This window comes from Temnothorax nylanderi, unplaced genomic scaffold (assembly GCF_030848795.1).
Source record: "Temnothorax nylanderi isolate EJ_2023f unplaced genomic scaffold, tnyl_v1.0 TNYL_tig0663_pilon, whole genome shotgun sequence".
NCBI classification, from domain to species: Eukaryota; Metazoa; Arthropoda; class Insecta; order Hymenoptera; family Formicidae; genus Temnothorax; species Temnothorax nylanderi.
Genome location: NW_027249725.1, coordinates 1 through 71,757, shown reverse-complemented (window position 1 = coordinate 71,757; position 71,757 = coordinate 1). Strand labels below are relative to the sequence as shown.

At 38.4% G+C, this 71,757-nt stretch overlaps 5 protein-coding genes, 2 long non-coding RNA genes and 2 pseudogenes across 12 annotated transcripts in view; 3 read left to right on the top strand and 6 right to left on the bottom strand.

Annotated features, from left to right (window-relative positions):
- LOC139784697 (uncharacterized) overlaps positions 1–379 on the bottom strand; it is a 1,133-nt gene extending 754 nt beyond the window's left edge. The window contains exon 1 of the mRNA XM_071723890.1: positions 71–379. Coding sequence (XP_071579991.1) covers positions 71–356 — 286 coding nt within the window. The 5' untranslated portion in view covers positions 357–379. The remainder of the gene's footprint in view (positions 1–70) is intronic.
- Positions 380–12,923: 12,544 nt separating this feature from the next.
- LOC139784689 (putative nuclease HARBI1) lies at positions 12,924–16,218 on the top strand. 4 transcript variants are annotated; one of them, XM_071723883.1, is made up of 6 exons: positions 12,924–13,123; positions 13,297–13,368; positions 13,513–13,621; positions 13,719–13,873; positions 14,116–14,272; positions 15,353–16,218. In XM_071723883.1, coding segments are annotated over exons 3-6 (1,080 nt in total). In that variant the 5' UTR covers positions 12,924–13,123; positions 13,297–13,368; positions 13,513–13,619; the 3' UTR covers positions 16,119–16,218. The 4 variants fall into 4 exon arrangements, with proteins under 4 accessions (XP_071579984.1, XP_071579985.1, XP_071579986.1 ...); XM_071723884.1 differs by having other exon boundaries at positions 13,294–13,368; positions 13,513–13,608; XM_071723885.1 differs by having other exon boundaries at positions 13,294–13,368; positions 13,719–13,831.
- Positions 16,219–17,306: 1,088 nt separating this feature from the next.
- Positions 17,307–17,973, bottom strand: LOC139784693 (uncharacterized). The gene is made up of 3 exons (XR_011721639.1): positions 17,902–17,973; positions 17,657–17,731; positions 17,307–17,511 (listed from the first exon to the last, which is right to left on the bottom strand). It is a non-coding gene; the product is annotated as an uncharacterized lncRNA (long non-coding RNA).
- A 9,947-nt stretch (positions 17,974–27,920) lies between these two features.
- On the top strand, positions 27,921–28,552 carry LOC139784691 (uncharacterized protein F21D5.5-like). The gene is made up of 3 exons (XM_071723886.1): positions 27,921–28,210; positions 28,304–28,365; positions 28,452–28,552. Exons 1-3 carry the CDS (start codon positions 27,938–27,940, stop codon positions 28,453–28,455), a joined length of 339 nt encoding a protein of 112 aa, XP_071579987.1. The 5' UTR covers positions 27,921–27,937; the 3' UTR covers positions 28,456–28,552.
- Positions 28,553–34,625: 6,073 nt separating this feature from the next.
- LOC139784692 (uncharacterized) lies at positions 34,626–42,564 on the bottom strand. Of its 2 annotated transcripts, XR_011721638.1 has the most exons (4): positions 42,307–42,564; positions 39,446–39,648; positions 37,891–38,027; positions 34,626–37,463 (listed from the first exon to the last, which is right to left on the bottom strand). It is a non-coding gene; the product is annotated as an uncharacterized lncRNA (long non-coding RNA). The 2 variants fall into 2 exon arrangements; XR_011721637.1 differs by lacking the exon at positions 39,446–39,648 and having other exon boundaries at positions 42,307–42,557.
- A 7,768-nt stretch (positions 42,565–50,332) lies between these two features.
- LOC139784695 (uncharacterized) lies at positions 50,333–56,535 on the bottom strand. The gene is made up of 6 exons (XM_071723888.1): positions 56,399–56,535; positions 56,214–56,296; positions 55,347–55,453; positions 54,829–55,264; positions 50,427–52,351; positions 50,333–50,356 (listed from the first exon to the last, which is right to left on the bottom strand). Exons 4-6 carry the CDS (start codon positions 54,833–54,835, stop codon positions 50,333–50,335), a joined length of 1,956 nt encoding a protein of 651 aa, XP_071579989.1. The 5' UTR covers positions 54,836–55,264; positions 55,347–55,453; positions 56,214–56,296; positions 56,399–56,535.
- Positions 56,536–56,684: 149 nt separating this feature from the next.
- Positions 56,685–60,261, top strand: LOC139784696 (uncharacterized). Of its 2 annotated transcripts, none has more exons than XM_071723889.1 (8): positions 56,685–57,094; positions 57,426–57,532; positions 57,754–57,859; positions 58,370–58,600; positions 58,719–58,932; positions 59,078–59,212; positions 59,300–59,416; positions 59,575–60,261. In XM_071723889.1, the coding sequence occupies exons 5-8, from the start codon at positions 58,803–58,805 to the stop codon at positions 59,757–59,759; spliced, it is 567 nt and encodes a 188-aa protein (XP_071579990.1). In that variant the 5' UTR covers positions 56,685–57,094; positions 57,426–57,532; positions 57,754–57,859; positions 58,370–58,600; positions 58,719–58,802; the 3' UTR covers positions 59,760–60,261. Both variants share the same exon structure in this region; 1 of them encodes a protein (XP_071579990.1).
- Positions 60,262–61,462: 1,201 nt separating this feature from the next.
- LOC139784694 (putative nuclease HARBI1) lies at positions 61,463–67,744 on the bottom strand (annotated as a pseudogene).
- A 500-nt stretch (positions 67,745–68,244) lies between these two features.
- On the bottom strand, positions 68,245–70,785 carry LOC139784701 (uncharacterized; annotated as a pseudogene).
- Positions 70,786–71,757: the final 972 nt, after the last annotated feature.

The window sequence follows — 71,757 nt, the reverse complement described above, 5'->3', positions numbered from 1 at the left end:
TATATATGATAAAAATAAATGCTTGCTCGTAATCAAAAGCGCCTAAATAATTGAATGTTAATTAAATTACCTGTGAGATATGTTTCTCTTTTATTTTTTGCATACAACTTCTTGGCGTCCTTCTTAGCATTGATCCAGAAGTTTTTTATGTTTCCTAAGTCGCGAGGGCGACAATTGCTTTGCTGATTATACTCGTCTAATATCTTGAGCCAAGCCTCTTCTTTGTCTCTAACACTCACAGCATCAGTCCGCTTATTTTCTATTATCAATTTATATTTTTTTATTAATGATACAAGTATCAGTTTTTCATCTTGAGAAAAATTTGGTGCTCGTATTCGGTTTGTTTTGATATCCATTTTCGTTATACGATGAGATATCGTAATGAGAAAAAGCTGGAAATTAATTATTTCAGTGTTCAATATATATGTGTATATATTGTCAATATTTCACTTAAATGTATTTTGCGAAAATGCAACTTGTCAAAATCGGTCAAAATCTAACCTTATAAACAGCTCACCGATTTTTGTTTCAGTGGTTGGCATCACTACTTAACTACTAGTTAAGCTAACTGGCCACTGTTGAACTGGGCCTAAGCGTGCGAGAGGAGCCAGCGACGGCTCTACACTTTTTTACTACACTTTTAGCACTTTAGGTGCAGATTTCATCAAGTTAATGGAATTTTCATTTATTTACAAACATTTATGATTTTCGATATAAAAAACAGTCAATTGGAGCAACTCCAGGATAAAAATATTAATTTTATGATTTATAATACACTTTACAATTATGTCAAAGATTAACTTACACTTTCTTACACTTTATTGTACTGGTTACACTTTATGACGGCCTTAAGCCGATTTGATTATTTGAAAATGATTTTAACACTTATATACTATTCCCTATCGAATTAAGATTAAATTACGATATATTATGCGTGCGATAGATTTAAGTTCATTATACTTACCTTTGATACTTACCATTACATTCGCCGGTTACGGTGTTGAGATGGGACGATTCCACGATGACCTGGGTACCTGAAAAAGAAGAGTAGATTAATAATGGGTAAAATTACCTGTGAATACTTACCTAGAGTCGTGAGTCGTTATTGTGACTTTTCGAGAGTCACTCGGTGCAAATCGAGTGACTCCTTTAGCGCGTTACGCGAGTTACGTCCGTGCAGCGACGTGATTGGTTCACGCACGGCAGAGCGAGCGAAAGCCAATTCACGTTGTTGCACTTACGAGTGACACTTTACGGAAAAGGTGCTGAGCCATGACATCGGCTCAGCGCGTCAATAGGAACAGAGTGCAGATGGAATCGTACCGTCGACACCCTGCGGTACGATTGGTCAATGAGCAGGCCGTGCTAGCCAGCAGCTTCGCGCCTAAATCAGAGACACCGCACGTGCGCGGATATAAAGCGGGAGAGTAAAAACCGTTCCTCCTGGACAGTTCTTCGTGAGATTTCGAAGCGTTAACACGTATCGGTTGCGCGTAATAATTCGAACTGCGAGTTCTTATCCCGTTGTCCGCTAGCGTCAGTAGCGTGATTATTGTTAATTTATCGACATTTAGTGCGCAATAACGGGAATTTGGCTTTCCACGCGCCTACTAATTAGCACATACAGCGGTAGCGACGATTCGAGAACACTCGACGGAATTCACGCGATCGAGCGAACGCGTCCGCATTCCGAAGTGTTACATCTTGAAATATATTATTGTTATTTGTTTATAATAACGAAAGACTCATTATTCGCGGCCCCAGTGAATATCCTATCCACATTACCGTAGAGTACGCTTCGCATAACAAGGGCGTGGCCAACGGCCTTGAACACGTCCGCGACGTAGAAGACGGCAGCCATCTTGCTGAAAGGAAGGACGGGGCAACGCAGTTACGCAGGCTTTCTGTATTTATGCTCAAAATACAGCGGCGACCGTATTTTCAGCCCGAGTAAGTGGCTTGATAAATATTTTCTTAGAATATCATTCGTTGTTCCGGTCACAACCTTGCAGCCGTACACTTCGGGTAAGCAGCCGAGAGCGGGTGAAAGCCCGCAGGGAACGAGCCAGCGGACCCAGGGACCGGCGGAGCGAGCGGAGATAACGGCCGGACTCCCGGGCAGCGGACGGAGCGAAAATACTCGCGAATTATTTTATGTTCGAGTTAAGAAAAGACGGCGCCTGCGCGACGGCAAACGCATAAGGTGCAAAATAAGAATAAATCTCCCGGCGAGTACGAAAGAGGGACTCGTCGTGAGGAGTAGGCGTCGAATCCAGGCGATCATTCGGGCTATCCATTTTCCTTTAAGAATAAGACCGCGTCATGCCCATATGGCTATTTCTTTCTTTAAATATAAAATAGCGTTATGCCCATATGGCTATTTCTCTCGTTAGATTAAAACAGCGTTAAGCCCATATGGCTATTTCTTTCTTTAGGTATAAGATTCGCGGAAGGCCCGAATGGCCATGTTATTCTAAGACATTATTCTCATTGTTTTGACACACCGCCGATCAATAAAAGATATTTATTTTGACGGTTCACCAAAGACTTATATTTAGTTTCGTGCACAAAGGTCGGTGCGATAGGTTAAGTGCGTAAGCGGTAAACCGCGACAATCTCTAGAATCAGGGGCCCGGAGGAGCATCCCCCGGACCTGGTATACACGTCCACTGGGTCGGCATCATCGTCAGACCAAGTTCCCGGGAAAAACGGTTTCTCCAGGAACAAAGGTCTTTATCCATCTTCCGAGAACCTGGGACACCCTCCCAGGGGGTCGGCGTCATCGTCAGACCAAGTTCCCGGGAAAAACATTTCCTCCAGGAACAAAGGTCCTTATCCATCTTTCGAGGACCTGGGACACCCTCCCGGGGGGTCGGCGTCATTGCCAGACCAAGTTCCCGGGAAAAACATCTTCCCCAAGAACGAAGGCCAGGAGAGGCATTATAAGCACCCCAGCAGGGCACCCGAGGGGTCGGCGTCAACGGCCGACAATCGAAAGATCACCTGGACATCATCTACGGGAAATTAACCCGGAATCGTCATCAAGGGCATCTCCAAGGAGCTGCGCACGGGTCGGCGTCAACGACATTAAAGATTTCCAAAAGGTGAAAACCTGATGCATCGGGGTCAACGGCGGAAGGTTCGCGCACTGCGTTGCGCGTGGAAATTTCCACGGGAACCTTCTGGAACAATCGCGAAGGCGAAATGCGCAATAGGGCATGCGGCGAGGGCGTGATAGTCATGTTGTTTTCGCGTGATCGCGCCGAGCGTACGTGTCGAATACAATAGGCGAAAAGCGAAAGTTCGGGAGTGAGAACGACTCGGCATAGTGGGGAGGCGAAGCGAGAGCCATTGCTCGAGGCAGTCTCTCGGGTATAGCCGTAGCAAAAAGACGTATCACGCTCTATACTCACAGCATACGTGTTATACTTAACAACCGGGAACTCCCGCGTACTATCGCGTAAAATAACTCGTTTAACAATAGCAAGGGGCACCGAGTTGCCAATTACAATCGAGTGTTAGCCGAATACGTCGAGTTGAAATTCGGATACATTGTTAACTAACGGAAGTGCATATCGAGTATATAACAACCGCGAACATTGGGTTACGCGGATACAAAGTATTGTGCGGACGGTGTTAATTATTGTATAAAACAACCGAATACTCCAGCGTTAATTGTGCGCACGGACATTGTATGATAGAGTGATAATCACGTATGTGTCACGTGATCTTGGAGTGATTGCCAAGGGGCATCGAGCACTCTGGCGAAATTAATTATCTTGATAAAAGGCATTGTATCGACGAAACTAATAAGCCGAGATACGCGAATTAATCAATTGTGCAACTTTTATCGAAAAAGCGCAATCCACACCGAGGCGCAATACCATCGTTGTGAAGCACACTTATGATAATTGTGAAACGGCCTGTAGAGTTGAAATGATGATCTACAATTAAAGAATAATTATTTCTGAAACAAAGTCTCAAGATTAATTATAAAATTAACTATACTTACCTTCTACTTACCTTGTCCTTTGGCGATGATCCATCGTTGTCCAGCGGCAATCCGGTATGCGATATAAAGCGAGGATCCGGGGAAGTTCAGCAGCAGTGACGATCCATCCTGGGCAGGAACCTGCAACAGAAGAAAAGTATTAGTACATAATTTAAATAATTATCGGGACTTACCTTCATCCGGTATGCGGTAATGCGAGGATCCGGAGACGGGTAGCAGCAACGGCGATCCATCCTGGATGCCAATCTGAAATAGAGGAAGGGAGTTAGCGGCTAAGTTATTAGCGATACTTACCATTATCCAGTATGCGAATAGGCGAGGATCTGGAGACGGGTAGCAGCAACGGTGATCCATCAGGGACATCGATCTGAAAGAAAGAAATAATATTAGCGTCTTGCGAAGAATCGGGGCGTTGATACTAACATACCTTCTCGGTAGTCGAAGGTGAAACCGAGTGGCGACCGTTTGATAGGAATATTATCCGCCGGAATCGGGCCTAACTCGTGCCGTCCGGTCACAACCTAACCTTGCAACCGACGTCTAAAGTCCAGACGGTCGCATCGCCCTTATTGGACCTGTTACTGAGAGGAAAAGCATCTGCACAGATGTCAACCAGAAAGGAGATGGCTCCAGCCAGAGATACGGTGAAAACCAAGGCCGAAAGGAAGTCAACAGACCCTAGAATTACCACATCCACTCCTGTCCCTGAAATTAAAGATCCTGACATTAAAAATAAAGATCTTGATAAGCTAAATACCAGTGCTGATGCCGATACAACGATACCGTTGGATGACAGCGATGGCGAGGTAGCAGTAGACCAGCTGATCCAGAGCAGTCAGCTGATGCAGCCTGATAACGTCACAACAGCAGAGTCACAGATGTAAAGGTTGGTCGAAGAGCTGAAACATAAAAGGACAAGATTAGAAACATTTAAATAAAAGCGTGATAAAAGTAAAGTTTCTAAGTAAAATTACCCGATTGTGATAACGAAAGTATTTGAAATACTTACCTGTATGTGACACGACTCGTGTCACACGAGTCACTATATCGATACTTACCTTGTTATGACAGATGTCATATTTTGATACTTTTTATATTTTAAAGATTTATATATTTCATATAATAATATTACTCGTAAAAGCTCTTCTAAACGAGCATTTAATTATAAGTTGCGTGATAAGATAATAATCTATAATGATTAGTTATAAAATATATTGATAGATAGGTATAGATATAACATTTGACATGCCAAAGAGCATAATTATTATTAGAATAGTATTATTTTAAAGTATGTGAGTCGAGACGAGTCCTGAGATACCCTAGTTGTGATAACTTAGCCATTAAATGAGATTCATGCCTGATCAGCTGACTTTGTGATTAAATGATAATTTTAAAACAACCTTGCTTCGAAACGCGGATCTAGCTCGCGGCTGGGCTGGTTTCGAAGGAGGTGCGGAGGAACGGACGCAAGGCGAGGTTTGGAAAAATGAAGTGTATCGTGGTTAGCAATAACGTAACAGAGTTTATTCTATAATGAACGGTCGCGATATTTACAACGGGTTGAGAATACAGTTTAACAGTCGCGGTATGCACAACGGTGCGATGAGCGCAGGACACAGAGTCAGGGCGCACGCGGTGCGCGCGAGAAGAACAGCGTGACAATGCTCGCGGGGTGGCACTAGCGGCCGGATGCACGTGTGTTGCGATCGTGACGGGCGATCGGCTTGTCGCGGGCGGCGCGAAGTAAAGCGCGGTGCGCACGGGCGCGGATACGGCGACGAGATCGCTGTAATTCGGCGCGTTAGGCGGCAAGATAATTCTGGCGCGAGTCCGGCCACCGAGAAGCACTCGGTGGAGGCAGAGTACGGGGCTCTACCCCCGAGCAGGCTACAAGCGTCTAGAGACGGGGCGGTATCCGGTGAGAAGCGCTCGGTGGCGGCAGAGAAGCGCTCTGCCCCCGTTCGGATAACTCCGTGTGCAAGGAAGCCGGTCGTGTATCGAGAAGCGCTCGGTGAAGATAGAGTATGCCAGAGGCTCTCTACCTTCGTTCTGACTAGCGGGTGCGTGGTGTAAGAAAGCTGGTCGTCTATCGAGAATCGCTCGGCGAAGACAGAGAGTGCCGGAGGCGCTCTACCTTCGTTTTGACTAGCGGGCGCGCTGTGGGAGAAAGCTGGTCGTCTATCGAGAATCGCTCGGCGAAGACAGAGAATGCCGGAGGCGCTCTACCCTCGTTCTGACTTGCTAGAGAGATGCGGGAATTCAGGATCGGTGCGGTCGGTCGGAACGTTGATCAGGAAATCGCATTTAGCGTTAAAAACGCTCGCGTTATATAGGCGTCGCGGCGGCGTTACGGAGTGGCGGGGATAGCGGCGGCAATCGCGAGCGCCGTTGTGGTGCGGCAGAACGGTCGGAAGTTACGGCGTCCCGACGCCGCGATCGCGCTCGGCGGTCTTCGGCCGCTTTCGGCATCGCTCGGCGCGTCGAGGCGGTTGCCGCGGTACGCCCGTTCGCGGGCTTCCTACTATTACATGTTAAGCGTTTCAAATAAGGTGGGCACACCGTGCCCGTTCCTCGCCCGGCGGATGGTCGGCCGGGCGGCATCGGCAAGGTGTTAGGCCGGAACGATGCATTTTAGGGGTGCATCGTTATAATTTATTAATTCTGACAATGGATCTTAGTTATTTATGGTTTCCTAAACGGAGATATATGCTCATAATAGATTTTGGATCGATAGATAAGATTTTGACACTTGAAAATGAGTTTCTCTATTTTGGACAATTTTGATGAAAGAAGGGTATGGACACATTCGTATCGTCCCATAAAACAAGCCTATATGGTTTATTTGAAAGAAATCGCCATAGTTTAACTTTTGACACTTTTAGGCCTACTTTGCCAATAATCATATTTCACTTTATTTTGAGATTTCGCCCCTCGGGGGTGACTTCGCCATTTATGGTGCGATTTTGATTTTTAAGGGCTTAAATGATTTGTCTAGTCCTAGAGAGACTGCCCATATAGTTTAATTTCAATATTTTCAATTATTACGAGTTTCACCTGTTCAGGTGTACTTTGTCAATTAGCGACCGATTGAGTCGAAAATAGTCTTAAACGATTCCTAGTGATCCATAGAAGCGACCCATGTCGTTTAATTTTGAATTTTCTAATTATTTAAAGATTTTGCTAAAAGTGATGAAAGTTGAAGATAAGCCTAATTATGATGATTCGACGATATATACATGTTCGTAGGAACATATGGAAAGAAAATCTGAGGTGACTTATTCAATTTTCACATTATTTCTAAAAATAGCCATTTGGGGTTAAAACTCGTATTAAATAACTTTTTAATATTTTTATTTCATATTATTGTTCAGTGGGACTAACTAAAGTCACCCATATAGAAAAAACTTGAATTTTCATGAAATTACGGATTTTCACTGATTTTAATGAAAGTGTTAATTATCGAATATTTTCATAATATTACGATAGATTCATGTTTAGGGGAATGTAAGAAACCCTCCTATGCTATTTAAATTCAATTTGATTCATTATTTAAGGATTTCACCTGTCAAGGTCAAAATCCGTAATTTACATAAATTTGATATTGTAACGATAGATTTAAGTTCTTGGTAGTAAAACGAATCCAACGAACCATCAATTATTCAATTCGACCCATTATTAAAGATTTTCATAAATCTTGCGAATTAATTGATTATCGATAATTATACGTATATAATTGCATACAATACATTGTATTAAAGCAAGTAAAGCATATTTGAAGTCGAAATTGCAAATATACATGTATATGAAGATCTCATTCTGATAGGTCAGTTACATGATATTTTGAATTAAGCGTGTTAACTAAATTCTAATGATTGATTCATTTATATTAAACATATTAGAATGCGTTGGATGCATTTTGCGAGCGACTAAAGCGTTTTTATAAGATTTTACCTAAAATTCTTGAAAAAGGGAAATTAAGCTATTTTACGTTATTATGGTAATTAATATACTTACCCATACTTACCTGATGAATCTTGGAACGTCCTGGAATGTGTGCAGCGTACCTGAAAATAAAAAAGAAAGATTAATGAATGATTTTACGGGTTAGCTAAAAATGTAATGAGCAGGGAATACCGTGAATAATTATATATATTGTATGGAAAGAATGATTCTATGTGATATGTGGAAAAGAATGCATATTCGGGATTATATGAGAATACGGGATTCATCAATTTATTTATTCATATTATATTTTCTGGATAGAGAAAGGTAAAATAACGAATATATGTAGTCGCATGTCTTGAAAGCATAGTTTAATTAAAGTTAGAGTCAGCTATGTAATTTGATACCCTTGAAGATGTTTACTTCAAGCGGAATTTTCCGTTGAGCGTGTTCAGACCAGTCGACTGCATGTAAGAGAGAGATAGCGAATGCAAGCTGCGCAACCGATCTGTGATTGGTTGTGAAACCAGTGGTGGGAACGAACATCCGTCCCAAGGTATAAAAGCCAGCTCGAGCGACCGCTCGAGGTCTTTCCCAGAGATTCATCGTAGCATACGGATGTGCTACATGGTCTTTTCTTTGCTCGATAAACTTTCGCAATACATATTGAGGAAAGATTAGTTTCGCAATTACGCGTACTTGTAAGAATTATTTCTACAGCGTGCGATTGTTAAAGCGAGTATATTATTCGGGATCGTACCCGGTTTACGCCCGAAAGCCGTTTGAGTGTTAATTTACCTCACTCTTTGCGTACTTATGTACAAGTGCGAAATATATTTTCTTGTTATTGTTTATATTAAACAAAAGTGAAACAAGTCATTTGAAATTCCTATCCTAATATTCCAACCATAATTAACACGAGTGCGAGTACTTCTAAAGGCATTGTGCATAAAGACAGTACGAGCCAAGCAGCCTGAAGATATAACTGGAAGGAAGAAAGGAAGTCTCTCGTCAATGCGATTGAGAGCAGACGTTCTGTGTGATCGTTTAAAACACAGTGGCGACCATAATTATTCAATTTCAAGTAAGTCCTACCTATCCAAGATCAAATATTCGGTCACAATCTAACCTTGACAAGACATAGCGAAGTAGATGAATCAGATTGTCCGTTTCGAAAGGCTGTAGGCAGCCTCGTATTTCTTGTCATGGTCTCGAGACCAGACATTGCTTTTGCTGTAAGCTATGTGAGTCGTTGTTTGTCAGGATACCGCAATGAACATTGGCTTGCAGTCAAACGTATATTCAGATATCTAAAAAAGACTGCTTCTCTAGGAATTACGTATTACTGTAACGAAAATGATCTCTCTTTAATTGGGTATTCTGATGCAGACTATGCTGCAGATCTAGATACGCGAAGGTCAACTACAGGATATTTGTTTTGCTTGTCAAATGGTCCAATAACTTGGAGCTCACAAAGACAAAAAATGGTGTCGCTAAGCACGACTGAAGCGGAATATATTGCTGCATGTGCTGCAGCAAAAGAAATGACCTGGCTACAACGTCTTTTACTTGAACTTGGGTGCTCAAATGTAGTACCCACAAACCTTTATGTCGATAATCAGAGTACAATCAAACTTGTAAAAAACCCTGAGTTCCACAAGCGAACTAAACATATAGATATAAGATACCATTTTATACGCGAGAAGTATGTAAATGAAGAGTTAGACTTGAAATACGTTCCAAGTGAGGAGCAGCTAGCCGATATTTTTACAAAGCCTCTACCAAAGGATAGATTTATCGCGCTGTGCAATAAGATTGGTATTACAGAAGCACTTAAATAGTGAAGATGTTAGAAAATAAATTAATTGCGCGCTTCTGTTTGGTGGATCCGTGAGTCGACCGATGGTGCCATCTGCACGACCGATCCTTGTGGCGCTGCGCGACCGATCGCGCCTTCCGGCTCAGGCAGGGCTCACGCGCCTCGTGGTCGCGCTCTCGAGAGCACTCGCCTTCCGCCCTCTGCCAAGAGCACAGTACACTTATACCGAGTTATCGTTTTGTAGAAACACAGTAATAAACGTTTGCATTTACAATCGGCATTACTTAAGACACGATCCTACCCTATACAAACAGGTACATTCTCACCTTTATAGATGACTATTCTAAATTTACTGCTATTTACCTGATTAAAGAGAAATTGGAAGTTTTTGGTAGAGAATTCGTGGAGATGTGCAAGACGATGTTCAATCGTAAACCGAAGATGATCCGCACAGATAGAGGAGGAGAGTACATGAGTGTCGAATTCATCGAGTTCTTGGATCGAGAAGGCATTCGATACCAACGGACGGCGTCATATAGCCCAACAAAATGGCGTTGCCGAGCGTAAAAATCGGACGCTCATCGAGATGGCAAGGTGCATGATATCGGAAGCTAAGTTTGAGAACAAGTTTTGGGGCAAAGCGGTCGTAATGGCGAACTATATATAAAACCGTTTGCCAGCTAAAGATATTGTACGAACACCGTTTGAAAATTGGTATGGTACCAAACCTAATTTAGAATTTTTCAAACTGCTATGTACTTCCGGGTAGCCGGGTCACGTAGGATAAGGTGGTGAAGTAATAAGTAGCCGCGGGTAAATCTGAGTAAGATTTATTGGGTGTCTCACTGTACATGTGCGCTTGGATAGCCGGGCGTACCGAGAGTGATTAGCCGCCGCACGGTAGCGCCGTGCTCGGGGCGGCTTGAGTCGCGAAGCGCACGCCCCAGGCCTGCATGACGTCAGCGACCACGCTATTGTTGCTGTACACGCATACATCACACAAACGATTTGGATTGAAGTGTTACGTACACGTACCTGACGAAAAGCGGAAGAAACTTGATTCGAAGGCAACTGAGGCAATTTTTGTTGGCTACGATGCAATCTCAAAAGCGTATGGGTGCTATTGTGACCGGAACAACGAATGGAATTATAAAATATTAAATCTTAGCCACTTACTACTTGGGCTGAATTTACGGTCGCCACTGTATTTTCAGGCATCAATACAGAAAGCCTAGATAACTGCGTTGCCCCGTCCTTTCTTCTCAGCAAGATGGCTGTCGTTTGTACGTCGCGGACGCGTTCAAGGCCATCGGCCACGCCCTTGTTAAACGAAGCGTAATTTACGAAATATCGGATAGGATGTTCACTGGGGTCGCGAATCAATAATTGCTTGTTTATTATAAACAAATAACAATTTATTAATACTGGTCGTACAGCAATCTCTACTCGCGGACGTATTCGCTCGATCGCGTAGAACTACGTCGAGTGTTCTCAAAACGCCGCTATCTTCGTATGTACGGATCGTAATGATCAAAATAACCTCAATAGGAATCTCCCGTATCACGCACTCACTGTCTCTATAACAATATAAATCACGCTACTGACGCTAGCGGATAACGGGATAAGTGATTCGGATTCGATTATTAAGCGTAACCGTGTTAACGTGTTAACGCACCGAAAGCTCGCGAAAGACTGTCCGGGAGGAACGGGTCGAGTTCTTCCACCTTAGACTCACGCATGCGCTGAGTCTACATTTTAGGCGAGCAGCCATCGCCCTGGCTGTTCGTACCTCGGGGTATAGATGGTACGATTCCATCTGCACTTCGCACACCGAGTCGCTCTTGGGACTCGGCACCTTAGCGAGAGATGCTACACTAAAGTGCAACGGCGTGAATTGGCTTTCGCGCTCGCGTGAACCAACCACGTCGCTGCACGGCAAACTTCGCGCAAGCGAACGAAAAGTCACTCGATTTGCACCGAGTGACTCTCAACGTCACAACAGACGAATCCTATGAAACCAGGTAAGTATATTTTCCTCTTTCTTTCAGGTACCCGGGATCGCTATGGAATCGTCTCATCTAATCACCGGAGTCGGTGTAATAATGGTAAGTATCAAAGGTAAGTGTATCGCGGCTTAACAATACCGCACGCATAATTATATAATAATAAATTCTTAAATCGACAGGGAATAATATAAAAGTATTAAAATCATGAATATAATATCAAATCGGCTAAACGCCGTCTAAAAGTGTAGAAAGTTCACAAAAGTGTAAAAAGGTGTAACTGAATATCATTAAAATCAATGTTACGTGAAATATTAAATAAATCTTTGCCTGGAATAACTCCATTTGGCTGTTCTCAATGTTGCAAAATGTAATCGTTAATAATATGTTGAAAATTAAATGAATTTAAGGAATCTGCACCTAAAGTGCTCAAAGTGTATCGAAAGTGTAACTGCCGTCGCTGGCTCATCTCGCACGCTTATTCTAAGACGTCGAGTGTAGAAAGTGTAGAAAGTGTTGCACCTTTCGGTGACTTCGTCTCGTATGCTGAAATCTAACATGTAGGTGTAGAAAGTGTGAAGGGTGTAACTAAAAAGTGTAACTGTTCAGAATGCTTTTAAATGTTATAAATTAATGTGATTACCTCTTAAGGGGATGCTAAAGCCGTTCAAATTACCGACAAAAACAGTCAAAGCTCCTATTTTGAAACGGCTTTACAGATCGCAAAATCCTTTTACAGGAGTAAAGTAGAGGTACTAATGAAGGGTGGGATTGTCAAATAATTAGTAATAATTGAAAAAATTTTTTAAATGCTGTCACCTCATAACCTTATTTTCTAATATAAACAGTTGTATACGTAATATGTACGAAATTAAACTTTCCCACCCTTCAGAAGACGTGCACAAACAATAACGTACCTTTGAAATTGAGATTGAAAGCCTAGAATAAAAATGGGAGCTTTGAAACGATCGTGTATATTTTTCACAAAAATATTCACGCAGAGCAGCAATCATGTCACAGCAGTAGTTCACGGATCTTGCGAGAGACGGCGCGATGGCGCACGCAGCTGTGGGCAGTTTCGGGGTTGGCTACATTGTCTGATTCCTACACAGCAATCGAACCAGGACAGATATATGATACAGGGTGTTTCCGACAAGTAATCGGATTTCTAATCGGACCGAGCAGTGGTACTCAATCAGTTTATTTCGAAAAATCCCCTAGACTAATCGAATTGCATGTTTGCTGTCTCAGCAATCGGATTACTGCGTTGCATGCGTTGTGAGAAGCACGTGAGAAGCAAGTCGCAATTTTTCTCTGAAAATTGAGTTTATCAAAGCAGAGAAATAGGTACGTATTATTATTCTAACGATTAACATTTTATTTTCTTTAAAGTATATATTAAATAATAGAAATATACGTACATTTTACTGACAGAAATCCCGAAAAAACGAATTGCTCTTAACCTCACTACATTAATTGTTAATCTGTAATTTAATTAAAGAATATTTTTTCCTCAGCAGCTTAATTGAAGACTTACAAGTTCGTTGAAATGGATGCAAGTGAGGACAGATCCATTGAGCAGGACATTTTTGGTAGGTACATTATAAAACTGAAAAATTTTTTCGTGCTGGGAAGGTTAAATAAATATATATTTTTTGCTATTATGTTATTGTACACATGTTTAGAATGAGGAACATATATTATTATATTATTTCAATAAATATATTCTTTTACAGGAAACTGTAGATTTTAGCGGGCTGTTGACAGATATCAACAATTAGAATCTGTATCGAGACAAGTTAACGTATTCACTGTAAAATATCTCCTTCAAGGTAAATTCAAAATGTAATTCATATTGTTCCTCATCACTTGGATGTATCAAAAACCGCAATAATTTATTTACATTCTATTACATATCTATTGAAATTGTTGCTGAACATAGGGATCATACAAGGATGGACATATTTCTTTTATGGAATGTTTTCTTTAATAACGATGAGGACAATGAAGATAATTGGCAAATGCACCACATTAGACAACCGCATTTGAAAATTAGTAATTATTTTGAGAACATTGTTCTTTTCTATTCTGTCACAGGTGATGACAAGTTTGTATTATTTATTGTTTGAATTTCATACAGAATGCTATTTATGCCGAACATACGGAACAGTCATTACATACACACGCACACACACACACACACACACACACACACACTTTAAGAATAGATTCAATTTAAAAATCTTTAAAAAATTAAGATAAACATATGTTTTATTTGATCAATGTCTATATGTAGCTGTGATAAAGTTGGGCTATGTTATATTCTTTTCTCCTTTTAGAATTTAAATCACATTTTCGAATCAACAAAAATACTTTTGAGCAATTAACGCAAGATCTTGGGCCAAGTATAATTGAAAGAGACAATTCACCTAATTTGCCACCACATAAACAGATTGCTATAGCTCTTTGGATATTTGGCAATCAAGAAGTTTACAGGTTTAGTATATATATGTTTATTAACTTTAGCATAACAGCCTTAGGTTCTTCAATTCCTCCTCTTCTTTGATTCTCTTCTCCTTCCTCTTCTGTACAAATAACGCTTTCATATTTGTTCTTTCTTCCAAATACCTTCCTCTTTCTATCTTTCCTTTTCTCCATTTCATGTACATCCTCTTCACTTCTCTTTTCTTCCTAGTGCAGTTTCTGTCCCACCAGTCCTTAAAACCAATCTTCCTCTTTTTAATTGTTATGTCCTTCCTTATCATAGCCTCTTGAATTATCTTCTTAAGTTTGTTCCACTTCTCTTCAATTGACAACTCCTGATAAACATCCTCCCAGATAGCCTCTTCAGTTTTCTCTTTATAACTTTCAATAGCCTTCCTATCCCAGCATATTTTCCATCTTGATTCTTCATTCATATCTTTCTCTCTTTCTCCCTGTACATCTTGGTTCTTACCTAGCGCCCTATCTCTTTCGTCTAACATCGCGACTAAAGGCATGTGATCCGAGTCCACTCTCGCATCCACTTTAAATTCACTAATTCTATCATGTATTTCTTCGCACACAATCATATAATCTATTACGGAGCTACCCCTTGCACCTATAAATGTATATTCACCCTCCCAATCACCTTTTGTTGTACCATTCAGTAAATACCATCCCTTATTTTGAACCCATTCTACTAAATTCCTACCTCCATTACCTATTAATGTATCTTTACTTTTCCTTTCCCACCTTCCTTCCTCTTCCTCCCCGCCACCTAATTCTCCTGTTCTAATGTTAAAATCTCCTCCTATAATCACGGGTTCCCTATCTAATTATTCTATCCAGCTATCTAACGTCTCCTCCATCTTGTTCTAACCCTCCCTATTATACTGATATGATATTTGTTATTCCACCTTCCTCAATTATTTCGTTTACAGGTTTAGTAATAAAAACATTAATTTTTTTCGTGTAACACTTTATTAGATGTAGGTTAATAAATAATAAATATATAGTAAAAGTAATTGATGATTACAATAACTTTCAATAAATATCATTTCCAAGTTATGTTATATTAGAATTATTTTTTTTTAGATCCGTTGCAGATCGTTTTGGAGTATCAAAAGATACCATATGGAGGTGTGTCTTTAACGTGGCATACGTATTAGAGCAACACGTTTTAAATTATATAAAATGGCCAGAGGTTCATGAAATATTATATATACAACAGGAATTTGCTGCCATGAACGGTTTTCCAGGTGTAGTGGGTGTCATTGATGGATGCCATATTCCGATTAGTGCCCCTATTGAATATTCAGACAGTTATATAAATAGAAAAGGATTTCATTCTATAGTATTACAAGGAATTTGTGATCATAGAATGAAATTTATCGATATTTTTGCGGGAATTTGTGGCAGTGTCCATGATGCCCGAGTTTGGCGGTTAAGTGATGTAAAACATGCGATAGACTATGATGTAGAAAGATATTTTCTACAGCATGGTCATTTGTTAGCTGATTCTGCATATCCGCTCTCATATAACATGCTCACCCCATATCGTGACAATGGTCACTTAAATCACATACAACGCAATTATAATACTAAGTTATCAAAAACTCGTGTCATAATTGAAAGAGCGTTTGGAATGTTAAAAGGGCGATTCCGAAAATTAAAATATGTATATATGTACAACACAGAAATGATACCATTACTGATACTTGCGTGTTGTGCCTTGCATAATATTTGTATTGAGAATGAGGATGAACCATTTGACATTGTCGAGGATAATGAATACAATAATAATAATAATGTATTTATAGAAGCCGAGGAAAAAAGAGAAATTATTGCGCAATTACTTTAATTATATATTTAATACATTTTGTGATACACATTTTCTTTCGTAACATAAATCAAATAAGAAATACTTATTGTAAATAAATAAAAATTTCTTTTTAATCTTATATTTAAAATTGACACATCAGTCTCTCCCTCTCTATCAATCTATCTATAAGATATTAAAAATAGAAAAAAAAATTGTATTACATGTGTGAAATGTTTAACAAAAATAAATATTAAGCTTAATAATATCACATGTCTTAAGTTTTTTATATATCGGAATATTTTTCTTCATCTTTTTTTGAGTTTTACAATAAGAGTATTATATTCCATAAGTCTATATATATTTATAAACTCAATAACAAAAAAAACATGTCTTTACAACACAAAAAAACAATTGTGATGAAAATTATAAACATCCTTTTATAAAGTAAAGTTATATTATGCAAATTGCACATTTTGTGAAAATTTTAGTAACTCCGATAATTTTAATATAGCATTGTAATGATTTGTACACATATGAAATTTTTTTCTTTCAAAAATTTGGAAATAAAATAACAGAATAATGTAAAAATGTTCAAAGAGAGTTAATCATTACAATAAATAAAAAAAAATACTTTTTAATTTAACACCGGTTAACCATAGATTCTATTCTCTCTCTCTCTCTCTCTCTCTCTCTCTCTCTCTCTCTCTCTCTCTCTCTCTCTCTCTCTCTCTCTCTCTCTCTCTCTCTCTCTCTCTCTCTCTCTCTCTCTCTCTCTCTCTCTCTCTCTCTCTCTCTCTCTCTCTCTCTCTCTCTCTCTCTCTCTCTCTCTCTCTCTCTCTCTCTCTCTCTCTCTCTCCTCCCTTACTATTAATTATCTTTTTGCACATATTTTTCCAATAATGTCAAGAATCTCTCTTGCATTTCTAAGTTCTTCTTATGATGTTCTTCTCTTTGTTTATACAATTTTTCCGTCAATGTGGATCCAGTGTGTTTTTCTCGTCTCCTCACATTGCGTGTGACGCCGTAAGAAGTATTTGGTACTGCAGAATCATTTTCATCGTTGCATTGCATGTTGTCTGTATGAGGAATTCTCATTCTAAATCCATGTGAACTGGAAGCAATTGATAGAGGCGATACTTCAGGCCTAGTATTCAGAAATTCATCAATTATGTCGAAATATTCCCAAGTTTCTCGAGCTCGTCCAGTTTCATTATTCATGTCTCGTACATGCTTATATTTTTGTTTTAAATTCTTCCATTTTGTACAACATTGTTCGTCAGTGATGTTGTACCCTTTCTATGGAAACTGCTGGCTATGCACTTCCACACTTTCTTCTGCATATAATTCTTTTTATTTATTATCGATATATTGTCTCTAACTTCTTGTATTAATAATTTAGTGGTTTCTGCAGTCCACTGAAATCTAGAGTTTTCTGTGAAAAATATGGTTATTGAAATAATATAATGTTTCTCATTCCAAACATGTCGACAATAACTAAAAGCCACACACACACACACACACACATTTAATTAACCTTCCCAGCACGAAAAAATTTTTTAGTTTTATAATATACCTACCAAAAATGTCCTGCTCAATGGATCTGTCCTCACTTGCATCCATTTCAACGAACTTGTAACTCTTCAATTAAGCTGCTGAGGAAAAAATATTCTTTAATTAAATTACAGATTAACAATTAATGTAGTGAGGTTAAAAGCAATTCGTTTTTTTGGGATTTCTGTCAGTAAAATGTACGTATACTTCTATTATTTAATATATACTTTAAAGAAAATAAAATGTTAATCGTTAGAATAATAATACGTACCTGTTTCTCTGCTTTGATAAACTCAATTTTCAGAGAAAAATTGCGACTTGCTTCTCACGTGCTTCTCACAACGCATGCAACGCAGTAATCCGATTGCTGAGACAGCAAACATGCAATTCGATTAATCTAGGGGATTTTTCGAAATAAACTGATTGAGTACCACTGCTCGGTCCGATTAGAAATCCGATTACTTGTCGGAAACACCCTAAATTACAGAATTACGACTTTGACACGAAGCACCGCGAAGGAAAGAAAATGCTTCATGTAGACGCACTTAGCCGTGTCGTCGCTTCTATCGATTCTTTCTCGTTGGCTAAAGAACTTCAATTTAAACAATTACAAGACCCTAAATACAAACTAATTGCTGAAAAACTTGAGGAAACACAAGATGATGAGAAATTTACTATTGTTGACGGATTAATATATTCCGGAAATGTTCAGATAAATTACTTTTTGCAGTCCCAGAATCAATGGTACCGAATATCATACGAATCTACCATGACAATGTGTCACATTGCGGAACAGAGAAAACTGTTCAAGGTATCCTAGCTCAATATTGGTTTCCGTCAATGCGGAAAAAAGTTCAAACTCACATTGACAACTGTCTAAATTGCCTTTTAGTTAACGCATCTTCTAATGTAAGAGAAGGTGAACTCCAAATTACTGACAATCCTACCCTTCCCCTAGAGATTATACATATCGATCATTTTGGACCGTTGAATCAAACGGAAAACGGATTTAAACATATTTTTCTAATTATTGACGCTTTTTCTCGTTTCACTTGGTTACTTGCAACTAAGTCGACAGGCTCTAAAGAAGCCATTAAGCACTGAACTGATATTTTCAATATTTTTGGTAATCCGCAGACAATTGTTTCGGATCGAGGAACCGCGTTTACCTCACGAGAATTCGCTTCATTCGTGCGACAAAGAAACGTTTCCCATAGATTGGTAGCCGTAGCAGCGCCATGGGCTAATGGTCTGGTGGAGCGAGTAAACAGGTTTCTTAAGTCATCACTTTGTAGAATAGGCGAAGACCTACAAAATTGGGATAACCATTTAGATGCCGTACAATATATTAATAATACGTATCATACTGCGCTTAAAGCGACTCCGTCCAAAATATTATTAGGATACGATTTACGTAACCACCCCGATGTGGAATTAATTAGATTTTTAAAAAACCTAGCAAAAACAGATTTAGATTTTGAGGCCGAGCGAGAAGATAGTCGAGAATTAGCATTGCGAGCGGCCGAAAATATTAAGAATTATAACAAAGCGTACTACGATGAACGTCACAAGAAACCCTTCATGTATAACCAAGGGGATTATGTACTCATTAGAGACACTGTTACTAAGCCAGGGGAAGAAAAGAAACTTAAACCTGCCTATAAAGGTCCATATTTAGTGGCCAAAGTTCTTAACAAAAATAGATACGTCATTACAGACATTCCAGGTTTCAATATCTCACAGAAACCATATAATTCGATTTTGTCACCAGACAGGATGAAACCGTGGATTAAACCTGTCAATAAACCTTAAAGGTTAATTATTACATTCATTTATCACCCAAAATCGGGAATTTTTCATTTAATTTTCTTTTCCTCAAAACCCTTACAATTTAAATTTTTCTTTATTATGTTACGCGATTATAATTTCGCGCCATTTTGTATTACATTTATACTTTTATTTGCGATATTATATTGCATTTGAATTATCATTCTGTTATATTCCTGTATTTACATTAAGGTATATTTTGCATTATATAACTACAATCCTTCGAGGTCGAAGGCCCCGTCAGGAATGGCCGAACTGTAAACGGCGATTGAGGCCGTTAACCCCGTTTGAATTTCCCGCGTTTGATTTACGAGGCGCTCGCGTAGATACACTCGCGCCTGGCGCCACCTAGAGCGTTCTGATTGGTAGATGCATGTGTGCTATGATTGGCTGTGGCATGAGTGCAGTGATTGGTAGTGGGGCTTTGCGAGGGAGACACTCCCTGTTTGAAGGACTTCTTGTACAACCGGCTTACGAGCAAGTCATAACCGTAACGCGCGGATCTTTCAATAAATATTGTTGCACCCGCGCTGTGAACGTCGCCCGGTATCTTTCGTCGCGGAGCGTCTTTAGCAACGGGCGTTGCTATGTGTTGTTGATTCGACCCGGCTGTCAGATTTCCTTCGCACTAAAACTCGAGCGGACGTTTCGGTTCTCGTTCTGCGATTGTAACTTACGCAATAAACCATCTTTACGTTTCTTAAACCTGTGTTCCCTTATTCCGCGGATCGCGAGTGAACGCGCGACCGAGTGCGGGAGTGCTTAAAGAGCGTGCGAAAACCGCCGGAGTGCAACATTTTGGGGGCTCGTCCGGGATCGGACGAACGTTGACGAACGTGATGAGCGGCGAGGAAACGGGCGGAATAGCCACAACGGCGGCCCCTTCGAGGAAGAGGACTCGGGCCGCGACTCCTGTAGTGAGTGCTCCGCAGCCCACGTCGCAGGCGGAGATTCTTCAGGCGGTTCTCCTGGAGATGCGAGCGATGCGAGAGGAGCAGGCGCAGAGGGAGGCGATCTTTACGGCGGAGCTACTACGTCGGGTCGAGGAGTTTCTGCTCCTCCGACAACAGCTAAGTCCTACCAATAATAGAGCGTCCGGGGATACGGGGACGCGTTACGCGCTATCGGGGACGAGTGATGTGCGCGCGGACCCCACGGCTTATGCCGCGAATTCGGGAGTGAGCGACGCGCGAGAGAATACGGGGGCGCGGGGCGCGTTTGCAGGCGTAAGTGGCGTGCGCGCGGAGCTCGGATTTAAGCTCAAGCCCGACGTTTATGACGGATCGGTCCCGTTGCGAGAATTTTTCTCCCAGTTCGAAATTATCGCTCGCGCAAATCAGTGGAGCGACTCGTCAAGGACCATCGCATTAGCTTCCTGTTTGAGGGGAGAAGCGCGTTCGATTCTGGACTCTGTCGAAGACGTAGAAAATCTCGAATACGCGGAGCTAAAATCGAAGCTTGAATTGCGTTTCGGGGAGGGGCACCTCTCTCAAAATTATTACTCTCTCTTTACAAACTGGAAACAGAAATTCGGAGAGGATTTTGCGTCTCTCGGTTCCGAGTTGGAGAGATTTGCCCGGTTGGCGTACCTCGAGTGCCCCTTCGCTGATCGGGATAAGATTGCGTGCTCGCAATTTATCTCTGCTTTAACGGATGGCTTTGTGAGAAGGACTCTCCAGTTGGAGGGAGTTACCTCATTAAAATTAGCGATAGAGAGGGCGAAGGCCGTTAAGGCCATACAGGGAGAGAATTTCGGAGCCCGGAAAAGGGAAGGAGATTGTGAATTAAAATTGGAATAGAGAAACTAAATTTGATTTTTCTTTTGCATTTTATTGTTTTGTTTCTGGATTTAATTAATCTGTTCTTTTGTTTCTGCGTATAATGTTTGTTCTTCCGCAGAAAGAAGTTTGTCTGTGATTTTTTTGGAGGAAGAGAGAGAAACACTGAGCGGAGTTTCCACGGCGTCGTCACCAACAACGACGGCCGAAGACTTCGTAAAGAAGACCGCCTGCCCACGGTTTTTGACCCGTGGTTTTCCCGTGGGCCGTAGGGCAAATGCCGGGCGAGGACCTGGGGAGCCCTGCGGGGCGCAGGGTCCACGGGAAGTTTCCCCCCCTTGTCCGAAGATTCTCGGGGAAGGCGGCGAACTGAGGAGAAGGAAGACGGTTTCAGCGGGCAGAGGAAGAAGAATTCTTCGAGGGAGAAGGTTGGGGGGTTGCCCTGGAGTCGGCTGAGGGAGCTTAGGGCCTGGTGGGACGGTGCCCGAGAAAACCTGTAGCAGCAGCTCAGGTAGGGGCAGGAAGCTGTTCTGGGTTCCGGAAGTTCTTTCCCGGAAAAGCCGATTGGGGACCTGCCCTAGAACCTTCTAGGAAGAGGACTGAGTCCTGGACTTCCTGGTGTCCCTGTTCGAGCGAGTTGGACAAAAGGAAGCGAAGCCTGAAAACCCGTAGCAATAGCTCGGAAATGGGCGAGGATCGTTTCGGAGTCCTGAGACTTGCAGAGAAAGGGGAATTGCTTGGAGACTGCCCTCCCTGATTGTCGGGACGACAATCAAGAAGAAGGGGGGGGCAGTGTTGCACCCGCGCTGTGAACGTCGCCCGGTATCTTTCGTCGCGGAGCGTCTTTAGCAACGGGCGTTGCTATGTGTTGTTGATTCGACCCGGCTGTCAGATTTCCTTCGCACTGAAACTCGAGCGGACGTTTCGGTTCTCGTTCTGCGATTGTAACTTACGCAATAAACCATCCTTACGTTTCTTAAACCTGTGTTCCCTTATTCCGCGGATCGCGAGTGAACGCGCGACCGAGTGCGGGAGTGCTTAGAGAGCGTGCGAAAGCCGCCGGAGTGCAACAATATTATTGCGTTTTATCGAGTTGACCCGTTAATCAATTAACCTGCAATCCTGACCGCCCTTCCTTACAATTGTTTTATTCACACTTTCCTTAATTTTTTGATTAAGAAATTTATGCTCATAGAAAAAAACAGACATAACCTTGCAACCGTTCGCTTAGCCGAGGCGCCGGGAACACGCCGGAGGTAACAACGGCGCCGGAACACACAAAAAGTAGCAGGCTAGAGCATACAGATTAAGAGCGCCGGATACGCGAGTCCGAAGAGCCCATATGACTAGCGTTTTCTTGAGAAGACAGCCGTAGAACCAGCGGAGGGGACCGGGGTCAAAATGACCCACACGGACGAGCCGCGGAAGGCGGAACGAGCAAAACGGCGATGGGGACATATCGGGAGGCACGAAAAGGGGAGATGCCACCGGTCGTAGCGCGAATCCGACAAGGGGCCCGCGATATAGCGGTACCGCGCCAGGATGACCCCCGAGAGCGAGCCAAGGGGGCCAGCGCGGGCAAAAACACACGCGGAGCGAATCGGGGCACGCCGACCGAGACCGTTGACGCGATCCACAGCGAGATCCGAATCCCGAGCGCGGAGGTAGCGGGGTCACGCGAGGTACCCCGCGAACGGAGGCGCGAGGTGACGAGACGAGGGGCGGCTATCGGGACCTGCCAAAGGGGCGACCCGGAAGCGAACCACCCGATCCGCGACGCGCTGAGGTCACCGGGGGCGAAGATAGCGGGGACACACCGCGTCCCCCGCGGATCGGGGCACGATAGTCGAGTCAAGGAACCGATCGGCGGAACGCACCCAGGGACCCCTCAGGGGCACCGCGACATCGGCGGAAGCGCGTTCTGACGTTCGGGGGCCGAGATACCGGGGACAAACAATGGCACCCGGAACTCGGAAACCGAGAGTCTCCGGGGCGAAAGAGGGGACGGAGAGGTATCGGGGGAGGCGCCGGAAGAGATCCCCGGGGTCGACAAAACCACTCGGCGGAGTGGTCGCGAACCACGGGAACCGGGGGCCCGGGGCACGAGACTCCCCAGACAGACGCGTGCGGACGTGCGGGAGCCCAGGGGTGAGAACCACGGGCGACAGGGAATGCGAAAACAGCACAAGAAAAGAGAAAGTTCGGAACATCTGGCGCGGAAAAGTACTGCGGCGTAGAAACACCGAGAGTGGGATCGACGGTCCCGAAGTGGGGACGCCGCGAGAGCCCGAGGAATCGAGGCAGTCGCTCGGATATCGTGGTCGCGGTAACACGTACTAAGATTCTATAAGAACTCGGCGCGTAGTTTAGCGCAGCGGTATATTACAACCGAGCACTCCCGCGTACCATCGCGTTAAACATAACTCGTATTACAATAGCGAGCGGTAATTGATTACCAATTGTAACGACGTTCGACGAATGTGTCAGCGTGAAGCGCATACAGTGCGGCGATTTTGTAATCAACCACGACGATCTGAAATAAATCAATCGTTTGTTAATATACGCAGTGTCAAGTTAATGTAAATTACTTACCTGCTACGTACCTTGTCCCACGGCATCGATCCAGCGTAGTCCAGCGGTGTTCCAGTATGCGATAAGGCGAGGATCTGGGACAGTCAGCGGCAGTTGAGATCCATCCGGGGCGAGAAGCTGAAAGGGAAGGCGGTCGATTAGTTGAGCACACTCATTCTCTACTTACCCGTTCCGACGACAGGGGTGTCCATCGTTGTCCAGCGAGGGCCAGTGGCAGCGGCAGCAGCGGGGCGGTGATCCATCCAGCGTTGAGAACCTGGAAATAAGAGAGAATTAATGAAGTCTTGTTGCAACGTCGTACCGTGATTTCGATAATTACCTTCTCGGTAGAATGAGGTCAAACCGAGTGGCGACCGTTTGAAGGACAAATCTGGCTGAAAAGTTGATTTAGCGCGCGGTCCACGTGCCCATAAAGTGACGTCCGGTCACAACCTCTCTCACAGTTGGAAGCTTTAGAGGAGTTCGGCTCGAACCGCCGTGCGAGACTGCAACTTAGTGCAACTTAGTGCGCCAGTTAGAATAAAAGCTCATTTGGAGCAGCGATCTGTGATATGTAAGGGGGTCATTTCGGATTGGCCATCGTCGATCGCCGTCCTGTGGCCGGTAATACAGGATAAATCTAATATTATTAAGTTGGATCGTATGTGTATCGAAGAAAGTGGGACCCTTTAGCTAAGAAATTGTCGTTGGAGGCTACAGATAATATCATTATTACATTTAAAGAGAAAAAAGTCCGTGATCTTAAATTTTTTTCCAATGGAGTCGGACTTAGGGTCAGACTGTATGTGCCTCAAGCTAGACAGTGCTATAACTGTTTTAGATTCGGTCACACGAAGAATGCATGCAAGAGTGAGACCCGATGTATAGTGTGTGGTGACAGGGCCCACGGCCAATGCGAAAAGTCGCTGCGGTGTTGTAATTGCGGTGGACCACACAAATCCACCTATAGAGGATGTCCCATTTATGACAAAAACAAAAATATCAACGTGGTGATGGCTTATAAAAATATATCTTTTCACAGCGCCCAGAGGATAGTCGAGGGTGACAAGGCGGTTCCCCCACGATCTTTTGACAGGTATTTGAACCCGGATTCTTGGCCGGCTTTGCCGACGCTCTCCAGGAATGTTTCGCGTGTGGAGGCGGATGGTGAGGAGTGTGATGGACTGGGGGCTCCGGTGGCTCGCGGCCCGCGGGTGGGCGATACTTGGGGCTCCCCCGGGTGTGCTGATAGAAACAGAAGGGAACCACATACAAGATCCACTAACGCCACGAGAGATTATCACAAGCAATTTGATATCCGAGCGGGGGAGGTCACTAAGGATAAGAGAGGTATCTTCTTTGCGGCGGCACGAAATGGGGCAGCCTGGTCGGAGGCTGTCCGTGGAGAGGCAGACAACGAGCGTGTGGACCCTCACCGTGGTCGGGAGGACCGACACATTAGAGAGGCCATCGACAAAGTCCTGCAGATACTACGAAGAATCCCAGAAGCAAGAGAGGTTTTGATTGACGCCCTGATGGGCTCCGAAGATTATGGTCATAGGGGTAAATCAATGCCCCGGAACAGAGGTGAATGTAATACTCAGGAGGAGAATGATGGTGTGAATGAAAGAGGTTGTGTGGGAGATAAGAGATCGGTCGCTTAGTAATTTATAAAATTCAATCTTCTGTTATCAAGAGACACGGTAGTGTCTCGCGCCAAGTATACGCGGAGCGAGACCGACCGTGACTCTTTTACGCGACGCGACGGGTTGCGAGTACTCGAGATGTTGAGATCTCGATAACGAGTGAACGGATCAAGTTCTAAGTAGGCTTGATCGATAGCTTGGGGTCGATTTGGGGGGAGGTATCTCTTATAATATTTTCCGCTACGTGCCCTACGAGCGGAGATATTGCGACGCAAAGTCGAAATGTGAAAATTTATTATTAAGATACTCCTCCTACTAACGCCGACGTCTCTCAATATAACATACATATAACAGAGTAATGTCACTTTCACTTTTTCGACACTGGCGCGCTAGTATCGCCAGTTTCGATATGTATCATACATACATATGTATACGTGTGTGTGTACTGCGCGCAGTGCAGATAGTGTGTTCAGAGCGCTGTCAGAGTCAGTTCAGTTAACCTATCGAGAGACACGGTAGTGTCGGAGCGAGACCGACCGTGACTCTTTACGCGACGCGACGATTAATTCAAGGTAATTGTTTTATGTAATTATCCTATATCTATTTTCTATTCTATATATTACTGTTACTTACTATACTATATATACTTATACTTACTACGTTTACGCGAGTGTTTACACAGGTTAACCTAGATTGTGCATAACATGGATAATATTGTGATCTCCCGCCTCTCCCCTATTTTCTCAATGTGCATTTCTGACTTTTGGAGGTACGCTGTCAGCCGCAATCTGAAGCGATCTGTATCTCCCAATATATATCAAGATATATTGACGGCAGGGAGCTGATGCCGAAGATATTTTCCCGTTTACGCGAAGGAATTATCGTAAGTTATCGTATCGTTTTCGTAAGTAGGTTAGATTACCAGTTTCTTACAAAATTTTACATAAAACGCGAGATTCACTTATGGGAACTTTCCAGCAAGCGACACAAGTCGACACAGGTATCGTTTTGTCTTTGTTACTCATTGCCAAAAAAGAAAGATAGAACAACGTTTGTGTCGGCTTGTGTCACTTGCTGGAAAGCTCCCTATGTATCCAAGTTTAACGCCTATTGAGTTAATATGAAATAATTTTCCTAAATTCTGGCTATCGTCGGAGTGTTATAATGAAGAAAGGTGAATGTCTCAGTGATTTAGAGAATTTTTAAGTTATTAAAATACTCCAGTGTCACTTTTGGAGTAACATTGGCGTGACATAAATGTTCTACTGCATAAATTAAATTTTCACAGGTAATTCTATCTATCAGCTTCTTCAGAGATGTTTAGAAGTTCTGAAGCGTGAATTCAGCGAGCCTAAAACAGTAACGGCAGATCAGTTAATGTATGTCAAGGAGGATCTTTCTTATATTACCGCACCATTATACGTTTTACTATTTTATTGTAACTAAGGTAAATATACTAAATGATAAAACTTATGAAGCAATATCACAATGTTGGCATGTTATTTTAATGTATGTAATATTGTGATTAGGCACGAGGAAAAAGCGAACCTCTGTTCACATTTGACGTTCACGATGATATTCGTGTTATACACGATGCTTCTGTCGAAACCGAGGAATCACATGCCGGAAAAATTTTACTTAGGTATTTATCATTAAAAGAATACTTTGTATAATTCTCTTTTATGTTATTTCTCATTAGATCATGGTACGAGAGGAACAAACACATTTTTCCAGCGAGTAGATGGGAACCTTTTGATCCAACGAAAAGTTGACAAGTATACACTGTCGAATAAAAATAGGAAGAAAGATAAAATCTGATAAACTTAGATTCAACGAATTGTCCAATTTCGTTTAAAGGATTCAGATTCAAAAGATTAATTTAGTAGAGCTACGTAATCGAGTAAATGAATTAAATATTATTATATAACTGAATGAATTAAAATCACAGTCCTTAAAAATACAATGTAGCTACAATATATATACATATATATATTTGTATATATATTGTAATATATATATATATATATATTACAATCTGTTGCATAATGAATCAATTGTACGATGAAACAAAGTTATTTATCTGGTTATAATATTTACAGTCCTTTGAATCTGAATCCTTTAAACGAAATTGGACAATTCGTTGAATCTAAGTTTATCAGATTTTATCTTTCTTCCTATTTTTATCCGACACTGTATACTTGTCGTAACTTTTCGTTGGATCAAAAGGTTCCCATTTACTCGCTGGAAAAATGTGTTTGTTCCTCTTGTACCATGATCTAATGAGAAAAAATAAAAAAATAACATAAAAGAGAATTATACAAAGTATTCTTTTAATGATAAATACCTAAGTAAAACTTTTCCGCATGTGATTCCTCGATTTCGACAGAAGCATTGTGCATAACACGAATATCGTCGTGAACGTCAAATGTGAACAGAGGCCCGCTCTTTCCTCGTGGTTATAGATATCCATTAACAGGTGGTACTTATGGTCGGCAGTCCAGACTCCGGAAAATCGCATTTTGCAAAGAATTATCTGAAGGAATACGGATACGTCAACAGAGACACTTTAGGGAGCTGGCAGAAGTGCATTGCCGCAGTCCAACAATACTTGAATCAAGGAAAAAGTATAGTTATAGACAATATAAATCCCGATCAAGCTTCGAGAAAGAGATACATTGAGGTAGCCAAGAAGCGCAATGTCTCGGTCAGATGTTTCGTCATGACGACAAGTATAGAACACGCGAAACATAATAATAAGGTAATCGGAAATTAACATTAACCGTCATCGTGTGAAAGAATCGTATGAAGTGATGTTTCTGAAAATTCTAATCGATTTATTATTATATTACAGTTTCGCGAGTTGACTGATCCAAGCCACATTCCAATCAACGAGATTATTATCAACTCCTACGTGTAAGTAGATTTTAGATATATACATCTCTACTCAAAATTATTTATCTTTGGATATGTAATTATACTTTGATGTTACTCCTTTGCAGGTAAATGGTCGACAGAAGCTTACAATGTGGTACATATTTTTAACAATATTTCTATATGTAAGTATATTTGATGAACCAATAAATAGTAAACATAAATTCAAAATCTTGCTAATAGTTATATGAAATGACTGTTTTATGATAGTTCAAACATATATACATATATACATATTAGATTTTATAATATATTATTAAGAATTACAAAGTGCAGTTTTCTTTATTTTAATTATGTTTAATATAGAATATTCATAAATAAATCCGCGATTTATCTTTTATGTCCTTTTCCGATCGTTTCCAATAATCTCCATTCCGTTGTCATACTTACGTGATATACATACGTGTAGCATGTTGATTCAAGCAAATAAGACTTTACCTTTGTCGATATATTTGTCACTTAACTGTTTGGATCTGTTAATTGCATATTCGTAGATAAAATAGCAAGTCCTATCAAGCTTATCCATACATTTTCTAAGAGTAGCAATTTTGAACGATATCATAATGATAAAGATACAAGACATAACGAGAGACATTTTTGTAAAACTCACAAGTGCTTCAAATAAAAGAATTTGAATTTTTTTTTCTAATTGAATTGACAAATGGATAATAAAAATATAGCATCGTATATTATAGATAGTAGATGATACGTTATGTCGAGGCGGCAATTCCAAAATCCGTGGAAGAACAATTAGCCGAGTTAATGGCGAAATCGATAAGAAACAGGAACGGTTAATAAAACCTGTTCTAACCACGCAACTATCAATTTTAGTACTTAATAACTTTTTTCCTAATTGAGAGCGACAATTTTAACTTATAGATTCATGTTTTACGCACCAAAATACACAAAATTAAAATTTTAGCCAATTCGGTGAGAAAGCCCCTCTCCTTCATAATTACCTTTTTTAAACCACATTTAACTGCTTATAAATATAAATAATATAAATATTATAAATAATTAATATAAATAATATAAATAATTAAATTATTTATATTCAACCAATTAATAATTTTTAAAATATAAGTAATTTATCTGAGACTATTTATTTATTATTGAAAAAATTAATAATTATTTTCCACTAATTATTAATTTTCAAATAGATAGTAATTTATTTTTGATAAACCATCTATTAATTATTTTAATAATAAAGAATTTATTTTTACTAATTACCAGTTTACAAAAGAAATTAATTTATTTTCACCTAATTACTAACTTTCACAAACTAGAAATTTTTCTCTGACAAATTACCAATTTTTTAAGTAATCTACACTTTTCACAAAAATTAAAAGAACACTATATATCTTTAAAAATAGGCAAAATTCAAGCAGCTGTAACTTTGTTAAAAATGAACAAAATTTAAATTTAAAAAAAGGATTTTAAAGCTCAAAATTTCTACTTTCGAAAGGTTACTATTATTTTTTAGTTTCTGTGAGTTTGGTAATTTTTACATATAGAAAACTACGAGCTAGACAAAATAGAAAATTTTCTTCTCACTTTGTGGGCCTGTCAAGTGCACAAAAAAAATCTGCGAAAATTTTCAACTTTCTAACGTAAAAGCTTGAAGTTTTCCTTGCAAAATCTTTTTTTAAAAATGTTTCTATGATTTTTTGTTACTGATTTATCGCGGATTGAATAAGAAATGAGGATTTTGACTTTGATTGCTCATAATTCCCTTAGAAATCATCGTATCGCAATTCAAAAAATAGATTCTTAAAGCTGAAACTTTGTTCTATTGAACGGTATAATTGCCAAATTTTTTTAAATAACATGTAGATATGATACAAATGGATGAAAATAATGTAAAAATTCAGGTTTTAAGCTTTAAATTTAAATTTTGTTCATTTATAACAAAGTTACAGCTGCTTGAATTTTGCCTATTTTTAAAGATTTTAGTGTTTCTTTAATTTTTGTGAGAAATATATAATTTACTTTTACTTAAATATTATTAATTTTTATGTAAATAGTAATTTTTTGTAACTAATTATTAATTTGCTAATTAAATAAAAATTTAATTTGTTGTTATTGCTAATTTCGTGAATAATTAAAAAATAAAAAATAAAAATTTTTTGCAGATCTTTGCTTAACACTACAAAATGGATGATATTAGTACAAAATTACCTTTTTCAAAAAAGGTAAAAAAAGGCGCCAAGTACACGCAATGTATTTTGTAAATTCAAAAATCCAACCTAAGTGGTAGCTTTATTTCTTTTTCACAAAATTATATTACTTAACTTAACTCAAGTGACATATATTTCAAAAAAAGATATAAAATCTTTAATTTCTTCTTCACAAAATTATATTACCTAACTCAACTCAAGTGACATGTATTTCAAAAAAAGATATAAAATCTTTAATTTCTTCTTCACAAAATTATATTACCTAACTTAACTCAAGTGACATGTATTTCAAAAAAAGATATGAAATCTTTAAATTAAATTACGCCAATTGCAAAGAGAATATGTATATTGCTTTGAAAGATAATTGTTGTGCAATTTCTTCTTCACAAAATTATATTACCTAACTCAACTCAAGCGACATGTATTTCAAAAAAAGATATAAAATCTTTAATTTCTTCTTCACAAAAATATATTACCTAACTTAACTCAAGTGACATGTATTTCAAAAAAAGATATGATATCTTTAAATTAAATTACGCCAATTGCAAAGAGAATATGTATATTGCTTTGAAAGATAATTGTTGTGCAACTACTTAAAAAAAATAAAACCCAAGTGGTATCTTTGTGTTCCTATTCAAGGGTCTTCCTATTCCAACCCAAGTGGTAATAGCTTCTTAATTCTCTTTAACAAATTTTTAATATTACAAAGAATTATTTTAATTACAAAGAATTAAAGAAGTAACAGTACAAAATAAAAATATTTAATTATAACAAAATAAATAAATTTTTCTTGTATAAAAACTTGGCGCTGCTAGACTTTTAAATTTAAACATTAAAATTTAAACATTAGTACTAGATTTTTGATTGAATAAAAAACAATAAACATAATTTAGGGAAGAATGCGACAGGAGTAAAAAAGCAGCGCCAAGTTTTTTTACAAGAAAAATTTATTTATTTTGTTATAATTAAATATTTTTATTTTGTACTGTTACTTCTTTAATTCTTTGTAATTAAAATAATTGATGCAGGTATACGCAAAAGGTCCCACAAATGGTGGGACGCCGAGTGCGAGGAGGCTATACGAGATAGGAAGACTGCGTTCGCTGAATTCAGGAGAAATAAAAGTCTTCGAGCGTGGGTTGAGTATAAGAGGCTGGGTGCCCTCGCCAAGGGGACCATTAGAAGGAAGAAAAAGGCTAGTTTCGAGAGGTTTTGTGCGGACATTAATCGCTTTACAAGCCTAAGCTACGTGGAGCACTATGCGGATCCTCAAGAATGCTAGGAAGAATGTTCAGTGGAATACGTGGCCTACTAAGTGCAGAGAGGAGGAGATCAGACGCACTATTGACAACCTCGCCCCTCCCTTTGCTGCTGCTGAACCGATGACTGATTATGGTAGTGGGTATGCGGATGAGAACTTGGAGACCCCTTTTGTACGCTCAGAACTGGATAGAGCTATCAGGATGATCGGAAGGGATTCCGCCCCGGGACTTGATGGCGTTAAGTATAAAATGCTGAGGACTCTCCCGGAGCTCGGTAAGGTGTGTCTTCTGGAGCTCTATAATACCGTATGGCGGACTGGTGTACTACCATCTGACTGGTTAAATTACCAGGTGATCTTTATTGACAAGCCCGGACGAGAAAAGGTCCGGCCTATCTCCCTATCATCCTGTGTTGGTAAACTAATGGAGCGTATGATAAATGAGAGGCTAATATGGTGGGCCGAGAAAGAAGAGAAGTTTAGCCCGTCGCAGAGTAACTTCAGGAGGGGTAAATCGTGTGCGGATAATTTGACCAGGATAGTTTCGGACATCAAGGCATCCATATGTGCTGGGGAATACGCACTGGCGGCATTTCTGGATGTATCGGCTGCTTACGACAGTGTGGAATGTCGTATAATGTTGGAGAGATTGATAGCGCTAGACTATCCCGCCGGTATAGTTAGGTTTATTAGTAACTGGCTGTATCGTAGACGAGTACAATTTATAATTAATTCTCGCGAATTTGTGGATCGTCTGGTTTTCAAGGGACTCCCGCAGGGCGCTGTTCTGAGTCCGGCATTATACTCTCTTTTCACCCAGGGTTTGTGTGCGGATCTTTCGGAGGGTGTCGAGACTGTGGAATTTGCGGACGATGTCGGCCTATATATCTGTGGCCCGAACCGAGCGCGTAATCGTGTCCTTCTCGAGCGTGCTGTGAACATCGTGGCCGAGCGACTTAGGCGGATGGGCCTTGATCTCGAGCCTAAGAAGACGGTTCTGGTCGAGTTCTCTAAAAGTGGCTACGTCAACAGAAATCTGTCTATTCGTATCGGGAACTGTGAGGTCTACAATAGTGCAGAGGCGAAATTTCTTGGGATCTGGCTTGATAACTGCCTCAAATTCCACCGACAGGTCCAGGAAATCAGAGGCAAGGTATATAAAGCAAACTCCATTATCAGTTACCTATGTAGGGTATCCAGAGGTATGGAAGTAAATACAGCCCTCATGCTTTATAAGAGCCTCGTCAGATCAATAACAGACTACGGTAACTTTGTGTATTTTCTTAGAGATTCGGCACTCCAATTGAAGTTGGAAAGGGCCCAATATTAGGGTATCCGCACGGCACTTGGCTACAGAAACAGCACCCCAAATAATGTAATTATTGCAGAGTCCAAGGTCAGACTACTTAAGGATCGAGCTACTATGCTGGGCAGAAACTTTGTCAATAAAGCCATCGCTTACAATCGGAGTGAATTATGCCAGAAGCTCCAACGCTTGATGGATTGCGAGAGCTACGCCCGATTTCGTCAGCCAATGTATAGATATTCGCTACTGTCGGAGATATGGAGAAAAGCCACTTTACTTAGAGCCAATATCGGTGAATCGAGAAGGTTCGAGAAATTTTGCGGAACCTTTGGGGCTCACACCTTCATGCCTACTGTGGACACTAACATCGGCAGAGACAGGAAGCATCGCAAGTATTCTGATCGCCGGCTTATCCGGGAGACAGTCGAGGCGTATGATTTGGTATCCCCCGAGATAATATACACTGACGGGTCATACGATGAGGCTAAACGCTCCACTGGGGCTAGTATGATCATCTGCGATGAGGATTTCGCGTATAAAATAAGTCTCCCGTATTTGTGCACGTCATACACAGCTGAGGCCTTTGCAGTGAAATCTGCATTACAGTTGATGCTGGTACAGGCGAACCGCAGAAGCAACGATATTGTTGTACTTTCGGACTGCAAATCGGTTTTGGAGTCTATCAGTGACAACCGTCTCAATGTCCATAAAAATAGGTATGTTACCAAGACCAGATTATTGATATACGATTTGGAGAGAAACCATGGCAAGAGAATCGTGCTCGTTTGGATCCCCGCCCACGTGGGAATTGCTGCACCCAGAGAAAAACCGTGCGTTTGGTATATGGTACTGATACTTATCTTTGAGGTTAGCACATAGTCGAGCTTCTGAATCAAGGAAAAAATGCTTTATGAGTAAAGCGAACAGCCGTATCACATTAGTATGCATATGTACTGATTCCGTGCTTTCAACGCACGTACTACGTGATTCAATAGAAAGGACTACATGCAACAGAAACACGGCGCTGGTCATAGCTCACGCGCTAGTGAGACCTTACCATTTTGGCATGGGTGACCGAGAGTTTGGAAGTTAGACCACGCCCACTCAAGGGTCACTTAGAAAAAGCTCGTACATAAATATTTTCAAGTAATGAAAATTTTCAAACGTTCTTTCTAAAATATAAATTAACAATAATTTGTTCTCACATAAAACAGTCATTAAATTATTTGATTCCATTGTAGTTAAAGTTTTTTTCAGTCAATTATTTTAGGAAATTTAATTATATTATATTATTATTTTTATAATCGTAACAAGCTTTTCATGTAAACTAGAATTTATTTTTTAATTCGACGCTAAAGATTTTTTAACAATTTCTAGTAACACATTTTTGACTGAGATTATATAACTTTGAAGAAAATTAATGCTTAATTATCAAAATTGAACGATAATTTTGAACATACGTTTTGATAGAATATGTATGGGGAAAAAAATTCACTCGAAGAATTCATTTCAGTTTATTTGAAGATAATCGCATTTCTTAATACATCTTCAAAAATCATATCTCGTCGCTACAAATTGTTCGTCATTTTTAATAACATGCAAACACGGCGGTAAAAGAGGAATTAATTCGACATTAATACAAATAGCCGGCTTCACATTCGAGGAGACACTATACGCATGGTAAAAATGATTGAAGTATAAGGTTTCGTATTCTCGCATAAAGAAATAAATTTCTTTCTCATTGCAATAGAAGATATCTTCGATCTTTCCAAATGTCGGACCGTCATCGCTAATTATTCGAGAAACTAGAATTGTGTTTCGCGAGAAGGTCTTGCCTAAAATTAACACACTTTTTAACGTTTGAACTGTCATGTTATCATCGATGTTTGGAAACATTGTTTTCAATCTCATGAAAGCATTTTTTTGATCAATTTGTCCTGGTGTAAAGTCTTTTTGCGAATAATTCTGATAGAATTCTGAAAAATAGCACATTTGCAATTGATGCCTGATACCTATTGTCAGTGGCAAATTGATGTTTGATGAAGTTCCTGATGCGAATTCTTTTAATTGTTTGTTCTTTCTTTCGAATTTGATTGAAGAAAAATGCACAACCGGTCCATAGAGCATCATAACTCGACCGTAATGAAGCCAAATATGCATTTTCGGCTTCAATTTTCCGAAAAGTTCAACATACAAAGCGTTGTGCTTTTCTATGAGTTCCTGGACTTCAGCTATAACACTCTTGGACAATTTCGGAGCCGTGAGAATCCCAACAATGTGTCGAAGACATCGATATAACTTCCAAAATTTGTTTGTCGCCGGAATCTTATCGCCTATCATTAAACCTAAGTATCGAGTCAAACAGAGCATTTCCGATGAGGATTGTTTAATTTTTAATTGTTTCCCCCCTTTTGCTTGAACAAAATACAACGGCCTTGGTTTATTTGCTCTTTCAGTATTATTGTACGGGAAAGATTCTATCCTTCTATTGATCAGTTCCAGAGAAACAACTTTTTCTTTTATCAAAGCTTGAAGAATATTACTCACTGTATAAACAGCTATTCCTTCAAAAACATCATGCATAATGTCGACTGTAATGTTTTCTAAAATGTGGAATTTGTCAAGTTTGTTAAAAACGCAATTTTCTTTTATCCCGGTTAAAGCAAAATTTTGTTTTGAAACATCGATCTCATAAGATTGAGGGGTCCTCAAAAAACGTTGATCTTCATAAGCCTTAATTTGACTTTCATCGCGACAGAGTGAACAAATTCTACAGAAGCGTTTTGATCTGAATCCCTCTGCAAATCCGCAAATGCAGTTAAGACCCAAATTATCTCCTAATATTTGAACACAGTCAAAAAATACAGTGTATGATCGTCCTTTAATATGAATTGATAATCCCTCTCGAGATAAAATATTTAATTCTCCAATTATTTTGCTAAAAACTTTCTCATTGCCGAATTCTTTTAAATGTTTTGATCGAAAAATTGTAGATAAGTAGATGTTGTGCATTTTTGTGGCAAATTTTGGAGGCAGGCAAGCAAGAGAAACGTAAACTCCACCCATTTTTTCTTCTCCTGCATGGCTTCCTAGTGCGTTTCTAGTCTCGAAGTCGCCAAAAAATAGCCATAAAGGTAAAACAATTTTTTCATCATTTTTGTATTTTTCTTGCCACAAATTTGCTTGCATGCAATTCGATAATTGATTTGTATTTTTAGATAAAAAAGTGACATAGTTTTGTATTTCATCAAAGACACCAGGGAGCGATAAAACATTCTTTAAAATATTTCGTAATGAAACATGGGCCGCGTAAATTGATTTCGAATGAACCTCAATGTACCCATCATCATTCGCAACAAAAATGTTTTGGTCTCCGATTGGGAAAATCTCGGGAGGTATGAAGAAACTCTGTTCTTCATACATTTTGAATCTTAAATGCTCTGTGAGGAACTTGCCAAGCGGATTCTTATTTCTTTCTAAAATGAATTGGACTTTACTGAAGGTTTCCGACGTTACTACTGGTCGAAGTTCGCATTCCATTTGATATTGAATATATGGAATGAGAGACGCCGATACAAGATCATTAACTCGTGCAAGAATGTCGTCGATTGCTTTTCGCGGCAAAGAGGGATAATTGTATAAAAAAAGCGAAAATTCCATGCATTTTCTATCCAGTTGTTTGCTAACAGATAATAAGTTACAAAATGAAGGATTACTTGCCATTATGACTTTTAATTACATGTACAAGAATTGTGAAGCAGCAGCTTTTTATTACAAATTAAAATGTGAACACAGTAAAATAGTAGACAAAAATAAAAACAAAAACAATTTGGTCTCTGTTAACAAAATTGTTAGAAAAAATTAAGTTTTCGAAGAAATAAAAGTCAAAGTAGACTAAAAAAAAATTTCAATTTTCGAAGTTAAAAGAATTGGCTGAAAAAATCGCCTGCCTAGTAAACTATGACTTTCATTGGAGTATTGAATATAAATCGTTTGTCTACTTATTAATTTGGTCAATGAGCGTAGTTACATTAGCGTAAACGTTAGGAACGTCAAAACCGTAAACCCTTTTCTCAATAAATTGCCAAATGTGGTTACTTATAGATGAAAATTTTTGTTGAAGTACTTTTACGCTCTGAAAACAAATTTCAACCGCTGCAATAGGACTCGCAACTTGGTATGTGAAATCTCCTATGATAACGTAGGACGATGTAATGCTTCCGAGGGTCGGTCCGTTGATCACAACAAACGGGTCGGCGACCAATTTGTGACTTGTGTGGAGAATTTCCACCTTCTTCCGAATTTCTTTCAATGAATCGCTAACATCAGAAGTGCTCTAGAAAAATGCAAAAAAATTGTAATGTCTTAAAAAGGGCAAGACATAAGTTGACAAGAAACTACAAACATTAAAATCTGACGATCCATATTCAGTAAGCATAAAATGTTTATTCAATATTGATTTGATAAATGTTATAATTTTGTTGATATTCTTCCAGGAAAAAAGGATCAGTTGAATTTTTTCACTTGTACATATTTCTATATTTATATTTTTATCTATTTTGTTATGATTGTGTGGTATTATTTTATGCTTTAGTAAAAATTTGCTACTCGTGTCAAAACTTGTCATCACAGTCCTTCGCGTTTGAAACTGAGATCAGAATTTCTTAAAATATTTAATCATTACTTTCTCAAAAGAAAAGAATAAACGATCCATAAATGTCGACAAACATCATTATATACACTTATGAGAAAGGAATAATTACCTCGAGATGATAAACGAAAGAAGTGAGGATTTCTGTTTTTGTAGGCGTCCACGGGCCAGATGTACTTCTCGCAGTTTGTTTCACTATCTTGCGAAACATGTATGGTAGAAGAATGAGGGCCAAAATGTCTAAATGACCTGTTAACAGACATTATTTAGCTCAAAAAAGTGTAGTTGAGGCTTCCAAAGGAAATGGTAGTGTTTTCTGGTGCAGGGAAATTTCCGGTAAACTGAAATCTAAAATTTCCTTAGTGCTAAGAAAAAATTGATAAATGGAAATTGATTTGATTTGATTCAGGTATTAGTGGAACAAAAGACACTTTTTATTTAGTTACAAAGGAATTCAACGCTATTACCAGCGAAACTATTTTTATCTTTTATTTTTCCGATTTATTACATTCTTGTTTGGAATTGTGAAATGAAAACTGTATACATGTGGGGTACGAATCCCGAACCTTTCGATGTAGTCATCTACTGACAAAAGTATATTTTTAGGAATCGAAACATAGTGAATAAAGTTGTCAAATGAATATCAGTTGTATACTTATATTTTTTATTACATATTCCAAATTATTATATTTCACGATTTGGTAACATATATTGTTATTATCAAAGTCACGCTCTGATCGACAAATAATGAAATGTAGATAGTGTTCCTTTTCTATAACTAACACTTGAATGTTATCTAATCTTTTTCTGCTTTCTAGGAATTAGCCTTGAAAATAGAAGTTACAATATTTTGTTTCATAGTTACATAAATCAGGACGGCAAAATTGTATATGAAAATACTTGCGATGATCTACTCTCTAAATCAGAAATAGTCAAATTTGACTATTTCAGTAGTCAGAGTTAAGTCACTATTTCAAATAGTCGAATTTGATTATTTCAGATTTAGAGTAGTATGAATAAATCATATTAAAAACTAACCGTTCTTGACAAGTAAATCATTTGCTTTCAATATTTCTTTTACTTCGATGTCTTTTTTTCTTGTTTTTGCCAATTGAACAATTTTCTTTGCGATTAGTGGCCAAGATTGTAGAAAAGAATCGATTGGTTTATGGAAGAGAAGACCAAAATCTAGTTGGATCTGCGAAAGTCATGAGCAAAAAAAAAGATTGTAAAAAGAATAGAACCAAATGAAATTAATAACATACAAGTGAATCAAATGAAATCAAAAACATACAAGTGAATATCCAATTAGAGAACGCAAGTTCGAAAATTTTGAAAAAATCTCCTCGGTGTTTTTGTTTTTGTAAAAATCGAATCTTTCTTGTACTGCCGTTTCGGACCATTTTTTTTTTGTATTTGTCGTCGATAAATTCGATCGTTGAGCAAATCGATTCGAAATCTTCGGTGAACTTATCAGGTTCTGAGAAATAATTATAAAATGTATGTATTTGTTCGACAATATTGAAGTAATGAGATATGTGTAACTTTTATGTGATACCCTCTTGAAAAATCTTTGAACTATCAAATTATTATCAGGTACTGTACATAATCCAAAAGGTATTTTTTAATAGAGTTATTGTTGAAGAAAAGAAAATGAAAAAAGATACCTTTATTTGAAGTACTTTTTTTGGATTGTAGGCTTATCATTTCAGTAGCAAGCAATTTCTCTCTGCGTTTGGCGTAGAATGAATAAAAAGCTCCTTTTGCATTGGAGTTTGTTGTACAAGAAGCATAGAATCTTTCTTTGGAATAACCAGGAAATAATTCAGCGGCCCATTGAGCTAGCTCTTCGAATCTTGCGCCTCTAATCCTAAGAAATTAATTTTAAAAATTTTTGCAAAAGATTTTAAATATCTGATTTTATCATGGCATCTTATTCTCATCCTCGCATCAACGTAAAATCTTTCTATAAATATTGCGCTGGAAAACTTACGAACGCGAACGCGTGCGTCGCATTTCGTGAAGTACAACTAATCTTGCCACTGTTCCAAGCGAGAAGTAGGTTCTGTTTTTTTTTTCTTTAAGTAGTTCGCATTTTACGGGATCTTTTTCAAAATCAAAAAATCCGATTTCATCCTCTCCTTCTTGCGTCTCCATCAAAATTCCATAAATATAATTTTGCAACCGGGAATTAACTTTGTTTTTCTGGGTGTCTAAGAACATATAAATTAAATTCTTGGTTCCCACTTTCTAAATCTGAATCAGTGAGGATCGCGCCATATGTGACTGATTTTAGTTAGTGAAAATATTACCACTGACTGGCCAGTGACTTTCCCTGTTCTGACAGTGAATTTCACTGTTCTGTTAGTGAATTTCATTATTTCGCCAGTGATTTCCACTGACCTTTAAGTGAATTTTCATTAAAAATAAGTGAATTTTTACCAAAAATATGTGATTTTCCACTTATTCTTAGTGACCGCATTTGCACATCTGCGTTATTGAATAGTCACTGAAAATCAGTGGAACTTCACTATTTCAGATTTAGAAAGTAGATACCATTTTAATAATAACTAAAACAAGGTTCTTCTGTATAAAAATTTCAAATACTCCAAAATCACCGAGTACCTTTTTCTGTTACTTTTTGCGTATTTTCCGTGAAAAAGTTGGCCAAAAGGGGTTTTGAGCTTTTGTCTAACAGTATCACGCGGTAATTGGATATATCTTCTAAGTTATTTCCATCGATCAAATTTGGTCTTTCAGTAGAAGCAGGAAAAGCGGCAGAGTGTTGTGATTTGTCACAGAAAGATTGTACATTACGAGGGCTGAAACTGTTGTGTGTAGAGAGATCGGATTCTGATGCAGAGTTATCAAATACTTGGCAGTTTCTAATAGCAACACTACATTCGTCGGAATATCTCATTCTTTTTGGGGAACTATCTAAGATACCATGTACATTCTCTGAAACGGATTGCATGAGGTTATTAGAGAATTATTATCTACAATAATTCATACGAATGCGAATGTGTCTAACAAGGGAACCTCGCGAAGTGGAAAATTCTGATTTTAATGAAACTTTCCACACATGTAGGGGGAGTAAAAAGATGAATTTAGATATTTTTTGTAGCGGCCCAAAAACGGTTTTAAGGGGTGAAACCACTGCTCATATGTAGAGCGGTTTTTTGCTTTTCTCGATATATCTCGAAAAATATTTGAGATATCAAAAAATGTTTCAAATAAAAGTTTTATAGTAAAATCTCCTCTATTCAACAACATTAATATAATATTTTTTAAAAATAATTTTTTAAACAAAACTTTTTTTTTTTAAATTTTGTTAATGTTGTTGAATAGAGGAGATGTTACTATAAAACTTTTATTTGAAACTTTTTTTTGATATCTCGAATATTTTTCGAAATATATCGAGAAAAGCAAAAAACCGCTCTACATATGAGCAGTGGTTTCACCCCTTAAAACCGTTTTTGGGCCGCTACAAAAAATATCTAAATTCATCTTTTTACTCCTCCTACATGTGTGGAAAGTTTCATTAAAATCAGAATTTTCCACTTCGCGAGGTTCCCTTGTAAGTATAATCAAAGAATTCCTGAAAATCAATATGGTTGTAAAAATACGAGAAACATTTTTTTCAAAAATGAATTAAAACGAAAGGAAAAAAATCTTATTATATATCAACGACTTATTCTATTTTTATCTATATATTGAATTCAATAACAATATTTTCACCATTTTGATCAATCTATTTCAAATTAAGTAAAATCTGCATATAATTTACGTCGCATAATGCTTCTGAAATATTTATCGAATATTGCAAAGGTTTTGTCTCTTCACAAAAAAATCTTTTTGGATAATTCGATTTGCATGATGTAGGTGAAAGCTACATTAATATACCTCTTAGGCTTAAAACGTATTGCCATGCACTAAAGATCTTAAAAGAATAAGGGATCTTTTACTGTTACTAAAAAATCGTTTATCGAGAATTTTTATATTTTGGAATATTCTATTCTTTGTGATCACTTCAAATTTAAAATCGATTATACTCAGGAGCACATACGCATGCAACTTTGAGAAAAAAAGTGAACACACCACTTTCAATGTAGAAAGCATTCTGTATTAGATTTGTCATAGACATTCCGGAAACTTGACTATCGTTGAGATTAGCCATCTCTTGATATTCAAATGATTATTTCTTCATCCGCCCAGTATATATTTTCTTTCTTATTCAATCCAACATCATGGAAATAAACAAAGTACAATACAAATATTGATTGATTTACATACGATTTTTGCCAGAATATGATATAAAATATATAGAAAAAGAAAATATAGAGCCACTTTTTGTCAATTCCCAAAATTACTTCTACCTTTCAATGTGTTTTTTGATGAAACTAATTCACTAAATAATAGTTTGAGGTTAGATTTTTTTAATGACAGAAAAAAAATGCAATTCATGTACTTTCGGGTGAGTTTAAGTGTAGTACGTACTTGTTGTAGAAAGCTTCAATAAAGTACTTACCATTTGCAGTGATCCTGATTTGGATTATGCCGAGTCGAAGTTTCTCAAAAAGAAATCGCTTGATCACTGCACATGACACATGACGCAGAGGTTATAGAAATACAACCGCATAAAAAAATGTCACGTATCGATATTCGACATATCTCGATTATCGTCTCTCGAAAACGAGCGCAAGAAAAATGGGAGGGGCATACGAGCAAACGCTCGGTTCACCCTTACTCAAGCGGCATGGTCGTCCGAGAGTTATAAGCACGGAAGGCATCATACGTCTCATGTAAGGTCGACGAATGGGCCCGTGAAATTTAAGCTAAATGTCCTTCCTACTTGAGCAAAATCCAAATGATTCTCGGTTAAAGATGATAGTATGCATTTATACTAAGGGTACCGTATGATTCGAGTTAAATTTTTTTGCTACCGAGGTATATTTCATTCCGAGATTGAAATCCATTGGTTTTGCACACACCAAACGCACGGTTTTTTTCTCGGTGTGGCAATGAGCTTGCGGATGCTCTTGCCAAGGAAGCGGCAGAAGAAGAGGCGGACCTCTCTATTGAGATCCCGGTTGGGGACCTTATGATGTTGATTCGTAAAGAAACGTGGGATGCAACCCAGGAATCGATAATCCGTGATTCTGCGCACAAAGGCGCCTTTTACTTTAGTAATTTTTACGATCGACTTGCAGTGAAACCCTGGTTCTGGGGCATTAACCTGGAGAGATATTTTGTTACGCTATACAATAGAATCAGGGCTAACCATTATAATCTCGGAGTCTCGTTGCAGAGAAAAGGCTATATTGATAATGAGAGGTGCGAGTGTGGTTATGAGAAAGAGGATCTTAGACATGTATTGCTGCAATGTCATAAATATGATGAATTGAGAGAATCTATGGATTTGAAGTTAAGAGCTGAGAAATTTTTTGAAGAAATTGATATCTATCGACTGATCAGGCAGAAGAGACTGAATGTTTTATATATAATTTTTAAGTTTTTTAAACAAATTGATAAAGTCATCTAGTTTGGTGTTAAAGTCTTACAGGTTTACCAGTGCTGTGTCAATTGCCTGGATGCATAATCTCCTCATCCGAGGAATTTGGAAAACCCCCCTGGAAGCTTTAGACCAACGAAATTTTCACTAATATCACCAATTAAAAATATTGATTTATTTATTATTAGTATACGATAATTTATTATTTAGTGTACAATAATAAAGTTAATGAACCAGTGGAAAAATGAGGTTTAAATAAAAAAAACAAAAATCGCAACAAATGTTAACACTGTTCTTCCGAAGAAAAAGAGTAAATGAAGTAATTATCGACTGAGTTAATGACATCAAATCACTATTATCAACCGAGAAATCGATTGAAATATACATTAGAATCATTCTCACGGATATTTTAATAAAGATTAAAAATTTTTTACGCAGTAATATATAATTATAATTAAACATTCATAATTGTCAATCAATAAATTTATTGGAAAAACTATTTTGAAATATTTGTATCATTGATATTTGGTCTAACAAAAGTGGTATTTTATTCGTCAGTATTTTGTCGATCACTTGTGCAACTATTATAACGAATATTAGCTCATTAAAACCAATTTTTTGACAAAAAATATATTTTTATGGCCTTCAATGAGTAACTAATAATGTTTATTGACTAGAATTAAAGTTATTTTTACAGTTAATTTAATAATTTACGGAAAAAATTAAAAAAAATATCCGATAAAACTCATAATTTTGTTATAATATGAAAAAAAAGGATAATTTTTATACACCTTGAACTTTAAACCTTAATATCGTCTAAATGGTTATATTTATGAAAAAAATATAAGAGACCTTTTTTGTAGATCGTTAAATTTTCTACAAAAATATGTATTGATTATTTCATAATTTTTGATAGTCGATATGATACAAAATTCATAAGAAGCAAAAACAAGTTTTATAAAATTTATCAAACTTTAACTTTGAATATCTTTTGAACGGTTGAATTTATGAAAAAATGATAAGAGATCTTTTTTGTAGAGCGGTACATTTACTACAAAAAATCTATGTGGAGCAATGCTGTATTACTGTTTATTAGATAGTTATAATATTTTTTCTATCTTACTAAATGAAAAATAAAAAATTGAGCGACCTGTTAATATTAATATTAAGGGCTCAAACTTTAACAGGTATCTTATTTTACCTTCCTGCAAGTATATATGCTATTCGTGAAATGAAAAAAAAAGTTGCTCCAAAATGACACCCTAATACATATATAATAATAATAATTTTCAGATAATTATTACCTGTTGGGAGATAGTGCTTATCCCTGTTTGAAACAATTGATTGTTCCATATAAGGATAACGGACACTTGACACGTGCACAAAGATCATTCAACCAGAAACTAAGCTCATGCAGAGTTGTTATCGAAAATGCATTTGGCTGCCTTAAGCAAAGATTTCGTCAGTTATACCATTTTAAATTGCGAGATATACCACGAATGGTACGAGTCATACATGCATGTTGTGTATTACATAACATTGCGAATGTGCAAGACCTACACTATTTTGAACCACAGCTAAAAGAAGAATATCCTGATATTGAATTACAAAATAGACCAATTGTAATGATCGATAATGCAAGGGAATATAAGTATGATGTGAGAGGAACGCATGTTCGTGACGAAATCTGTAATTTACTATCTCGATAAAAAGAAAATAATGTCAAATATTTTGTATTATAAATTTTTTTATTTTGTAATATATAAAATATAGAATATAGATATACATAGGCAAAGTATTTAGAATAAAACGTCGTCATAGATTAATGTTCCTGGTCTTTTATGTGCACCCGCCCACTCTATCCGCACCAAATATAACATTGTGGCGACCGTGACAGGACGAGTTTATAATATATATGCATGAAATTGTATTATATTGCCAAGTAATAAACAAACATCAAGAAAACAGTTTTGTATGTACATTAGTTTTTACATTACAGTTAGATATTGCAGTTACTACATAAAAAAGTTATTTATTAAGATAATATTTAAAACAAAACAAAAGAAAGATCTCTCTCTCTCCCCCCTCTCCCTCTCCCTATCTCTCTCTCCCCTCTCTCTCTCTCCCTCCCCCTCTCTCTCTCTCTCCCTCCCTCTCTCTCTCTCTCTCTCATCTTTATAAAAATCTTTATAAAAATATTATTATTGGTGGTGATTTAAACTGCAATCTATCATCGACTAGTTATGAATCGAACTATTTGCGTGAACTTATGTCTAGCTTGTCATTACACATTGTTAACTCTGAACCTACCTATCATACTGCGACCTCGGACTCATGGCTTGACGTATTAGTTGTGGATGACGTTGATAAAGTTTTATCATTCACTCAATCTCCGAGTCCTTTTATTGCTGGTCACGATCTTATTTAGTCGTCCATGTCACTTAATTCTAATCCGATATCTGGGCGTTCTATTTCTCGGCGTAACTACAGAGGCATTGAATGTTCTGAGTTCTCTGAATATCTTGGATCTATTGCTGACGTGGTGCGGACTGAGATTGATGAGGTATCTGGTGATGCCGAGGTTGACAAATTCTGAGGTGTTGTCTGGTAACTTATTAAAGGCACTTGATACATTCGCTCCTGCTCATGTATTAGTGATTAAGAGGCCTCCAGTGCGGTGGCTTACTAATGATATTAAAACCCGGATTCGTACTCGCAATCAGTTATATAAGCAGGCAAAACGTTCTAATAGTTTACTTGGCTACGCCACTTACAGACTTTTTCGTAATCAGCTTAATACAGATATCAAACAAGCCAAAAGTGAGTTTCAATTTAATTCTCTTAAAAATATCACTGATCCTGCTAAACTTTGGAGAGAACTAGCTTGTCTTGGTCTTGTAAAATCATCTCTAGTTTCTCCTCTACATTTTTTTACACCTAAGCAATTAAATTCATTTTATGTTTCAGTATCTAATGCTCAGTTGCCTTGCTTATATGATGACTTTATTTCTGCTATTGATCGGGTTGCTCGTCCATCTCAGCGTCCTGAGTTCGTTTTCTCTGCTATAACACCTGGCTTGGTCCTCAAGCTCATTTCTAAGGGACCTCTCCATTTTTATGCGTCAGGGTCGGATGGCATACCCCTTTATATTTTGCGTATTGCATGGCCTACGATTTCATCGTGTCTAACGGCTTTATTTAACCGCTCATTGGAGACTTCTTCGTTTCCGTCTCAGTGGAAGCGAGCCCTTTTATCCGCCCTCTCTCTAAGATTCGTATTCCTTTATCCCCGTCTGATACGAGACCCATTGCTAATTTGCCGGAAATGTCTAAAATCCTCGAAAGAATTGTGGCCTCACAAATTACAGATTACTTGAATAAATATAACCTCTTAAATCCTAGACAGTCTGCGTATCGTGTGGGTCATAACACTCAATCTGCACTTCTGCGTATCTGTGATGATATTAGGAGCGAAATTGACAACAGACTGATTACATTAATGATTCTATTTGATTTTGGTAAGGCATTTGATACTGTCCCACATCTACGATTGCTCATCAAACTGAAAGAAATCGGTTTTTCTGATGCGGTTCTCACGTGGATTTTCTCTTATCTCACTGGCCGTTATCAAGCTGTAGTGGATGATGAGGGTAATTTTTCTGAGTGGTTATATACGTCTTCAGGTGTTCCTCAGGGCTCTGTACTCGGCCCACTTTTATTCGCTCTTTACATCAATGATATTAGTGGAATCCTGTCTTTTGTTTATCATATGCTTTTTGCTGATGATATACAAATATATCTGCAATGTTCTTTGGCTAACATTCGTCATGCTCTGGAGCTTATTTCAAGAGATGCAAATGCGTTGTTCAACTATGCCAACTTAAATGGTCTTAAACTTAATCCGGCTAAATCAAAAGTAATTATATTTGCTAGTCGGTCTTATACTAATGATGTTGACCTCGACTGCTTGCCACCTATTATTGTAAACCAGACGCCTTTGCCCTTTGTAAGAGAAGTGAGAAATCTGGGTGTGACATTCATGTCTAATTTATCATGGAAAAAACATATCTTACATGTCTCTCAGAAGGTTCACCATGCTTTGTACAAGCTTAAGTTTAATAAAAATTCACTTTCTATCGGGTTAAGGATAAAGCTTGTATTGTCTCTAATTATGCCTCATATTGACTACTGCTGTCTGGTTTATCATGGCTTGAGTGGAGAGTTGAACAATGCATTACAGAGACTTGTCAACTGTTGTATTCGTTTCATTTTTTATCTTAAGCGTGATGAACATATCACTCCGTTTAGACGCCAACTGAGGTGGCTTTCAGTTGAAAATAGAAGATTGTATTTTCTCGGCTGCCAAACGTTTCGTATACTTCATATGTCTTCTCCTTCTTATCTGAGTGAGCATTTCACTTTACTTGATCCATCGTTGAGGAGATCCGACCGCCATGCATCACAAAATTTTCATGTTCCTTCCCATAGAACAACCACCTACAGAAACTCTTTTCATCTTTCCTCGATCTATTTCTGGCATTCTCTTCCTTGTAATATCACTTCGGCTTCTTCATTCCCTTCCTTCAAGAATCTTCTTAAGGAGTTTCTGCTTGCTAGCGAACTGTGACGTATTGGTTTGTTTTTCCTCAATTTCTTTCTTTATTATTAGTTTTAAGTGCGTTGTTCTTAGTTTTATTTCTGTACTTGTTGTATTAGTTTTAAGTGCGTTATTTTATACTGTAGTTATACTATTTGTACTATCCAATATTGCAGTTTTCCTTTGTTTCATTGCCTTTCTAGTCTGTTGCTAGTGCAATACACTGTGTAATTATGTATATTTGCCCTTTAGTATTGCTCGGGCATAATAAATCATATTATATCATATCATATATATATATATATCTCTCTCTCTCTCTAAAATGCTATAAATTAAAAAATATTACTTTTTTATCGACTGAAGTTCAATTCCGTCGTATACAATTCTTTAAGATTTACTCAATTATTTCCTAAAAAATTGGAAAAATTTCGTAACCGATTTTCAAAAAGATACCGGTTTCCAAAAAGATTGGTAACGAAAAACTATACAGTTTATAGCACTCCCCGGGAAATTCTACCCCTATTTTATATACAATTCTTTAAAATTCGATCAATTATTTCCCGAAAAATTCGAAAAACTTCTGATACCGATTCCCAAAAAGATTGGTAACGAAAAATTATATACTTTATAGCACTCCCCGGGAAATTCTACCCCTACTTTATGTACAATTCTTTGAGATTCGATCATTCGGAACCGGTTTCCAAAAAAATCGGTAACAAAAAATAGTACACTTTATAGCACTCCCCGGGAAATTCTACCCCTACTTCATGTATAATTCTTTGAGATTCAATCAATTATTTCCCGAAAAATTGGAAAAATTAAAAAAACCGGTTTCCAAAAAGATCGGTAACAAAAACTATACACATCATAGCGCTCCCCGTAAAATTCTACCCCTACTTCATATACAATTCTTTAAAATTCGGTCAATAAATTCCCGAAAAATTGAAAAAATTTCGGTACCGGCTTCCAAAAAGATCGATAACGAAAAATTATACACTTTATAGCACTCCCCGGAAAATTCTACCCCTGTTTGATCTATAATTCTTTGAGATTCGGTCAATTATTTCCCGAAAAATTAGAAAAACCGGTTTCCAGAAAATCGGTAACAAGAAACTATACACATAGTGGCACTCCCCGGAAAATTCTACCCCTATTTCATATATTTTTGGTAAAAATTCGGTTCAGGGGTTTGAGCTGGGCGTTGATGAGTGAATGAGTGAGTCAGTCAGTCAGTCAGTCAGGACATCTTCCTTTATATATATAGATTATCTAATATAAGAAATAATACACAAATTATTAAAACAACTTATATAAAACTTACGTAGGTGTAGTTCTGTCATTTCTCAGTATTGTGCCTTTATTTCCAAATGTGATTAGAGGTTCAATATTATGTTTACTCCCAATTAAATCCGTCAATTCTCTATAATAATGCATTTTATATTATAAAAAACATTTTCCTACTACAATTTTTTTAAGATAGATATTTGAAAAAAGTTAAAGCAAAAAATCTTAGTGCATGAGTATATATAAATGTATTATTGTATATTATTATGTATATCAAAAGGTGCGTATATTTAATCGACTATAATTGGCCAAAATTTTCACAATTACACGACGTTTCGACCCAAGCTTCGGGTCCTTCTCAAGTAATCTAACAACAAACAATTATAAAAATCGCAGCGTCAATACAGCGGGTCAAAACATGTACGGAATTTAAATCGTGAGTAACACTTAAAAATACCTGATGAGGAAAACGTGCCATTATCAAACAATTCTCAGTCAACAAGTCGTGAAATTTTGATAGAAAAGTCACAGAGTGCTAAAAAATATATTTGTCAGTAAGTTGTCAAAAAAGTAAAAAGGAACACGAACAAAGAAAAAACTTAGTTACACAGAGAAAGTTTTCCAAAGGCACCGGTTCGTATCATGCTCGTTGAGTTAACGAAGTATCGTCAGAACGGCACAGCAATTACATGTTTGTGCGATGGAAGTCGGAAACGAACTGAACATATCGCGTCATGTAGTTGAGAACAGATCGAAAGGTTGACGGAGCGGGTGACCCCAATACAAATTATAAACAAGAGATGACGTTGTCATAAATAGGGTTTAAGTTGTCCGTATCTTTCTGTAAATTAATGGTATCGGAATATTTTTTGATGAGAAACATTTCAGCGATTTCTCTTTTTTTAGTATTTTTTTCTTTATGAAGTATCTCAACTTCAGACCATTTAAATTCGTGGCCAAGAGAAACGCGGTGCTTGCTGACCACAGAATGCTGATGATCAATCTTTTTTATATCATTGAAATGTTCCGTGACGCGAGTTTTCAAGTATCGCTTCGTTTGACCAATATAGGAAGCACAACAATCGTTACAGTTGATTCTATAAACCACCTCAGTAGACTGGTTTTTATCGAGACGATCCTTGCCCTTTTTTATGATGGTATCTAATTTTTTGGGGACAGTATAAACTGTAGTAATACCAACATTACTGAGTGTGCGACTTATAGTCCCGCCAAGATCTTTAACATATGGTAGTACCACGCAACGTCGAGGATCAAATTGAACCGGCGAGCTAGCAATATCTGGTTTGTGTCGCAGCTGCTTAATTCTATTGTTGATGTGCTTATTAATGAGATCCATTGGGAAGGAGTTATTCACCAAAATTTTTTTGACTAAATTGATGTTTGAATCATGGTAGCGAGCATCAGACAATAGAACAGCATGATCGACTAAGCTTGTAATTGTATTCACTTTATATTTCAATGGATGGCTAGAGAAATAATTCGTGTAACGGCCGGAGAACGTTGGTTTTCTATACCAATTCGAGGTCAATCTATTTCCATCGCGGATGACTATCGTGTCGAGAAACGGGAGGCCATCGTTGTTTTCTAGTTCATATGTGAAATTTAATCGCGGGTGGTAACCATTGAACACATCAAGTATGTCATTTAGTCTTGACATCGGAATTATAGCAAAACTATCGTCTACATACCTACAATAAAAAGGAAGGTCAAAGTCAAGAGCACCAAGGCAATGGGTCTCCAAATCCTCCATTACAATGTCAGCCGCCTTGGGAGAGAATGGAGACCCCATTGGACTGCCAAAAACTTGCTCATAATACTGTCCATTGAAACAAAAGCTGGTAGAGGTCAGTACCCATTCCACGGCGTGAAGAAATTGAGGTAGGGAGAATTTAGTGTGAGGTGAAATGAGATGCCAACGTTTTTCAATGCCTTGAAGAACTAGTTCCTTTGGGATGTTCGTAAAAAGTGAAGTGACATCAAAGGAAGCTAGGACATGATCAGCATTTATAGTTATATCCCTAATGGTTTGCACGAACGACCAGCTGTCCTTAATGTAAGATTTAGGCTTCGGTAACAGCTCGTCCAAAATCGCGTGTAAGTAACTAGCTATATTGTATAGCGGACTCCCAACGGACGAGACTATAATACGTAAAGGAAAGCCAGCTTTATGGACCTTTGGCAGTCCATAGCATCGAGGAAGATTGCCATTGGTGCACCTTAACTGGCAGTAAGTAGAGTAGTCAATAATGTCGTTGTCATGCCAAGATTTAACTAATTGATTGAGCCTTGTACTTAGTTTTTTATTAGGATTATTCTTTAATTTGTTGTACGTTGATTCATCATTAAGTAGATCAATCATTCTATCGTTATAATCAGTTCTATCCATAATGACAGTTATCTGACCTTTGTCGGCCTTCGTGACAAAAATATCAGGATTATTACGCAAAAATCTTTGGCAATTACTGAACTCTCTTAAGATGTAGCGGTCTATGTATTCAACATGGATGTTCTTATTTAAAAACAATTTTAAGGAGTTCGCGATCGAGCTACGTATCGTATTTATAGCGGCTGGAGGCATTTTATAACTGCTGGTTTCAAAGTTTTTTATGGTGTCTATGGTAGTAAGTAGACGGTCCTTTTTATCGCGGTTGGTGACAGGAATACCAAAATTATCACCCAAACTTAAGATGTGAGTTATGTTATCAGGAATGTTTATGTTGGAAATGTTAATAAGCCACTTCTTTCTGTCATTATTGAAAAACGTCTTATAATCCTGTTTAGAAAATATTCTATTGAACTTATTAGTAGCCTTATGTTTCTGCTGGACATTGTGCTTCATGATTTTTCGATTGTTACTGTTAAAAAACTCAATCAATAGTTTATGCGGTAAAAGAGAGGAAAGATCGTCACGAATATACTCGATTTCGGATTTAAGAAAGTTTAAATGGTTGTTTAAATCTCTAATTTCTAAGTTTAAAATAGCGCGCTTGTATCGCTCCTTAAATATAATGAACCTGTGTTTCGCGCTGTAGCTCCTAAAGCTAATATTAATACGCAGGTGGAGGATGTGCGGTGGCAATACATCGTGTCGTCTGCAGCGGAGTAGAAAAATAAGTTGATGTCGAGCCGTGCTCATCTTCATGGTGTTATTGGTCCACGCTTTCATTAGTGTGACAACATGCCGTCCAAATCGTTTGTTGATCATATGGAAGAATCCATTATCATTGTAAGACATCATTGTTTAAGTCGATGATGTGTAAATATAAGAAATATGTGTTTGTTCCGCCAATAATAAATAACAAAAGGTGCGTATATTTAATCGACTATAATTGGCCAAAATTTTCACAATTACACGACGTTTCGACCCAAGCTTCGGGTCCTTCTCAAGTAATCTAACAACAAACAATTATAAAAATCGCAGCGTCAATACAGCGGGTCAAAACATGTACGGAATTTAAATCGTGAGTAACACTTAAAAATACCTGATGAGGAAAACGTGCCATTATCAAACAATTCTCAGTCAACAAGTCGTGAAATTTTGATAGAAAAGTCACAGAGTGCTAAAAAATATATTTGTCAGTAAGTTGTCAAAAAAGTAAAAAGGAACACGAACAAAGAAAAAACTTAGTTACACAGAGAAAGTTTTCCAAAGGCACCGGTTCGTATCATGCTCGTTGAGTTAACGAAGTATCGTCAGAACGGCACAGCAATTACATGTTTGTGCGATGGAAGTCGGAAACGAACTGAACATATCGCGTCATGTAGTTGAGAACAGATCGAAAGGTTGACGGAGCGGGTGACCCCAATACAAATTATAAACAAGAGATGACGTTGTCATAAATAGGGTTTAAGTTGTCCGTATCTTTCTGTAAATTAATGGTATCGGAATATTTTTTGATGAGAAACATTTCAGCGATTCCCTACCTCAATTTCTTCACGCCGTGGAATGGGTACTGACCTCTACCAGCTTTTGTTTCAATGGACAGTATTATGAGCAAGTTTTTGGCAGTCCAATGGGGTCTCCATTCTCTCCCAAGGCGGCTGACATTGTAATGGAGGATTTGGAGACCCATTGCCTTGGTGCTCTTGACTTTGACCTTCCTTTTTATTGTAGGTATGTAGACGATAGTTTTGCTATAATTCCGATGTCAAGACTAAATGACATACTTGATGTGTTCAATAGTTACCACCCGCGATTAAATTTCACATATGAACTAGAAAACAACGATGGCCTCCCGTTTCTCGACACGATAGTCATCCGCGATGGAAATAGATTGACCTCGAATTGGTATAGAAAACCAACGTTCTCCGGCCGTTACACGAATTATTTCTCTAGCCATCCATTGAAATATAAAGTGAATACAATTACAAGCTTAGTCGATCATGCTGTTCTATTGTCTGATGCTCGCTACCATGATTCAAACATCAATTTAGTCAAAAAAATTTTGGTGAATAACTCCTTCCCAATGGATCTCATTAATAAGCACATCAACAATAGAATTAAGCAGCTGCGACACAAACCAGATATTGCTAGCTCGCCGGTTCAATTTGATCCTCGACGTTGCGTGGTACTACCATATGTTAAAGATCTTTGCGGGACTATAAGTCGCACACTCAGTAATGTTGGTATTACTACAGTTTATACTGTCCCCAAAAAATTAGATACCATCATAAAAAAGGGCAAGGATCGTCTCGATAAAAACCAGTCTACTGAGGTGGTTTATAGAATCAACTGTAACGATTGTTGTGCTTCCTATATTGGTCAAACGAAGCGATACTTGAAAACTCGCGTCACGGAACATTTCAATGATATAAAAAAGATTGATCATCAGCATTCTGTGGTCAGCAAGCACCGCGTTTCTCTTGGCCACGAATTTAAATGGTCTGAAGTTGAGATACTTCATAAAGAAAAAAATACTAAAAAAAGAGAAATCGCTGAAATGTTTCTCATCAAAAAATATTCCGATACCATTAATTTACAGAAAGATACGGACAACTTAAACCCTATTTATGACAACGTCATCTCTTGTTTATAATTTGTATTGGGGTCACCCGCTCCGTCAACCTTTCGATCTGTTCTCAACTACATGACGCGATATGTTCAGTTCGTTTCCGACTTCCATCGCACAAACATGTAATTGCTGTGCCGTTCTGACGATACTTCGTTAACTCAACGAGCATGATACGAACCGGTGCCTTTGGAAAACTTTCTCTGTGTAACTAAGTTTTTTCTTTGTTCGTGTTCCTTTTTACTTTTTTGACAACTTACTGACAAATATATTTTTTAGCACTCTGTGACTTTTCTATCAAAATTTCACGACTTGTTGACTGAGAATTGTTTGATAATGGCACGTTTTCCTCATCAGGTATTTTTAAGTGTTACTCACGATTTAAATTCCGTACATGTTTTGACCCGCTGTATTGACGCTGCGATTTTTATAATTGTTTGTTGTTAGATTACTTGAGAAGGACCCGAAGCTTGGGTCGAAACGTCGTGTAATTGTGAAAATTTTGGCCAATTATAGTCGATTAAATATACGCACCTTTTGTTATTTATTATTGGCGGAACAAACACATATTTCTTATATTATGTATATATATTATATTAATTCTTCAGTTGAAATATAATAACTTACGTTTCATATGGACATGTTGCTCGACTTCTGCCAGTTTTTTTATTATTTGTAATCATATTTTTCTCTTTCTAATGATTTAAATTTATTTTCGGTTTGTATATTTGATACATTATAGCCTTTTATATTCATTTCTTCTGCTATTTTTTGCCATAATACTTTTTTGTTTCTAATTTTTCTTGTCGTAAGTAAATGTATTTTTTCTTTATACAAACATAAAAATAATTTTGTGCTTGCATATGACCATGAAAATGTTTCTTCTATATTTTCTGAGCTTTCTGTTATTCTATTTTCCATGTAGTTGTCTTGTTGATTTTGTTTATTGATTTCGTTATTATTATTATTTAACGGAATGAATATTGCCTTTTTTTTACCGTACAATTTATGGAGTCGGAGTTAAAATTGATCTCTGAATAACAAATTTGAAATTCCGGCCCTCCTAAAAAAATAATATATAAATTTTCATTTTTGTTGATTTCTTAATTACTCTCATATTTTATATGATAGATAATTTGACTTACCTTCAGAAATGCAAGTAACGAATCCATTTTCATCAATTGAAATATTTCCTGCCGCATCTCTTTGTATAATTGCTGTTTCACTTTCCATGACTTTGCTTTCAGCTGATCTATTAGTTATAAAAATTCTTTTATATTCTGTATAATGTAAATAATTCAGAATGTTTTGATTATAAATACAATTTTATGCAATAAATACACTAGTTTAATATTTAAGGTCGTTCTCCGGTCCTTATACTAGAGAAAATCGATTTTCTCTAAATTTTCTTGAAACTGTGAATATACGTTAATTTAGGTGTGCTTTATGCGTGGTATAAATTTCAGTACCTCTTCCGGTATAAAAAATAAAGATACTGAGCCTCAAAGTTTCAACTTTTACTAATGAAAAGGTTTTCCAGGCCAAACGGTAAGAGATACGAGGTTGGCCAAGAGGACCAAAGTTGCTCCTCTCGTCGAGTTCTATAAGGAAAAAATGCCAAAATTAAAAAAAAATTAAATTAAAAAATTTTTTTTGGTAAAAATTGAAACTTTGAGGCTCAGTATCTTTATTTTTTATACCGGAAGAGGTACTGAAATTTATACCACGCATAAAGCACACCTAAATTAACGTATATTCACAGTTTCAAGAAAATCTAGAGAAAATCGATTTTCTCTAGTATAAGGACCGGAGAACGACCTTAAAAGTTATTTTATATTTACAAACAATAAATAAACCTAACTACCTAACTACTTAAATAGATTATTATTTTCTTTTTTAAATATTTAACAAGTTACTTTAATATTTAATAAGTTAATTTACAATAATATTTATAATTTGTTGTGATTACTTTATTTATATTACTATTTATGTTTTCAGCCATTTTTACTTACCCGGTCCTTGCACTGCACTGCCTGACCCTGCCTCAGACCTAGGGCAGCGAGTACACTGAACTATTGCACTGAACTTGGTTACACTGCAATAAAGAACGGGTTTGTTCTACGTTGCATTGCAATAAAGAACGCTTCGGTGTCACTAGTGTACACTAGTGCAAAAAGTTCGGCAATAAAGAACAAACCTTATATTGCGCGCCTTAGCGCCGCACGTTTGGCTGCACGGGGTGACGAGTACCACCGCCCGGCTCTCGTTGCCGAATCAGGTTAAGCCCGGTCTACATAGGCCGCAGTTCGCAAAACGCAAGACACGCGCACAGTCTACATGTCAATCTAACCTCTATACACAAAGAGGTTAGATTGACATGTAGACTGTGCGTGTGTCTTGCGTTTTGCGAACTGCGACCTATGTAGACCGGGCTTTACACTATTGCGCGCCTCAACGCCTGCGCTGTTTTGCACGATTGTCATTTGTGGCGGGATTCTCTGGGCCTTCTGCCGGTTACCCGCCAAATGAGATTTCTTTGCCCTCGCTCAGATCTCAGTTTGCAAGTGAATCAGTTCAAAAATGAATTTCAAGATGGATAGTTGTGATTCCGATAAATTTTACATATTATGTGAATTTAACAATGAAAAGAAGATAGATAAGATAGACGAGCAACAAACAATACCTATGCAGGTTGGTTACGCCGAATGGATAATATGGGATGACAAGAATAGGGATGACAAGGAGCCCAGAAAGCCAATTTCTAATTTGATCCAAAATAAAGAGTCTGTTTTGATGAAATGGCCCTCTAACTGTGATGTGCAGTCTAAAAAAACCATGGCTAAGCGCAAACATATAAAGTGGATCCAAACTGTAGGATGTATTTTAGCACAGAGTAATGCTCTTGTAATATCTTCTTTAAGGAAATTTTCAATTTCTTTGAATATTTTTAAAGTATTTGTTGGTTGTGTTGTTTATATTTTACTTGGCGGAAGAATGAAATCTAATTTTGACTTCTGATTTGCACACACACACACACACACACACACACACACACACACACACACACACACACACACACACACATCGACTAGAGGCTCTTTACCTTGGAGACCTGCTGCGGACACGCATACGCACACGCACACGCACACGCACACGCACACGCACACACACATTTCTGTTTTTATTTTATTGTAATTTTTTTATCATTAATATGATCATTCTAGATTGGACCGAAATAGTAGAGGCCTCGAAATCATGTTTGAAATATGGTGTACCATTTCCGAGCCGAGAAATGCGCAAAGATCTAGCTAAAAAGAAAGATGAAATTATTGTAAGTAATTTTTTAAAATAATAGTTGCTTTCCATTTACATCAAAACTGCACTGCTTACTGCTTACTGCAAAACTTCAACATTCATGTTGAAGAAAGACAGAAGTGAGATTTATCTGAGTTTTGATGTAAATGGAAAGCAACTAATATGTTTAGTGAGTGGTGAATTATATAAAACGGTAGTTTCTCTAATTCTCTTAATCTTAAAATTATTGTTGTATAGGCCAACTCAAATAGCAATAGGAAACGCAAATTAACCAGTGATAAAAATTTGGGACATATGAATAAAGAGATCACCACCACCAACAAAAAGCAGAGAGTTTCATCAAGTGAGATTATTAGAGTAGCTGCACAAAAGACAGATCAAATTGGGGAATTGGGCCGGTATTCATAGTCGATGCTTAAAAATAAGAATTTCTTAAGAATGGTCTTAAGATGGCGTTTCGATTCATAGAGAGGCAATAAGATCGTATTTTAGTAACTGCTTAAGAGTAAACTTCAGCAAGAATGTCTTATTACGGAATATCTTATTATGATTTATAAATGCATCTCATATACCATAAGCACAATCTGAAGAGCTCCTCAAACGAAACGATATTTAGTCCTTTAAGACGGTCTTATCTGTTCACAAAAATGGCAAATAAGGCGTCTTATTCCAAGTCAAGTTCGTAGACCTCTTAAGACAATAGTTTTTTCGAAAAACTTTCTTCTGACTAGTGTTCACTTCGAAAAAGAACAGTTTGCAAGAAGTATAAGGAAATCAAAGGATTTTTGGCGCAGTTTTACACTATAATCTTGTGTTTAAACATATATACTGAAATACGTTTTGTTCTCTCTAGTTGTGTCTAACCTTCAATTCGGAAGTTATATAGCAATATGGATAAATCTAAAAGTAAATCAAAACATTTTACATCAATTGAAAAAACACTATTTCTTGATATATTAAAAAGGTATATAATAAGCATATAATAGAAGTGAAGAAAAGCGACATAACTACGCTAAAAGATAAAGACGTAGCTTGGTTAGAAATTTGTAACGAGTTCAATCTATCACATCTAAGCACGCAAGAGGTAAGAAAATTACATAATAACATTAATTTGATTTAATACTTATTGATACTCATATTTATTGATATTTTTATAAGATAAATTTATTTATTGTTGTTTTTGTAATAATAAACATTTGTAGAGAAATGTCCAACAATTAAAAAAGTTTTGGGCAAACTTGAAACAAAATCAAAGAGACGCTTTAACTAAAGAAAAGCAAGAACGGATGGCAACAGGCGGAGGGCCATCGATTAAATCGGTGGAAATTGACCCCGATATAGCATTGATAGCACCAAACTTGATGAAAACTGCGCCAGGAATTTACTCTTCTAATTTAAACGACGAAGAAGTCAAAAGTATACATCTTTTTACATTATATTAAAAATTTAATACCAAACACACTTTTAATTATTATATCACATTTATAATATCTTGATATACACACGTTAATGACGTAACGAATCAATATAACGGTATGTAAAATATATTTTATACTTTTAGAACGAGAAACACTAATAATGGATTTTGTGGTCGAGGGTGATCTTGCAAATGTCGACCTTACATTAGAAGGCGATGAAGGCGATGTATATGACGACATGCTTGGTAACAATAACAACTGTTGTGAAATTTCGGATAGTAAGCTTGATCTTATCATCTTTAACCACGTACATAGGTATTAGAATATTAATTTGCCCAAAATTGATATTCTTATTTTTATAATAGAAGAAAACATTACACCTAACGTACAAAAGAAAATGCATGCAGAAAAGGCATCATTGCAGCCATCAGAGAGCTCTTCGAGCTACATGACACCAAGCACTAAACATTTCTTAGGAACAGGTACACATTAATATTTAAATAATTCATAATAATGTTATTAAGTAATTTTATTTAATAATTTTATTATTATTACACTTAAATTAATATTTAATGTAATTGATAACAATAACTCTCTACAAACATATTTTATTATTTAATACTCTCTTTCTCTTTTATAGAATCGAAGAAGACACAGCAGAGTGGAGAGAAGTTATCATTAATAAAACGTGGAAAGCGTGCAATACCTTCCAATGATGACGAAAATGAAATTTCACTGAAAACACGAAGAATTCAAAAGCTTTTTGATCAGGAAGTGGAATTGAATACATTAAAAATAGAACACGAAAAAAAATGTGTGCTTTAAAAGAGCAGCATTTGAAAGAAATGCAGAAGCACGAGTTACGTGCAGCTATAGCTGCAGCAGAAATAGTCGAATTGCAGTTACCGATCACAAAAAAGTAAAAAACTTTCACACTCAAAATTTCATGTTATATATGAAATATTAGATAGTAAGTTCATTTTTTGATATATTAAGTATTACGATAAAGACTGAATTCTATTGCAATTATTAAGAGATAATAAGAAAGAAATAATATATTATGTTGCGAGTATAAAGAAAGATTACTTACTTTGTAAACTTAAGTATCGAAGATTATTGGAAAAAGTACAAAAGGTTGTGTTTATTGAAATAAGTATTGAAAATTGTTCCTTTTAGTTTTTTATTTCTTTTAAGTAAACGGTTGTTTATTTTATATAAATATAAGTGTAATACATTTTACATACTTTATTATACTTTGCATATGTTTCTCGAACAAATTGATATTTGTATGTGCTACAATAAATTAAATAAATATAAACTCATACTTATATAACTTTCTTTTATATTTTATTAATTTAAGAGATATTATTAATCCCCATTAGACTTATTCTGTCACATCTATACCATATCGGTGAAAAATACATTCAACTGTTTGCCATTTAACAACCATTCCTGACAGAGGTGTCAGGTTCTTCTCAATGGAGAATCATATATATATACATATATTACAAAACATATGTAGGGGAGACCGGGGCCTAACCGTCGCCGGGGTTGAACCGTCAAATCAAATATCTCGGAACCTGTATATTGTGCGAACTCGCTATTAACATTGTAAACGCTGCTTATGGTACCCATGTGACCAACGGAGTTTCGGCAGGTTACCTGCCGTGTTATGATTTTTACGAGGGCAAACGTGTTTTCGGAAGGTGAAAGTTACATTTTCTGCGCGTGGAAATTTTGTAATATCTGCAATAATATTTGCTCTCCAAATCTCGAGGTACGCGATTATAAAGAGTAATGCATGCTGAACACGAATCCAGTGTAGTTTTTTCATTATCGTTGATGTCTAATATTTTGTGGGCGATCAAACTTGTGTTTGGGGTTAATCCGTCAGTAAGCAGTCCGGGTGCATTTCTAAGGCATTTCCGGGCATTTCCAGGCTCACTGCATATGAAATATGGATGAGACGGGAATTACAACCGTTTAGACACCGAATAGAGTCATCGGACGTCGAGGAGTGAAACAAGTCGGGCGAGTGACTTCTGCGGAAAGAGCAACCCTCGTAACTATTTTTTAATAATGTTTCGCATAAAAATTTTAAATAAATTTTTATATTTTTTTTTTTAAAAACAATTATTAAGATGTATCCTATCATTTTTCAGGATTAGATGTACGTATATGTATTGAAAATGCAGTGTGACGGTTAAACCCCGGCATTTTTGAGATTTCAATTTTTCCACCGTTGTCGTTTTTGCTCTATACCGGTTAAACAAAGCGACGTAGATAAAAATTTCCTATATAAATTTTGTAGCTACAGGTTCACTCTTTACAGTGGTATACCACATTTAACTAAAATTATTTATTTTCTTGTTAAAAATCGGCACCGAAAAAAAACTGACGGTTAGGCCCCGGTCTCCCCTACATAACCGGATGAATGACTTCTTTTATTCTGTAAATAATAAATATTATGTTACAATAATTTCAATAGTTCGCGTTTGTATTTAATAAAATATTTTATTTACCTTTACTTTTTTAATTAATGAAATAAACGTTGTATAAGTGCGTCTCTCATAATAAATCCATCTGCTGGTTGCCATTCAGGACGGTTCACATCATTCTCTTCATTATCATTATCATCAATGATTTCATTCTCTTCGTCATCTTGCGGTAATACATTATCGTAGGTAAGCGAAAGATTATGCAAAACTGCACATGCTATAATAATTGTTGTGCTGCATATCAGTTTTGTCGTTAGTCCTCGGGCTAAGCAAGGAAATCGCCGTTTTCATACTCCAAATGTTCTTTCCACTATTTGTCTTGTTCGTCTATGAATATTATTGTAGGTTAGTTGTTCATCTGTTGTTGCATTTAGAACAGGAGTCAGAAGAAATGGCAAACAAGGATAGCCATTATCTCCAATCAATATGCCAGTTAATTCACGTCTCATATATCGCATATAAATTCTGGAATTTTGGAAGATACGACTGTCGTGTTGGCTTCCTGGCCATTCTGGTATGATATCCAGAAATTCCATTTGTGGTCCGACGATAGCCTAAATAATAACGTAAATATTATAAATATATATTTGTGCAATAAAATTGATATATAAATGTTAAGGTTGCAAAAATAAATTCTATACATTCTCTATTGGATAAAATATTACGTACTTGTACATTGAGAGAAAAGTATCCTTTGCGATTCCTGTATACTTCTTCAATATTTTAAAATCTGCATTGAGTCAAGCGAATATGAGTACAGTCGATAGCACCATCAACTCCAGGTAATCCAATAGCTCCATTTCCAAATCCCAAGTTCCGAAACAAAGTACGGTTTTCGTTAATTTGTTCCACAGAAAAAGGCATCTTTATGACACGGTGGATGTTTCCAGCAAGTAATACTGAAACACGAAAAATTATTCTTGAAAGAGTAGGCTGTGATATGCTTATTATATCCGCTAATACTAACTACAAGGAAATAAATAATTTTAAATCATGCAATTATAACTCAAAGATATAAACCTATTTCTCTCTGCCTCTTTGAAATTTTATTACCTGAAAACTTGCAGTGGCGTAGAATCTTAGACACACAAGTAATTGCAACACAGGAGCAATAGGAAGACCTCGATTATTTATTTTAGCCAAACCTTCTTCTACTTTGGGTAGAAGACCATGTATGACAGCTTCTTTTGAAAATCGAAAGCGGCGTTTAAACTCTTTTTCATCATAAAACTGGAAAGGGTTTTGTCCATCTCGTATATAACGTTTCGGAGCACGCACAACAATTTCTTATCTTTCATCTTCACTCTCGACGTCCAAAAAATCGGGAATATTATCCAAATCTCGCAAATCTATATCCTGCACGTTCATACTACAAAAAATTACATTCACAACACATATTTATAAAAAAAATAATAATTTTATAAATATGTTTGTTCTATTTCGAAGTAAACACTAGTCAGAAAGTTCTTCGAAAAAGCTGTTGTAAAAGCAATATAAATGAATTTATTCTATAAAAATATCAATAAATATCAGTATCAATAAGTATTAAATCAATGTTATTATGTAATTTTCTTACCTCTTGCGTGCTTAGATGTGATAGATTGAACTCGTTACAAATTTCTAAGCTACGTCTTTATCTTTTAGCGTAGTAGAGTTGCTTTTCTTCACTTCTATTATATGCTTATACCTTTAATATATCAAGAAATAATTTTTTTTTTCAAATAATGTAAAATGTCTCAATTAATTTATATATTTTTCCATATATTACTATATAATTATAATACTGCTTATACTGCCATGTGACAATTTCGGTTTAAGGTTAGAAAACTTATTTCTGTTTACAATGATGTAAAACTGCGTCTTGAATCTAATGTTTCCATTGGAGGAACCAATGGAAATATCACGGAAATAGCCGACTACAGAATAAGCATGGTCTTAAGTACATCTTTACTAAGTTAATCTCAAATCAAACAAGACTCACTTCAGTGAAAACTTCTTCGCAAAGATTATCTTTTTTCACAACTATGAAATCTATCAATCTTCAGACGGTCTGGTATTGCATAAGCAGACTTGATCAAGATCGTCTTAAGCGTTGACTTGAGATTGGACTATGAATACAGCCCTTGGTATACATTGCACTATATATATTTCAATCTATGATTATTTTATTATAGTGTCTTTTTAAACCATTTTGACTTTTATACGTCTCTTTTATTTATCAACATTAGGACATCTCTTCAAGTGATGAGTCCCAATCTTTGTCGACAATTAGACAAAACCCCTCTCAGAAACTCAGAGAAAAAAATAAAGAAAATAAAGGCAAAATAAAGGTTTGTATATACTTTTTTTATTCTTACGCTATTTGCTATTTTATAATAGTTAAATGGTCTCTAACCATCCAATTCTTATCATTACAGAAAACACAACCATCATGTTTGAAGACTGATGAGTCAGATTCAGAGTCTGATTGGGAGGATCTTAACTTAAGTAAATGGAAAGATATAACCGTAAAAAATGGTATAAAAATTAAAAATATTTAAAGAGAATGAACTTAATATGTACAAGATTGAATTAATTATTTCTTCGAAAAAAAACTTAGTATATTCAATTCTCAACAAAGTAATGAGAATATATTATTATAATTATCAGAACAATCGTGTAAATTTTATTTTTCAGATTTTACAACTATGATTCAATGTACTAAACAGTTAAAACATGTAGTTGAAAATTTAAAAACCGAAATAAGAGATTTGAGAACAGAGACAAAGAACTTGAAAATAGCAATAAAAGATTTAAAAAGTAAGATAAGGCACTTTACATCAAAACATATGTCCTCTGACAATGGTAAAGAAGAAATATCCGAAACCACTTTAACACAAATTAAGGGAACAGATGAAGTATGTATCCCCGGGCAGCACGCAAATCAAAAAGACGTCGTACAAACGTCTCTGTGTGCTGTCTGAGTATATACTTTTACATGTTTCAATATGAGATTATGTACCCTTACAAAAATTTAATACTGTGATTATTTGGCTAGTGATTATTTACTTATTTTGAATATTAAAAGCACTATTAACAGTGCTTTTAATACTCAATAAGTAATCACTAGCCAAATAATCACTTACAGTATTAAATTTCTGTATAATATAATATTTGGCCTAAATATAAATTAATTAGGTTTTCTCTTTTTTATTATTCATACAATTAAGGTTGTTTCTTTAAAAGAAGAGGTAAATATAGATAGAAAGTGTCATCCATCACTTTCTAAGAATACTGCTCTCACCGAAGTTCCCGTGCGCAGCAGTACATCTGTTCGCGCGCGGAGTAGTTTTCACGCCGAACTGAATTGCTGGGATCGCTCAGAGAAAGCGAGAGGGATAGCAGGCGGAAGCGAGAAAGTGCAAAGCGTAAAGCGTTGAAGCAAGGTATTGGAAGCGAGGAAGCACAGGTTCTGTAGATCCGACTGGAGCACACACGAAGGGCAAATAAATAATGCACCGTTTTATTTAAAGTATCTTTGCCACTCCAGTGGCACCGTTTATTTGGCCAATGAATTCGTTGCGCTCGCCGACTGCGTGGTCTAGCGCGGGAAGATACGTTGGATCGTCACGGTCCACCTGGCCACGTCTTGCAGAGGTCACGGCTCCGAGTCGCCAATGGTTAATGGAACGGCGGACGGGCAATATTCACACGCACCGTGTCTATAATTAGCGAGGATGTGATCCGTTGCGCTCACACAATAACCTGCGTCGTTAATACCCGCGACACTTGCTTCGATTGCAATGAGTATAATAGTTATCGATTTCGATCGCACGTAATCGTTCGAGAAGCACAGAGTGTTCGCTCGAGAAGCACAGAGTATTCTGCCCGTTTGCTCCGAAATTCCAAACGGGAGAAATCGGCGCGATGCCCTTATTGGCTGACAATTCCGCGACCGTACGTGTCACGCTCCGCGAACGTGTCAAGATGAATAGAATCACGCGGCTAGCACGACAATACAAAGACGAAACGCTTGACGAAAATAAATATGAATTTAAGAGAAACGCTTGACAAAATTAAATATGAATTTAAACCAGGTCTTTACAAATTATTTATTCCTTAACATACCGCCGGCCTCGAGACTTTCGTTTCGAAAGATTTTGAAAACCATCAAAGACAAAAAAAGTGAGAAACATTCGAGGCGATCAGTATGTCAATTACAATTACATCTGATTACTGCTGTGTTCGAGATCGATTGGTAATAAACAGAGTTTTCCTATCGGACGCTTGTACTCGGACGACGCGGTTTTAACCGTTACAACTCGAACTAGACCATCCTGGCCCGCGTGACAATGAGTTATTCGCCCTAATTCCCATTTACAAAGCGGAAGCACAGGATTCTGAATTAAAATCAATCGGCCGACTCGAACACCGTCAGTGACCCGACGCCACTTTACTTTTTGTTGGAGCGTGTTGACATAATCGGTTTGCCAACATCTCCAAAACCGCACTAACTGCCAGCGCGATTTTCGTTAATGTTAAGGAGTAAGAGCTCAGGACTAGCAATGAGGGCGGATCCTATTAAAAAATGGCCGGGGGTGAGCGGTTCACAATCGTCGGCGGAATCCGTGAGATGAGCGAGCGGTCGGGAATTGAGACAGGCTTCGATGTTGCACAAAAGAGTAAAGAACTCTTCAAAGGTCATAGTATAGGACCCTACAACGCGGCGAAGGTGATGTTTTACACTGCGCACTCCAGCCTCCCATAAGCCGCCAAAATGGGGGGCAGAGGGAGGTATGAAGTGCCACAAAACTCGATTAGAGGCAGACTTATTTAGGAAGTTCGGATCACGGAGGGCCGCGCGAAACGCGGTGGTCAACTCGCGATCTGCTCCGACGAAGGTCGTGCCATTGTCAGAGTAGATTGATTCAGGAAGCCCTCGACGAGCGCAAAATCGGGAGTAGGCTCCCAGGAATGCAGGCGTTGAATAACCCTCGACAACCTCCAGATGTATCGCACGGGTAGCCAGGCAAACGAACAGGGCAATGTATGCCTTTCGAAATGCGACTCCGCGGCCGGACATGGCTCTAATTAACACCGGGCCGGCGTAATCTAATCCGCAGTGAAGGAAGGTGCGAGTGGGAGGAGAGACGCGCACTTGAGGAAGATTTCCCATAAGCTGGGTGGGCACTACGGCCCTTTCGCAAGTACAGACGACGCATCGATGAATAACTGATTTGACAATATTTCGAGCTCGAAGGAGCCAGAAATCCTGGCGCAACGTAGCCACGGTGAGTTGCGTACCGGCGTGGAGAGAGCGCAGATGAGCGTGCTGCACTATTAACGTAACCAAAGGATGAGAGGCTAATACGATTTGGTGTTTTGTCTGAAATCGAATCGGAGCGTTGGCTAACCGCCCGCCAACGCGAATTATTTCCTCTTCGTCGAGGAAAGGATTGAGGGATAACAGAGAGCTCTTGGATGAGATTGAGTGTTGACTCAAAAGCGCTGCTCTTTCGAGGGGGAAAACTTCCTCTTGTATGCGCTTGAGCTAGAATGAGCGCGCGAGTCGGCATTCGTCCGCCGAAATTGCAGAAAGACTTTCTTTGGGACCGGCGCGAGGCCGAGAGCGGCCACGTAGCCGAGAAATAAACCGGATAATATAAGCAGTGACCCTTATGAGTCTCGGCCACGATGAATATCGAGACGCGAGATCCCACGGGTCAGCAGCTTTAATGAGATATGATAGAGTTCGCGGATTCTTTTCCATGGAGGTTTCATGCGACGATAGATCGACTTGCGGAGGCCATTCGGAAAACGGCAGGCGCAACCACGATGTACCCTGCCACCAGAGATGGTGGCCCGCAAGCTGATTACCGAGCATTCCTCGCGACGCATAGTCAGCGGGATTTTCGTCGGTGAAAACATGTCGCCATGAAGCGGACGGAAGACGAGTCTGAATCTCGGAAACGCGATTTGATACAAAAGTCTTCCATTTCGAAGGATGTTGAGTCACCCACGCGAGTACGACCTCGGGGTCCGTCCAACAATGGCACGGAACAGTAGAGAGACGAAGCGACGTTCGAGCAAATTCCATTAATTTGGACAATAAGACGGCAGCCAACAGTTCGAGACGCGGGACACTTAATGATTTTACTGGAGCAACCTTGGATTTCCCGATTAACAACTTTGCGATAGTTTCCCCAGCAACGGAAGTGAGGCGAATATAAACAGCTGCAGCGTAGGCCGCTGTGGACGCATCGCAGAAGCCGTGAAGCTCACAGTGTACCGTATCGGACCCCCGCTGTATCCAGCGCTCAAGCTGAAGGCCATCGAGTTCTGTTAAGGACGATTGTATCGTTTCTCATTGCTTTAAGAGAGAAATCGGGAGAGCTTCATCCCAATCAAGCTTAAGCTGCCATAATTGCTGCAGAAAGATTTTGGCGGAGATGATCACTGGCGTTACCCAGCTCAGTGGATCGAAAAGTTTGGCGATCGTAGAAAGAATCGACCGCTTGGTCTTTGAAGGGGAAGATGGAATCGATACTTAAAACTGGAAAACATCCAGAGAGGGATTCCAGCTGACTCCGAGAATCTTTAATTGTTCATCGGTCTGCAGCGTCTTACTACATGCTAACCCGTGATTCTCGATAGCAATATCATTAAGCAATTTCGGCGAATTGCTTGAACATTTTCTCAACTCGAATTGACCTCGACGTAATAACGCGCATAATTGGTCGCGCATCTGACGCAGGAGAGGGATATCATCGGCGCCGAAAAGGACGTCGTCGACGAAACGGTTGTCTAGGAGAATTGCAACCGCCAATGCAAAGTCAAGACCTTTGTCTTCGCAGAGTTGGAGAGGCGCGCGTAACGCCAAATATGGAAGCAGTATCATATGTTACTGTTAACAGTTGATACGCTTGGACGATCTCGTCCATCCACAAGATTCGCTGATAGTCAATATCACGTGGATCCACTTGGACCTGTCTATACATTTTCGCGATATCCGCGGAATACACGTATTTAAACTGGCGCCACCTTAGAAGGATCGCGGCTAAATCTGCTTGCAATTTCGGACCGGTCAGCATATGATCATTAAGGGAGGTCGCGTTTGAAGTGAGGCTTGAAGCATTAAAAATGACTCTTAAATGACTAGTTACACTATGGTCCTTTATGACTGGATGATGTGGAATGTAGACGCATTGATCGGAGGAGGGCGCGGAGAGGGGACATTTTCGCATGTGTCCGAGCCGCTCGTACTCTCTCAGGAACTCTGTGTACTCTGTCTTCAATTCGACATTATTTGACAACCGCCGATGCAGGCTTCTCAGGCAGCGTTCCGCGGTATGATAGGAGTCTCCGATCTCGATCGGAGGGCCCCTTTTGAAGGGAAGGCGCACGACATAGTGTCCATCGGAGCAGCGAGAATGAGTATTGAGAAAATGCTCTTCACATTGCTGCTCCTCCGGACTCAATGACGTGAGCCGAGGAACTTCTTCGATCTCCAAAAAGTTTCGAAGCTCCTGATCGAGAGAGAGCGAGCTCGCACAATGTTGAACCGTGATAAAGCGCTCCGCCGATGGCGAAGCAGACGTTGGACCGGAGAGGACCCAGCCGAGAACTGTATTTTGCGCGATGGGTTGACCGCTGCCCCCCTTTCGGACCCCGTCGAGGATGAGCTCACCATAAAGATCGGCGCCGATAATTAGGTCTATGGGAACGGAGCTTATGGGATCTGGATCCGCGAGACTGAGATCACTTAGATGACTCCAAGGGGCGTAAGGCGCTACGGGTGATGGAGAATATTTTTTACTGAGGGATTTCAAGATTGAAGCCGTGGTCATCAAGACCGGATGGGATTTACCGAGCGGCGATATCCCGATCTGAGCGGCGTATCGACAGGTGCCGGCGTCAACGCAGCCGACAGCTGAGATCGAAATGGGCATTTTGATGTGACGCAACTTTAAGATTTGCCCAAGTTTCGCGGTGATAAATGTCGCTTCCGACCCCTGGTCTAGCAGCGCTCGCACGACGCACGTGCGCCCGGAAGGGGAGCGGACTTCAACCCGAGCCGTCGCCAGCAAGACTTGAAGGCGAGCAGGCATTTTAGAGGTTGAAAATAATGCGGTTACGGATGCGGTATCATGCGTGACGGGCTGCGAGACCGAGGGCGTCGGGAGGACATTGTCGTCGGAAGATGAGGCCGAGTCAACGTGCAGCATCGAATGGTGTTTTTGCTGTCATGTTTGACAGAAAAACTTACTCGGGCACGATTGCACGGAGTGTTTAGCATTCAAGCAATTAATACACCTTCTTGACTTATTAACAGTATCTAAGCGTTGACTCGGACTTTTCTTTACAAATTGCGGACATTTGTTTATAAAATGAGATGCTTTACAGAGCGGACATGATACAGCCGCCGAGGTAGCAGCGGTAGCGCTCGTGACCTTTTGCGCGCGATTTGTCTTGGTTGACACGACCGGCGTTAATTCCTCGAGAGCGCGAGCTCGAGTCGCAAGAAACCGATCGAGATCGTCATACGTCTTTGAGTTTCCACGCCTTTCGCGTGACGGGATCTAACTTTTGCGAGACACAGTACACGAGGATATCGCTAAGAATGTCCGATAAAGAACGGTTGAGATTTTGTAATGACGCGATTGTGCGATTCGTTTTGTCTCGCAACTCTTTTAGCTTAAACGCGGATTCGCGGGCGACGCTCGGTAGACTATATAGGGCGGCCACATGCACCTCGATGAGACAACGCTTATTTTCATAGCGCGAGGGAAGCGTTTTCCAAGCTAATTCGAAGTTATCCGCAGTAATCGGAATATTTTTAATCGATTCAAGTGCTCGACCGGTAAGACTCGATGACAAGAAATGCATGCGCGCAATGGCGGATAATTCTTTATTTTCTTTATGATCAGTGACGTGAATCGATCGCGAAAACTTTCCCAATCCTCGCATTTTCCGGAAAATGGAGGTATGTTAATAGGCGGCAAATGCGATAACGAAAATGACATCGGCTTTTCACAAAAACTATGCACATGACCTGACGATGTAGAAGCTCTCCCGGTCGGCTCGAGTTTCTCGAGACAATCCGCCTTGTAGTCCAAGGTTTCCTGATAGACGTCTTCGAAAGTATCGAACTGCTGGAGGTTGAAGTAGTCGATGGAGGTCCGCCTGTCGTCTGGGAAGGCTTGCAGTAGAGAGGCGTTCAGTTGAACGCACTGAGACCAAGTTTCTTTGAGGCTGGTTTCTCGTGATCGAATCTTCGCAGGAGTGTAGTTATTCCTGCCGATCTTCTTAAAGTTGTCGAGTGCTCGAGCGATCGAATGCAGCAGAGCTTGCTGCTTTGCGAGAAGTTCACTCATGATGGCGAATGTTCTTTCGCTCAATCACCACGCACTAATGTGTGTCCGCCCGCACTCACCTCAATCCGGCTCGAAGGACCAAATTTATGTTCGCGCGCGGAGTAGTTTTCACGCCGAACTGAATTGCCGGGATCGCTCAGAGAAAGCGAGAGGGATAGCAGGCGGGAGCGAGAAAGTGCAAAGCGTAAAGCGTTGAAGCAAGGTATTGGGAGCGAGGAAGCACAGGTTCTGTAGATCCGACTGGAGCACACACGAAGGGCAAATAAATAATGCACCGTTTTATTTAAAGTATCTTTGCCACTCCAGTGGCACCGTTTATTTGGCCAATGAATTCGTTGCGTTCGCCGACTACGTGGTCTTAGCGCGGGAAGATACATTGGATCGTCACGGTCCACCTGGCCACGTCTTGCAAAGGTCACGGCTCCGAGTCGCCAATGGTTAATGGAACGGCGGACGGGCGATATTCACACGCACCGTGTCTATAATTAGCGAGGATGTGATCCGTTGCGCTCACACAATAACCTGCGTCGTTAATTCCCGCGACACTTGCTTCGATTGCAATGAGTATAATAGTTATCGATTTCGATCGCACGTAATCGTTCGAGAAGCACAGAGTGTACGCTCGAGAAGCACAGAGTATTCTGCCCGTTTGCTCCGAAATTCCAAACGGGAGAAATCGGCGCGATGCCCTTATTGGCTGACGATTCCGCAACCGCACGTGTCACGCTCCGCGAACGTGTCAAGATGAATAGAATCACGCGGCTAGCACGAAAATACAAAGACGAAACGCTTGACGAAAATAAATATGAATTTAAGAGAAACGCTTGACGAAATTAAATATGAATTTAAATCAGAGTCGTTACAAATTATTTATTCCTTAACAACACCTTTAGGAGTAAGTATATACATATATGCTAGCTTATGGCATATTTAATCTTTAAATGTAAGAAAGAACTTAAGTTTATTTGATTT

Excerpts from the sequence above, each read along its gene's own strand:
- LOC139784689 (XM_071723883.1), top strand. Across the intron at positions 13,874-14,115 it reads TCTTTTCTATTCTGTCACAG|AATTTAAATCACATTTTCGA; the intron begins GTGATGACAAGT and ends TTCTCCTTTTAG. Across the intron at positions 14,273-15,352 it reads GGCAATCAAGAAGTTTACAG|ATCCGTTGCAGATCGTTTTG; the intron begins GTTTAGTATATA and ends ATTTTTTTTTAG.
- LOC139784691 (XM_071723886.1), top strand. The coding sequence starts at position 27,938 with ATGGTCGGCAGTCCAGACTCCGGAAAATCGCATTTTGCAAAGAATTAT. Across the intron at positions 28,211-28,303 it reads ACGCGAAACATAATAATAAG|TTTCGCGAGTTGACTGATCC; the intron begins GTAATCGGAAAT and ends ATTATATTACAG.
- LOC139784695 (XM_071723888.1), bottom strand. Across the intron at positions 50,357-50,426 it reads TTGATCCTCGACGTTGCGTG|TTTATACTGTCCCCAAAAAA; the intron begins GTACTACCATAT and ends GTATTACTACAG.
- LOC139784696 (XM_071723889.1), top strand. The coding sequence starts at position 58,803 with ATGGCAACAGGCGGAGGGCCATCGATTAAATCGGTGGAAATTGACCCC. Across the intron at positions 58,933-59,077 it reads AAACGACGAAGAAGTCAAAA|AACGAGAAACACTAATAATG; the intron begins GTATACATCTTT and ends TTATACTTTTAG. Across the intron at positions 59,417-59,574 it reads TAAACATTTCTTAGGAACAG|AATCGAAGAAGACACAGCAG; the intron begins GTACACATTAAT and ends TCTCTTTTATAG.